This window comes from Tuber melanosporum (assembly GCF_000151645.1).
Source record: "Tuber melanosporum whole genome shotgun sequence assembly, scaffold_27, strain Mel28".
Taxonomy (NCBI): Eukaryota; Fungi; Ascomycota; class Pezizomycetes; order Pezizales; family Tuberaceae; genus Tuber; species Tuber melanosporum.
The window spans coordinates 859474-928115 of NW_003298941.1; the positions used below are offsets into that span (position 1 = coordinate 859474).

At 48.1% G+C, this 68642-nt stretch overlaps 13 protein-coding genes; 8 read left to right on the forward strand and 5 right to left on the reverse strand.

Moving 5' to 3' along the window:
- The window catches only part of GSTUM_00006546001 (uncharacterized protein), a gene marked incomplete at its 5' end in the record, with an annotated part of 1221 nt that extends 184 nt beyond the window's left edge, over positions 1-1037 (forward strand). The window contains one exon of the mRNA XM_002838717.2: positions 1-1037. This exon is cut by the window's left edge and continues 184 nt beyond it. Within this exon, the coding sequence (XP_002838763.1) occupies positions 1-23 (23 nt within the window). The 3' untranslated portion in view covers positions 24-1037.
- A 9947-nt stretch (positions 1038-10984) lies between these two features.
- On the forward strand, positions 10985-11549 carry GSTUM_00006548001 (uncharacterized protein; the record flags this gene model as incomplete). XM_002838718.2 has 2 exons in its annotated part: positions 10985-11255; positions 11323-11549. The coding sequence occupies 2 exons, from the start codon at positions 10985-10987 to the stop codon at positions 11454-11456; spliced, it is 405 nt and encodes a 134-aa protein (XP_002838764.1). The 3' UTR covers positions 11457-11549.
- Positions 11550-11553: 4 nt separating this feature from the next.
- GSTUM_00006549001 (uncharacterized protein) lies at positions 11554-12961 on the reverse strand (the record flags this gene model as incomplete). XM_002838719.2 has 1 exon in its annotated part: positions 11554-12961. The coding sequence occupies one exon, from the start codon at positions 12959-12961 to the stop codon at positions 12746-12748; it is 216 nt and encodes a 71-aa protein (XP_002838765.1). The 3' UTR covers positions 11554-12745.
- Positions 12962-15500: 2539 nt separating this feature from the next.
- GSTUM_00006550001 (uncharacterized protein) lies at positions 15501-17127 on the forward strand (the record flags this gene model as incomplete). Its single annotated transcript, XM_002838720.1, has 3 exons — positions 15501-16312; positions 16865-16933; positions 16971-17127. 3 exons carry the CDS (start codon positions 15501-15503, stop codon positions 17125-17127), a joined length of 1038 nt encoding a protein of 345 aa, XP_002838766.1.
- A 38-nt stretch (positions 17128-17165) lies between these two features.
- GSTUM_00006551001 (uncharacterized protein) lies at positions 17166-19372 on the forward strand (the record flags this gene model as incomplete). XM_002838721.2 has 4 exons in its annotated part: positions 17166-17295; positions 17365-17594; positions 17659-17758; positions 17890-19372. The coding sequence occupies 4 exons, from the start codon at positions 17166-17168 to the stop codon at positions 18294-18296; spliced, it is 867 nt and encodes a 288-aa protein (XP_002838767.1). The 3' UTR covers positions 18297-19372.
- Positions 19373-19387: 15 nt separating this feature from the next.
- On the reverse strand, positions 19388-20454 carry GSTUM_00006552001 (uncharacterized protein). XM_002838722.2 has 1 exon: positions 19388-20454. Exon 1 carries the CDS (start codon positions 20353-20355, stop codon positions 19582-19584), a length of 774 nt encoding a protein of 257 aa, XP_002838768.1. The 5' UTR covers positions 20356-20454; the 3' UTR covers positions 19388-19581.
- A 218-nt stretch (positions 20455-20672) lies between these two features.
- GSTUM_00006553001 (uncharacterized protein) lies at positions 20673-23254 on the forward strand. XM_002838723.2 has 4 exons: positions 20673-21328; positions 21481-21844; positions 21915-22573; positions 22635-23254. Exons 1-4 carry the CDS (start codon positions 21180-21182, stop codon positions 22873-22875), a joined length of 1413 nt encoding a protein of 470 aa, XP_002838769.1. The 5' UTR covers positions 20673-21179; the 3' UTR covers positions 22876-23254.
- Positions 23255-29781: 6527 nt separating this feature from the next.
- Positions 29782-32042, reverse strand: GSTUM_00006554001 (uncharacterized protein). XM_002838724.2 has 3 exons: positions 31095-32042; positions 30865-31018; positions 29782-30817 (listed from the first exon to the last, which is right to left on the reverse strand). The coding sequence occupies exons 1-3, from the start codon at positions 31866-31868 to the stop codon at positions 29916-29918; spliced, it is 1830 nt and encodes a 609-aa protein (XP_002838770.1). The 5' UTR covers positions 31869-32042; the 3' UTR covers positions 29782-29915.
- A 462-nt stretch (positions 32043-32504) lies between these two features.
- GSTUM_00006555001 (uncharacterized protein) lies at positions 32505-33276 on the reverse strand (the record flags this gene model as incomplete). XM_002838725.2 has 3 exons in its annotated part: positions 32505-32926; positions 33040-33110; positions 33172-33276. 3 exons carry the CDS (start codon positions 33274-33276, stop codon positions 32860-32862), a joined length of 243 nt encoding a protein of 80 aa, XP_002838771.1. The 3' UTR covers positions 32505-32859.
- A 928-nt stretch (positions 33277-34204) lies between these two features.
- On the forward strand, positions 34205-35944 carry GSTUM_00006557001 (uncharacterized protein; the record flags this gene model as incomplete). XM_002838726.2 has 5 exons in its annotated part: positions 34205-34494; positions 34563-34672; positions 34805-35113; positions 35165-35265; positions 35317-35944. 5 exons carry the CDS (start codon positions 34205-34207, stop codon positions 35713-35715), a joined length of 1209 nt encoding a protein of 402 aa, XP_002838772.1. The 3' UTR covers positions 35716-35944.
- Positions 35945-36728: 784 nt separating this feature from the next.
- On the forward strand, positions 36729-38051 carry GSTUM_00006558001 (uncharacterized protein; the record flags this gene model as incomplete). XM_002838727.2 has 3 exons in its annotated part: positions 36729-36803; positions 36834-37227; positions 37284-38051. The coding sequence occupies 2 exons, from the start codon at positions 36729-36731 to the stop codon at positions 37023-37025; spliced, it is 267 nt and encodes an 88-aa protein (XP_002838773.1). The 3' UTR covers positions 37026-37227; positions 37284-38051.
- Positions 38052-40007: 1956 nt separating this feature from the next.
- On the reverse strand, positions 40008-40824 carry GSTUM_00006559001 (uncharacterized protein). XM_002838728.2 has 1 exon: positions 40008-40824. Exon 1 carries the CDS (start codon positions 40671-40673, stop codon positions 40335-40337), a length of 339 nt encoding a protein of 112 aa, XP_002838774.1. The 5' UTR covers positions 40674-40824; the 3' UTR covers positions 40008-40334.
- A 10396-nt stretch (positions 40825-51220) lies between these two features.
- Positions 51221-57167, forward strand: GSTUM_00006561001 (uncharacterized protein). XM_002838729.2 has 9 exons: positions 51221-51272; positions 51335-51357; positions 51434-52934; positions 52991-54472; positions 54522-55187; positions 55243-55710; positions 55761-55877; positions 55928-56584; positions 56648-57167. The coding sequence occupies exons 3-9, from the start codon at positions 51957-51959 to the stop codon at positions 56705-56707; spliced, it is 4428 nt and encodes a 1475-aa protein (XP_002838775.1). The 5' UTR covers positions 51221-51272; positions 51335-51357; positions 51434-51956; the 3' UTR covers positions 56708-57167.
- The last annotated feature ends 11475 nt before the right edge of the window (positions 57168-68642 follow it).

The following is a 68642-nucleotide window of genomic DNA, read 5'->3' on the forward strand; positions in this document are numbered from 1 at the left end:
CACTTTACCACGATAGAATATGATTGGCTGTCATACAAACGAGACTCCAAAGTGTTGGAATACACGGATATCATACTGTATTGATACTAGTATTGTGGAGGTTCACGATACTTGGCGGTTGAGCTAGCAAACTAGCATCAAGAGGTCTGTGTGATTCTGGATACGGACAGCCACAATAGGGGTACTCGGGTATAAAGCTACACCCCCAAGCACCATAGTTAATCAAGCAATTCTTCTGCCGCAATTCCTCTTCTACTTGTCGATATCTATCTTTGGTTTACAACACAAAGGATCCCACCTGATAACGAGTGATTCCCCATGCCTAGACCAACGATAATCCCCGACCGCCCAAGTCCACTCGCCAAAACCGGGAGTCCGTCCACGGGGGCATAAGCCGCTAGCCGAGGCACGGCAATCGCTCTCCTCCCCCGGCATCCCTGAGGACGGGAGGATCACGTCGATAAGCCGTCCGGGGACATCAGATATCCCCAGAAACTGGTGTGTCCTCAGTTGTGCCGAGAAGGAAGTGTGCAATCCTTGCCGCACAGCACGAGCAAGGTGCGTGCTGAAGGGTATAAGCTTTCGATCCTGGCGAGTAGTATAATGTTCCAAGGGCTCGCTCGGTCGAGTACCGCTCTGCCGGTTGCAAGGGCTCGTCCCCGCCTGTGGCGGGTAGGGATGTAGTCTATAGCTTGGAGCAGGATTGCATGTATCGTATCGTACCGTCTCGCAGCGGGCCCGTTCTGCGCTATAGCACTTGAGGGAAGGTTAGGGTTAAGCTCTCCTGAGTGGTTCCTGAAGAGCATGATTCCCCCCGATCCTCCTCCTGCCGTGCTTCACGGGTTGTTCGGTAGCCATGATGACTCATTGTGAGGGGGTAGGTAGGTAGGTGGGTAGGTAGGTGGGTACTTACCTCGGTAGTAGGTGGATTTGGGTTTTCTTTTTTTTGTATAGGGAGTTGTGTTATTGAACGTTGGGGATGGTAGAGTAGAGAAATTATTATAAATGCTCATCAATGAAGTCTAACGTCGAAACTCCTTTGGCGGAATATACGGAGGTACACAAGTAGAATACTGTATCAATGATAATAATGATAATTATAAATAAACCCCAGTTTTAAAATAGTAAACCGCTCTGTCGATAGTCCCGGTCATGGCCCATGGAGCTATCGTAGCTAGCCGGAACGCCCTAGAATGTTAAACCAACGCCGAGCTGCGAGTTTAACCAAGGGATAAATATGGCCCGCTTGTGACTGAGATCTCCTCGGCACTTCTCGGCATTTAGGAGAGAGGCTTGAGAGGGGCACAATCCTGGTTGTCAGACATGACCCACTTTTCAATAGACTATCCTCCATCCCGGAAGAGATACTTTATCGTTGCAATAGCTAAGTTATCCCAAGGCTATCTTCTTGGGGCTACTAATATAGCGCAGCGATGGAGAAATGGAACCGGGTGGGACTCGACCATTATGGTGTAGCTCTTGTTCAACGCTTTCTATACTAATAGTCCTATAATTTAATAAAACATAACGAAATCATCCCGATCCCCCCCAGAGAGCACAGTATATACCACTTTTTCCACCCATGTAGGTCCCCACTCCCTCGCGTACTCCCGGGATAACCAATGAGAGGCGTATATCTAGAGACATCTCCGTAAGTCGCAGTAACTCCAGAATAAAAGAAAACCATCTACAACTCCACGATCAGCTACGACTCACTACTCTCTTCCTCAACCAACTCTAACACCACTCAGCAGTTGACAAGACTAAATATCGGCCGCGGGCTTCAACCCGAATATCTTGATGTCCGCCTCCGGTTCCCTCCCTCCCCCGACGTCCGCATCGGTTTTCTTTGTGAGCTCCTGGGTGCTCTTCCCCCTGTGGCGGATAACCGGAGTGGTGCAGACGCCTTGAATGGTGAAAGCGCACAAGGCATTCGCGTAGGCGGAAGTGAGCACTATCGCGAGGGAAATTTCGTTAGCAAGGGTTCGCGGCCAGCGGATGCAGAGTGAGAGCTAGCGTACCACGGAGACTCATGATGAGTGATGCTTGATCGTTACAGAAAAGTAGATTCCACCCTAGCACTCGGAACCGGCGAGACAAATAAACTTATGATAGCTGGTTTTTCGCTTCCCGTGGGTTTCACGAGTCAGTCGTCAATACTCCGGCCAGAGGGGAAGGAAGATGGTGCGATATTGGACAGACTTACTTGCTCTGCTGTGCGTACAAGTACTTGGCCGTTTTTGCGTGCGATGGATCGCTGCTTCACACAGTGGTCCGGTTCACGGTAATTTAAGGGAGCCTTCATTTCGAACCCTGATTATAGATTTTTTTTTGCTGTAAAAACTCTATTCTGCTTTGGGGTGGAGCCGAGACGACAATGATCAAATTGCAATGATGAGGTCAATACTATCAGAACTTACTCGAGTAACCTTTCCTCGCCTTCTGTCCTGAAACTGCGAGAAACCCGCAACCATGTATCATGAATAGTGGTGAATAAATTCCACGGCTCGAATCTCCCGGGACCTCCCATAAGCCTAATTATCGACAATGCCAGCTTCGGCTCATTGTAGCAAACCCACGGCAGTCTCCAATCTACCAAGAAGCTGCGCTGAATACGGTCCATTCAGTAGGATTTTAGCTGTGAGGGGGGAGTGTATTTCGAACGAGTTATGGCATCCGCACGCCAACCGCTAACATCAGGCCAACTGTGACTTTCGCTTTTGGCCCGAACCGTCAATTGTGTGATTTCTTGCGGCGACTCACATTTTGCCGTTAATATTTGAAAAAGAAAAAAACTCCTCAACTGAGCCCTGCGCAAACAAAATGTGACTGCGGCCTGGTCTCACGCTAACCGCTTGTCGTCGGTCACGAAAGCGGTTTTCGATGTCATTGACGTGGTTATTCTCTGTTCCATGATGTTACTTAAATTTATTCGTGCGAGGTGCGTTTGCACCGGAAAAGGTTTGGAGTGCCATCGCATATCATTGACAACCGGAGATTGGCTTCACGATTCTTGAAAACAAGCGAATCATTACTACGAGATATGGCGTCGTAGGGGAAATATGTAAGAGAAAATATATGATTCATTATACCTTATTCGTCGTGTTTGAGAAAACCCTAGACATGCTTCCCCAACCCCCGCAAACAAGCAAACCCGCAGCACTCTGCACATAAAAGCATACCCCTAGCCGAAGGGAGGGATTTTCTTCGAGCTCGCTTGGCTCATGCCTGATGTGGGAGGAAATTAGGACTGCAATGCTGACGGTGCAGAGGTGGAGGCACGATAGGAAGCCTTGTTAGGGAGGTTAGTTGGCAGCGTGGAAGTAGCGGGAGAGGAGGAGGAAGAAGTAATCCCCTCGTTTTCACAGTGACTTCGTGCATCGCTGGGGTCGTTCTCCTTGACTAGCGGAAAAATCAATAGGCCCAAGAGGAGTTGGGGGTGGTTTGGCTGGAACCTGGAGGGGGATTATTAGTTTTACCAAAGTAGATATTATGTCGCCCCCCAAGTTGCCAGTCGGTGAGGGGGAAAGGTAAAGTATAGTATAGTACTCGCCCACATGGACATGCTTCGGGCAATACTTATGTTCACGCAAGCTGGAGCCTGGCGAATGCTAGCCATCATCCACCCAGCTCCCCGAGCCACTTCTCCATTCCCCGGAACACCTTTTCCCTCCTCGCAGACCTCCAAACATCTATCCCAGCTTTGACTGCCAGCTCCACCCATATGCCAAAGTTCCACGTGGTCCTGCTTGACCTCCCCCCCCCAATGGCGCAACAAGCCCACGCCCTAGAAGAGAACTTACACCACCCTAAACAAATTCAACATCCGCCAGCTCCATTGTATTTACCGTTCTCCCGGACCCTAACCAATGAACCCGGATCCCGTGACTCTGTGCTCGAAACCCTGTTCCCGCAGTGGACCGAGTTCATTTGCAACTGGTCTGGGTCAAGATCACTCCCTTCAGAGAGCCGATTTTTGACCAGGAAAGTCGGGTGAGGTGGCTGTACGAGGTGCTGGTGTCTGGGAAGAGGTGGGAAAGCATAGGGGAGGGGGGAGTGTGCTGGATTGCTGTTGAAAACGAAGAGCCGCGAATGCACGATGAACCGCTACATCATAATCACCAAAGATCACTCGTATGAATACTTGTCATAAGATTTGCTGCCACCGGACCAACACTCATATCATAATATTATATTATCATAGAAAGGGTAAGATGCGGAAAGGAAACTTGATCCTATTAGACACCAAATACAATTTTTCATGAACAATTGCGAAAAGCTCTACCAAGGAGTCGGAGACCATCAAGTGGAGAGATCCGATGATGATAGTGAAGACAGCGGTGGCTACAGAAGCAAGGATTATGTAGACGAAAGGGGATCGAGAGAATGATAAAATGCCAACAGGCGAGGACGATGACATCGATAGTGGTTATGCTCTTGGAAGTGACGAGAATAAATTTTCCGGGTTCAAATTTCTCAGCAGTTCTACTGCGAGGGGGGGTAAATGCTACGCATAAAATAAAGGTTATCGATGATTCAAGCTCCAACGAGGTCTGGTAAGGTTACCGCGCCATGCTATGAGCAACCCAACCTATCGGCAGGCAATAAGCAATGGTAGATTCAAAGGATTAATAGGATACTATTCTGTTATAGTAGGTCTACCACGGTCACATGAACCTGACAACAAGTGTAACACAGCAATCTCCAATTAGCTTAATTTGATTCATTCTAAAAACAATAAAAAAAAAAGGAACCCCGCCCCCACCCTATCCCCCCTCTTGTGGGCCCACGCAGTCTGCAGCACATTAGTATAGCCAATCAGGACAGATGACAATCTCAATGTATCTACTTACTTCAGGACCCTCCACAATATTTTCCACCGCTCCTTCCACACAACGCAAAACTTTCCAACCCGTCTGCAAGGGCATTCCATTGTTCGTCGTTATGGGCAGTCATCACCAATGCTCCTCTTCACAGAGTTTGCATTAGGATAATTTCGCGGAGCAGGTTCGCGTGGACGGTGCGAAGTTTTTGATCGATGGTCTCGATTTTCTGGTTGGCTTTGGCTATCCGCTCGTTGGTATGGCGAGCATCGGACCCAGTCAAAAGATCCATGGTAAACAGGAAATAGTGATGGACACAATCATGATCGATCACAAAATCTGGGTGTGCTCAAGCACAGTTTATGCTCGAGCATGATCGTGTCCATCACTAACAGGACACCGCCCGAGATGATTGTAGCGACGGGTCCTTCCAATTCTCGGCGAGTTCTTGCGGAGAGGGTTTGTCAATGAGTTGCCATATAGGGATTGAACGGCGGGCTGTACTTACGACGAAAGCTGGAAGACATCTTCAGCGCTGCAGTGTCGCTTGTATGGCTGGAGAATATTTTTATGGAAAGTAAAGATGTTGGAGGAAATACTCGTAGAGGAAAACTCATTCCACTCCAGTATCACACCTGAAATGGGTCCCAAGTTACCCGCCATATAGTCGTGCCAAGGTTGTGACTGGGCGTCACAACCCCCGAATGCTCGCCAGCTCAACATAACTTTGCCGCCCAACATAGCTTTGTGGCTCATGATCACTTTCTATGGTAGTCCTGTGTAGGAGGAATCTTTGTGGCTCGACATGAAATTTGGAAACTATCTTATGATACTGTACATAATGTTTTATCATTTCGGGCAGCTACAGTGTTCGCGGCATAGTTTGCATTAGGGCCGTCTTTCCATAAACTCTCCTGTCAAAAAACCGAGTCGTCCAAATCCGGATTAGAGTCCGGTCCTTTTTCCTGTTTCTATCTTGTTTGTTCAAAGGGTACAGGTCAGAGGTTATGTAAACTAAAAGGTGACAGCACCGGTGCATGCAATATTCTCCGTTTTTAATAATTAAAAACACGATACAAGATGAACTTGTAGCTGTAGATAAACATGCAAAGAGCACAGTAAAGGGAAGGCCCGAGACAAATGGAAATGCGCCCTTTGTCCCGTTCTCCTCCGCTTGGCTCTCCCACACTCTGGAGAGAATGGTATGATATGAGAATCACCAGAGTGGGTAATTTCCCAAGAACCCTTTTGCTTTCCCTTTCACTTTTGCTTACCCCCCCGCCCCCGGCGTTATTCAACCGCTCAGCGCTAATCACCACAGTGCTATAGAACCGCTAACGACTAGACATGCTAACCAATTGACTCTTTTCACGACTTGGCAACTCAAATTGGACGCAGGATGTCGCAGCGGTGGAGACACCAGCAACGCTATTATATGGTATAACATAATAATAATAATATCAAGCGAGCTAATCTCTTCCCCACAAAATACAAATCCTCTTCTCCCAATCCACCCATCACCCAGCCCCAGCCTTCACGCTACTGCTCTCCCAGAGAATCCAAATGCTCCTCAATCATCCCATCCACAGCCCTCAATCTACTGACAATCTCTCTGAGCACCATACACAGCAGCTCCCAAGGCGCCGGGTGGCTCAGGGAAACCACCGCGAAGGCCGCAATCTCGCTCTCGATGGTCAGGAGCGCGTCCATGAGCATGTCCGAGTTCGGGATCTCGTGGCGGGAGAGCGTGAGGGCTAGTTGGAGGCAGTGGGAACACTCTTTCGCTTCTTTCATAAGGGCGTGGAAGCGGTCTCTGGCGGTTGTCGGGGTGGTTTGTTGGTGGGTGTCCATTTTAAGTGTCCTTTTTTTTCTTGGCTTTTTTTCTTTTGTGTGTTTGTTTGATGGTGCTGTTGTACTGTATGTATGTTTTGTGTGAGTGGGTTTTGTGGGAGATTGGTGTAGAGGCGTGGGAGGTAGGAGTATATAAATACTGCATCGTAGCAATCCTGTAAAGTTTCAAGAATCCCGCGCCGGAAGACATCTTGATATCTTCCCGGAGGTGATATCGAGAACTATAATACAGATCTATTCATGATCAAATAGCGCTTTGGAGGGATCATCCACAACCAGAAGCGAAAAACCGCCTAGATGACAATGAGTCGCTCTATTGTCCGTGTCGAAATCTTCGATCCCTATCACCCCAACAAATGCCGTTAATCAGCCGAGTGATATGTCATGATCGTTCCTTTTTTTTTTTTTTCAAGCCCAAACCAGCGCATATCAATGCTGTCAGCAGGCGTTTAGCGCGCGGCGATTCCCATTGAATAAATAAATAATCACATGTCAAACCCTAAAGCTGCAATAATTCTCAAATCACTATTTTGAAATGGCAAGAGTGCCAAACAATCAATAAAAGTTTTTCACGATAATCATGATAGTCACGTTGACGAACCTTCCCTTCCAAAGACCATCGTCATCAAAACCCAGGCTCGACAGGCTCGACATTAATCCGTATTATATACCATTTCCGCACCGGCACAAAACTCGTTTACTCGGTTCAGAGTTCACTTTTTTTTTTCTTTTCTTCCCCTCCCAGGTTTGATCAGACCTCCAAGGCACTAAACAAAACAAACTCCCTCTCTCTTCCAAATCACAGCGTGATTTGGAAACATGATTTGGAGTCGGCGCGTCAAACGCTCCTTATTTGAAAAGGCGAATTTTTCAAGCACATTTATATGCCTGATACATTTTCGTTATGCTTTTTAAGGACTGGAATGTGGAGGGGGGGTTATTACATCGGGCGGCGCCGTAGCCTTCTTTTCTCCCTTCCCATACGTACTTCCTCCCAACTAACCCACACTCCATGTGAACGTGAGATCTCGGTGCTTGCCGGCCTGGCGCCTTCGTTCAACTATCATATCCCAATACACTGGACTCTCGGTAGGGGAGGGGGATCAAGATGGGATTGAGGGACCGAGTGGGTTGGAAGATTACAACGCCTCGGCTCGTCTCGTCTGTCTTGAGTATTAATACATGGTTTAAGCACTTTTGTCGATCAGAGGATGGGCAAATTGGAGGAGCAGAGTAGTAGTGGAGCCTTAGCTCATCTGACTGATGGGTCGACTCAAGCAGGGCGACCGAGGGAACGGGTTCGATGAAGCTCCGGAAGTGGACGAACCGACAGGGGCAAAGACCTGACAGGTGAAAAAGGCTACTTCCAAATTCCCATTGATCTTGGTAAGGTTAGTGAAGTTCAACGGGTATCACATCCTTCGAGATTGATGTTTTATACCGGGGTCCCCCTATGCCAGCCTATGAAAAATCACTCGGGAATGCCCTGCGTTTACCGCACGATACCCGGGTAAGAAAAGATGTCTGGTCAGTCCTAACCCGCCCCGTTGGAATGCGCCCCCCTCTGGTGAGGAAAGAAAAACCCATTCTCATCCAATTATACTCCCAGCCAACTAAATTATATAGAAGCTCTCAAACCAATTACATACCACGAATCTCCGACTCACACACACACTCCACACCTGGGGTCCTTTTAAAGGCCGTTTCCCGAAACCCACAGTTCGTCCGAAAAACGTTGAGATGGTGGACTCCCGGCTCAGACACGGCACCCACTGTGGTTGTATTCATGACGTGCTACCCTCAGAATGAACTCGATTTGAGAATGAATGAAAGAAAGAAAAGAAACAAATGCCCACAACTGAGGGAGGATATATAGTAAGCGTGAACTCCAACCTCCATTGCTCTAATGGAACTTGTTAAGTATCCAATTCAAAAGTTTTCGTCCGGCACCGGGTTTTAGGCCAAACTTAACATTGTGAAAAGAAGGCATTCTAAAACCAACGATTCTCAATGTTACCCTCTTGAAAATGCTTTGAATTTCTCCATCAAATTTCTCCATCAGATGGATAATTGGTATTTATTTAAACTTCCAGAAGTAGAACTGCAGAGGATCAAAGCTGTGCTCATGAAGTTATATATTATCTGACATGCCAAAATAAAAAGCAGAACAACTGCCCAAGTATAGGTCCACACAACTAAAAACACATGAAAATAATAAAGCTCAAAAATATGCACAATCTCAGCAGATATAAAGCAGTGGTAATCAGGAGTATAAATCCTCAGAAAGAGGAGTTTCCACGAGAACTTGATTTCTTTCTGCTGCATATTTGGATGTGGAATCAAGTCCTAGGTGTGCTTCCGAGCTGGAGGAAAAGATATACCGCTACCAGAGAGTCTATCGTATCGAGGAATTGATTATTTTAACTGCAATCATATGGATTAGTAGGAAGGGAAAGGGAGAAAAAAACCCACCGATCGCGGACAACCCCCCTCAGGACATGAGCCCAGAGTCGGATTCCACCTCCTCTCTCCCAGTTCCAATAGCGCAGGAATTCCAAAGTATCATATCGTGCCCTACGTGATGGAGAATCCAACGACTCCGTCTCGAACCTGAACTGAACTCCTGGGCACTGCACAGGAGGTTAATTGGTTTTTGGCATATTAACCACTAGGCATTTCACAGAATATTAGCATAGGAACAAATACTTATCTCACCAGCGCAGTGTACTCTACTACTTGCGGCGAGCATTGTGGGTATGATATGACAGCAAGTTCTTAACCCCGTTTCCCTTTCCCTAAGGTCTCCCCGTTCCGTCGAGCCTCCAATGTATTATATCATAGAAGAGCTCTCGTTGTTTATAATAGCGTTGGCCTGTGTGGAATTGACCTAGATTTTTGTACGGGGCTCCATACAAAAAAAGTACATACATGACCTTAAGCTCACACCTAAATGACGTTTTCTCCACTGCTTTGTAATATTTAAAAACTCTGTAATATCCCCCATATTCTCTACAGGTTTGCCAATGCACTACCAAATTTTGACACATCCTCCTTAACACCGTGCTGTGAGAGAGGGTGGTGAAGTTGGATACTTTTGGTGTAAAAAAGGGGCATCGGACGAAACCTTTTGAGCTAGTAGTGTAGTATCGTGTTGCCCGGGGCGGTTTGCCAGATATGACGCAAGGCCAACTACTGCGCCATACGGATTCGAACAATCGGGTCACGTGCTAGGGCGTTGGAGTTGCTTCTCCTAATAAGGTCTGATGTTTTTTTATCTATCCTTCTTAGAAAGTGGGGGGGGGTTGAACCAGTAGTTCAGGCATCGGGAGCTACTCGAATACCGGTATATGAATGCAGCTTGAACCTGTCATACTGCGTTGTGCTCTACATACTGTAAGTCATTCTCGCACCAAAGATTGGTTCGTTGGTTTTGTGTGTAATCATTCACCCTCACTTGCTCCCCGCCGAGTCCCCAGTGTGTTCAAGCGGTATGTTACCGGGCACAACTACCGGACTATCGTGAGAAGAGCCTGGGCCTTAACTCGCTTTTGCTCGGGTATGATAATATGATATATCACAGCATTCACACATATTTGCCAAGAATGCCTGTCGTACCTGTAAACCAAGAGACAAAACCACAAGCCACCTGGACAGCCCCCTGACTCGGATGACCAAACTCGAACAGGAGGGTTTCCCGTGGTAAATCCACCACTCGAGTACGGTATCGAGTACCGTATCTCAACAGAAATCGCTGCTCAAACTACAATAGGCTTAGCAGAGGCTATTATTGACGAAACACGGTAACGAATACTAGCTATTAGAACAGCTCAGCTCCCCAAGGTATACTCAGTCCGGATACCGATACTATTCCTTCCCCGGGCCCTTTGTCTCTGATGAGGAGAGTCAGTCTGAGATTTAACAACTTGAAGTGGCGTTGTAAGTCAGAGATCAGTGTGTGGTTCCTCATAGAAAATCAACCAATTAGCGTGTGTAGCTTGTGGCTTCATCTTGAATGGAAAACGGGATTACCCGGCATCAAAATTTAAGGTGGGAAACGCCAGTTTCGGATATTTTTTTTGCCTGTTTAGTGTAATTTACCGTAATTTACCCCATGGTAACTTATCAATCGTATACTCATAAGGTACGGTATCATACTCCCAGCAAACCCATCCCCACTAACGGTCAGCAAGCCACATCTAGTTCCACAACCAGCCACACTATCTACCAACTTGTTTACCGAAAACCAGGCCCAATTTTTCCTCACCTCTACCGGTATTCAGTATCACCATCACAATCAACTCCTAATCACAATGCCATCCCGAAACAACCCCAACCTCCCCTCCCGTCACAAAACCCGCATCCGCTCGCGCCCCTCCTCCAACAAACTCCGCATCGCCGCAATACGCACAAACCCATTAGACCCAGTGCTAAAGTCCTCCGGCCTCGGAGTGTCCCGTGGGAAAACATTCGCGAGTAAAGCCCAGCGCAAGAAAGATAGGAACAAGGGCTACGCAAAAGGGAGGGTCGAAATGGAGAAGGAGTTGGAGAGGGCGAGTAAGGCTGGTGAGGTCGTTATGAGAGGTACATTTTGGAATTGACTGTGGAGAGTGGGGTGTGGTGAGGCTAATGAGTAGGATGAGCACAGTAGATGCTTCTGAATTACCCGTTTCGAGAAGGCAGGCGAAGCTTGCTGCGAGGGCGGCGGCAGTTCGGGAGGCGAATTCTAAGGGCCAGGAGGAGATGACGAGGGATGCTGCGAAACCGGAGATGGACGTTGATTAGATTCCCGCAGAAGAATTACTGCTGCGATTGGTGTGACAGGAAGTGAATCGGAATGACAGCACAAGCACCATATGAACAAAAGTTCTTTCTTTCTTTTTTTCCCCTTTTTCCTTTAATTCCAGCACTCAATGTTATCATAGACCTATATACTGGTAATACTGTAGCACAATGAGTTGGCGTCCTTCTGGTAAATCGGTGTCGCACGATACGATATCCTTGTACAGTACTTGATCCGCCATTACTGTATCGTAGCACAGTATCAGAACGGTATCAAGTCCACCTTCTCCTCCCAGGACAAGTTCGGGCGATATATCTCCCAGACCTTGACGGCGATAAGGCATACCTCCCAGCCAGCGTATGCAAAAAGCGTTGACACTGTAAAAGCCCGACACTATGTAAGGGCCCAAAGCACGAACCTAATATTACAACAAACCCGGGACCCCACAGCGGTATTGTACACGTACAATACCTAGTAAGCAAGCCTTATCCTATATAATAAGCGTTAGCATAGAACAGTAATCTCCCCCGCATCTGCAGAAATAAGCATCGCTAGATTAACCTCCCGTTGCTTTCCCGCCCCACGCCCTCCCTGGCAGAGAGGATGCCTTGGGGTAAAGTGCCATACGCACTCCCACAGCTCTCAAAACGCCTCTTACCACACCGATTCGCAGAACGGAATTACCGGTAACTCAAGACAGCTTTTGGGTTCGATCTAACCACAGCAGCACGCTGCGTTGAGGCGAACGCTGCTCAAGCCAAAAAGTAAGCAAGCCTCCTGCATGTTTCAGAAGGATGGCATCCACGGTATTTCGTTTCATTCATCGTTCTATCTATAACTCACCGCAGCCCCGCAGCTGGACGGTGGATGGATGGATGGATGGGAGATTTGAGTTACGGTAGGCGCTGGAAGTGGTTCGATTTTTTATTTGGGAATTTTTCGTAATGTGTTTGTGGTGCGGGTGAGGTTGTTTGGTTGTAGGGCACAAGTGGTTTAGGTCTTTTGAAGGGGGATCCCGAGCTAAAAATACAAGCATCGGGGGGAGGAGGAGAGGGTACGTACTGTAATGGACTGTTTGAGGATTGGGCACCGGCGGGTGAGCGGTTGGCGAGTCTTGGTTTGATTCGGTTGAATCTGGCGGGGTGGGGATTTGATATCTTGATACTGCGGTGCGGATGGAATACCGTGTTTTTTCGAAGAAATACCGCTATGGTACGGGTGGTTTATTGAGGTGCTTGGAGTTGATTCAAAGTTGCACTGGTGGGGCGGGAGAATAATACAACTAAGATTGCTATAAGTACTGTACTTGTACAGTACAGTAAGATGCACTACTAGTAGAGTGCTTGCGCCCGCAAAGTTCTCGTAACACTCCGGGTATATGAGGTGGTGCCTCGGCAGCCATGATGTACCATACAAGTACCGCTCCCGTTTGTTGTTTAGATTTGCGATAAGTTAACGATTTTCTACAATGACAAAGTGCAGGTGCGGTACTAGTATGGTACATCATCACTGCCAAGATACCACTGCATATACCCGCAGTGTCACGAGAACTTTGCGGACACCAGTGCACCTCGACACAGGGCCCTGGGCGAGCCCAGTACTTGCACCGTAAAATCTCTTGAATCCACCATCTCCGGCGGCCCTGTAATCTCCGGATCCTGAGTCAAAAGCTCCCGAGAAGGATTACCGTTTTCCTAACATAGTATAAGATCGGCCCTCAACAGGTGTTGGATCGCACTAACCGGTGTTCGCAATTCTGTTAACTTGACGGAGATAAGTAGTCACGAGATTTTATTTGTTCTCAAACGGCGCAGCATCAAAAAGATAAACCTTTTGAGGCTCTTGTCGAGCAATTGGGAGGCTTGGCATTTCTAGAACAACCAAAGACAATCTGCTGTACCGGCGCAAATTTTTGATTCCTATGTTCAGGTACTGGTAAATTACAGGTAGACCATTGCTTGCCTGGGACCCGTAATTTTGACCGAAATCAACAACACCCTGCTCCGTGCCGGTTCTTTATGCCCGACCCTTGTAAGAGCACAGTACCGGTACCGGTACCGTACTGTGTTCGCACCGTTGGAAGCAAAAATGGTCGGGACCCCTTGGCGTTTTGTTCTTATTTTTCTCACCTCTGTGCAAGGGAAATTTCGGAAGGGTAAACCTGAGACAGTTCCCCGCCTTTGTCCTGGGCACGGTTCATTCGGACAGCGTGTCGTATGATACCCTGGGCAGTCTCCCCTCGTGAAGGTGCGGAGGGGAGAAGCTGGGTTGTGATTTCTTACTCTCTTTTGGCCCGTTGAAGGCTTTGGGAGGGCGCATGTACCGTACTTTATATTTAACTGCTTAGCCGTGTGCTCTCTCCATGGGATGGCGAGGAAACCACTACGGTATTTCCTGGCCCTTTATGTAGGGGATAAAGAGGCGTAAAGGGGGCACCGTAGGAAGCGATCGGAGACTATGGCGCGAGGAGGAGTTAAGGATGCCTGTAAAATAATGGGAAGGGTGCAGTTAGAGTGGCTCTTGTTAGGTGAGGAAAAGGTATGAAAGGATACAGCATGCCGAGGGTAATTAGGACCGCTGAGTGTTTGACGGTTAGTGACAGAACGAGTGAGTGAATCGTGGAGCAGTGCATACCATTCGCAGGAAAGTATTCGGCAGGGCTTACCCGTCGTACTTGTACTGTACAGTAAATTGCTTGGATATGCTACTGGTATTGGAGACGGTCACATAGCTTCGAGGATAGGAGAATTAACGCCATTGGCGATGCGTTAACTCGCCGCTAGAGATGAGAGGGTGAAATAAGGTAGAGTACCCTACCGTGCTCGCTCGATTGCATAACATTGGACATGGAGTTGAAAAGGCCTCTCATCGATCGAGCGTTACATGCAGTATGATATTAGGTACCTTATTATACTCATCGAATCGTAATAGAACCTCATGCTCTTTGTATCAGTTCGGACACCATTTATCAGATACAGGACGAGTGGAGTAGACTTTAATTACAGTATCATCATCATCATCCATTGGAGCAAGTATACAAGGACCTGGGTGTGTTGCTGTTGGCTTTTGTGATGCTGCTGGAGGGGTTTTGGGGGATGCATGCCGGCTCGCAGCCATTGTTGCTTCTGCCTTTCTCTCTTGCTTCTGGCTTCTGCCCCCTTCTTCTCACCTCCTTCCACCCCCGCCTACTCTGTCTGCTGCATCCTTCCTGCAGCGACCGACTCCACAACTCAACCACAGCAGCACCTCCACCAACCTTAGCAGCCCAAGAGAAGGGAGACTACAGTAAAATAACAGCCAACGTCCCGCAACGAAATATACAGGTACACAATATCCCATAGCTTCGAGCTCTTCTCGGAGTCTGCCCTACTTATCCCTTAGTCTGCTGTTCCAACCTCTCATTCTAATAGTCAAGAACTATTTAGAAAATTACCTATTTCTGCTCAAGATTAAGACGTCCATTGACTCCTTTCCTTGCCCATTCATTCGTTCATGTAAGCTGCCGGCTCGGTCGAGTTCGCAGTCAGCTTCGGTAACCCTCCTCCTCACTCTTTCCTCCTCCTCACTCTTTCCTCCTCCTCACTCTTTTCTCCTCCTCCTCCTCCATCCCCATACCCCCAGCCCTCCATCTCCCGCCAACCAGCTCCCACTGCCGGCCAGCACTCGCTACTTCAAGTCTTCTGTGAAATATTGACAGCTAGACAGCTCTCCACCTCAAGTCCTTTTCTTTCTTCCCCCCAACGGCTAGGAAAAAGGAAGTGAGAAGAAAAAAAGTAGAGCCAAAAGATCCTCTTCGTTACCTACTACTTTGCTAGTTTTTGCTACTTAGCTCGGGTCGTTTAAGGGGCTTCTCGGTAATCTCGTCACTGTGGGGACTGGGGGCTTTCACACCACTATTGGGCACGGGGGATTATCGCTTCCCCGGCTCTTCCTTTTTTTTTTTTGGAGGGGAGAATTTCCGTGTCTAGTCTTTTGATTTTTTTTTTCTTCTGATCAACTGATTACGGGATCGTACGTTTTCATCTCATCAATCACTTCCCAGGAATATGTCGTCCGCCTACAGCGATAATTCTTTTCTTAATCCAGGGCCAGCCCCAAGACCTCCAGGAACTCGTTCGCCGCTAAGCGTAAACTCTAACTCTAACCAGAGCAACCATCATCCACAACCCTCCACCTCATCCACTCTCACCTCCTCAACAATTGTTTCCCCTTCACCTTTTGGTTCAACAATTAGTTTAGTGTCAACCTCGACCGGCATAATGAACAGCGGAGGAGGAGGCGGTAGCGGTTCGTCATTTTCTCAAGATAGGAGAATCCGCGAAGGTTGGGCAACCATCAAGGAGGATGGACTCAAGTCTTTGTATTGGGCGAAAAAGTACATCATTTTGCGCGAAGTTTCTTTGGACTTTCTCAAGACCGAATCATCATCTTCCCCCACATTGTCTGTTTCCCTTAAGGATATTGTGTCAGTTAATCGCACCGACATGAAACCGTACTGCTTTGAGGTTGTCAGAATGGCCTCTTCTCAGAACGGTGCTAGCTCGATGGCTTCAGACGCTCCTAGGAGAACAGTATTTGTTTCTGTCAAATCTGAACAGGAGTTATATGACTGGGTTGAAGACGTTTATTCTAGGTGTCCTTCTATGGGCGGGGTTAGTAACCCCACGAACTTTACTCATAAAGTCCATGTCGGGTTCGATCCCGTCAGCGGTGGATTTACGGGACTTCCCGAAGAGTGGAGCAAGCTTTTGAACTCCAGCGCCATCACTAAGGAAGATTACCAGAAGAACCCCCAGGCTGTTATTGAAGTGTTGGAGTTTTATACCGAGGGTCAGCGTGGTTTGAATAGCCAGAATGCGTATGGTATGGGGCCTGCTCCAGCTGCAGCGGTTGCCGCACAGCAGAGACAGTTGGCGCAGATGAGTCTCGGAAGCCCTCAGCCAGGCCCCACTCGCCAGGATACCCGGGATCGGGAGCAATGGGAAAGGGAGCGCGAGAGAGACGCTTACCGTGAACAGGAATACGAAAAGGACAGAAGGGAACAGCAGGCCCAGCGTGAGAGACAGGAGAGAGACAGAAGGCATCGCGAGCTGGAGAAAGAGCAAGAGAGACGTGAGAGGGATAGGGAAGAGCGCCTTCGTGAGGAGGAGCTGTACAATTCCCAACGCCAACAAGAACGGCGTGATGAGCTCGACGAAAATGACTATCCTCAGAAGAGTAGTACCGCACAGACGCCAATCATGATGGGTGGAGGTGGAGGTGGGCTCTCTTCTCAAGGAAGGTATAATCCTATGGCACCTAAGACATCGACCAAAACCCCTCAGAAGGCTGCACCTGGCCTTCGCGATATGGATCCCCGTCGTCCTGCACCTTCCGCACCTTCTTCTACTCTCCCCAAACCATCACCAAGCCAACGGAGCCAGCAACCGCCCCAACAGCCACAAAATTTGCGCGCGCCCTCTCAGTCGAGCCAACAGAGGTTGAGGGAGCCGTCTCCTACTTCCGGAGGCCGACAGCAGCAGCAGCAACAGCAGGCGAGACCACCCGCCGGTGCTGCTAAGCAACAGCCACAGACCCAAGCTCAGGCTTCCCGTATTCCAGCACCTACAACCCCTACTATTAAGCCACTTAATGTTCCCACTAAAGCAGCCCCATCCAAAGAGGCTGTCATGAAGCAGGAACGTAAGGAAAACCAGAGACGTATCTCCAACATGACCGAGGCCCAAGTAATGGATAAGTTGCGCTCCGTGGTCTCCCCTATAGATCCGAATCAGCTGTATACCAAGATCAAGAAGGTCGGACAAGGAGCTTCGGGATCCGTTTATGTTGCCAAGGTCAACGGTACAGCGTCCTCCTCGATGTCTATGTCTATGCTGGCAAGCTCTGGCAAAGGTGTGACGAATAGGGTAGCAATCAAGCAGATGGATTTGGCACACCAACCAAGGAAAGAGCTTATTGTCAACGAGATTCTCGTGATGAAGGAGAGTCAGCATCCTAATATTGTCAACTTTTTGGATGCTTTCTTGAAGGGCCCGAGCGAACTATGGGTTGTTATGGAGTACATGGAGGGCGGTGCCTTGACCGATGTTATTGACAACAATACCTTGGAGGAGGATCAAATTGCCACAATTTGCTTTGAGGTGAGCTCTTGGAGATGGATGTATTATTTTGATAATTTCACGTACTTAGGCTGATGAAAAATAGACCTGCAAAGGCCTAGAGCACCTCCACACACAGAACATTATCCACAGAGATATTAAGAGTGACAATGTCCTTCTTGACGGCACCGGACACGTTAAAATTAGTAAGTCTTCTGTCCCCCCCCCTCTAGCCGGTTCTGGCGGTAGAAATTATCGGGGGCAGATCTTCCATCTTCCATCGGTCTTTACGCCATTCTAGCATATGTTCTTGGCTGCAGGTCTGACTTAATTGCAGCTGATTTCGGGTTCTGCGCTAAATTAACCGAGCAGAAGTCGAAGCGTGCGACAATGGTTGGAACTCCGTACTGGATGGCACCTGAGGTTGTTAAGCAGAAGGAGTACGATGCTAAAGTTGACATCTGGTCCCTCGGAATTATGGCGATTGAAATGATCGAATCTGAGCCTCCTTACCTTAATGAGGAACCCTTGAAGGCTCTTTATCTCATTGCTACCCATGGAACACCTACCCTCAAGAAGCCTGAGAAGTTGAGCAAGGAACTCAAAAATTTCTTAGCGGTATGTCTCTGTGTCGATGTTAAGCACAGGGCTACAGCAGAAGAACTACTCAAGCACGAATTCTTGAGAAAAGGATGCCCGTTGGCCAGTCTTGCAGCCCTCCTGGCTTTCAAGAACGGTAAATAAGCGGTTTGGAGTTCAAATAGCTCTGGGGGTCAATGTGATCGTCTACAGTTTCCAAGCGGAGCAAATGGATGAAACGTGGGGGATAGAAGTAAAGTTTCGTTTGAGCCGGCTTTGGAAATGACGAATGTCTTATGCACAAGTTAGTCATGGTCATCTACGATACGTTGGATGCCTTGTGCTCTGCTTTGTGTTTTTCTGTTTTTCTCCTTATTCTCACGTTATGACTCGATACCTTTCTCACTTTCCAATTTTACCTTCCATTTTTTTTCTTTGTAGCGAACACTATACAGATTAAAGAGCAGTGTTCTATTTTCTCGAGCATTAGCTAGGCGTGGAGCGTGACATTGGTGTTGCGCGGTGCATTATACGAATGGTGGGCTAGGGGAGCAGAGCGATGGTAATTCATTCGCGAGCATTGCCAGAACGAGGGAAGAGAACTGTCGGGACGGTGTGTCATATTTCTTTTCTGTTCCTACTTGTCTACTTTGGCTATTCTTCCTTTCCCACTTCTTATACTTTCACTTCTATTTTTACTTTTCTTCTGCCTCCACTTCAGCTTCTGTTGAGACCAGAATCACATAGTGTCATATCGTACTATATCGCGAACGCAGTGTCAGGATTTTTTTGAAAAGATAATGAGGTTTTCTGTCTTGTTTTGCTTTGTTTTATTAATTTGCTATGGGAATGTTTTGGTAGGGTTCTTTCTCTCCCCAAGATTTCTTGAGGTTTCTTGGTGAAAACGGCTTTTCTTTTTCCACTTCTCTGATACAATTATTTGCGATATGGTTCCTGGAGAAAGGTAAAAGGTGAGTAAGAGGGGGAGCCATAATACCGGAGTGAGGGAGCAGGCGTTTCTTTCGTTTCGATTCATTTCTTTGGAAGTGGTCTTAGCTGTTTGCTATGTACCTTCCAGTTGATTGATTGCTTAGTTTTTCTGCTTGACGTATTTGCAGCAGGAGGCAATTGCTTGTCTAGCTTCTCCTTTTTTTTTTCTCAAAAGAAAGCTATGAGTAGTATATTTACTTTTTTTTCTTTCTGCTTTGGTTATGTGGATTCTTGATAATATGGATATCTTTATCATGCCTAGTGAGTCCCTGTGCGAAACCGTGCCTATAAAATAGCGAACGAAGCTAAAAGACCGGAAGACGAAACAAAATAGGTTGAAACAAAGCCCTAACGCCGTGAGATAACATTAGGCACACGTGTCGTATCATACTGTGCAGCAACATGCCCTATCAAGCAACTGGGAAGAAAGAAAGAAAAGATAAAAGTAGGAATACATATACTAATGCCCCGATGTAGTTCTGCCAGTGCACCTACCGCTGGCGTTCCCAAATAACCTCATTAACGATTCACTGCCAGTGGCTTCCTGCGATTGAGGAGGAGGAGGAGGTGGTGGTGATAGTTGGTGATGGAAATATCCTTCTTGCTGGTGCTGCGCGGGGGTATATGTTTGTGTCGGGTACTGGTGGTGATGCTGCTGCTGTGGTTGTGGTATGGTAGCAGTGGCGAGTGAGCTACTTTGGAATAACTCTGTCAAGGAAATGCTCCTGCCGCCTGCTAGATCCACACCTCCCCCAACTGCTTGCTGCTGCTCCTGCCCCTTCCCAGCCCTAGCCACCCCCTCAGCATACCTCATGGCACACTCCTTCACCCACTCTGCAACCTTAGTCCTATCCCCCTCGGAGGACGTGCCGGGCTCAGCATACACCCATATCCCATAAACAATCTTCTCCTCCTCGCCCTGGAGCATAACGTAGTCCCCACCCTCGGTGTATTCAATGTTCCCCGGTTCAGTGAGGGTGTAGATGAAGTTTTGCAAGCCCCGACGGTTCAGCAGGACTATTGTGTATTCTTCTTGTTGCTGCTGCTGGATAGGTGTAAGGGAGCAGATGAAGAGCGAGCCCTCCGTGTTCGACTTTTGCCATATTCCGGATTCGTGGTTGTAGGTGTAGAGCACCGCGTACGAGGCTAAGGAGAGAATCTTTTGTAGGCGGGGGAGGTAGCGGGATAGGACCGTGTGATTTACGTCAGGGATCGTGCGAGATTGGGGGGGCATAGCTGGTTGTATTGCAGGATTGGTGCTATGTGTGTTCTGAAACGGTGGTTCAACAGTGCAATCGTGTATGGCGTGGAGTTGGCTAAGGGTAGGTTGTTGGTTAGGCGTGGATGTGGTGGGGGTGCAGAATGTTTGATGATGAAATGTTTGAGGTTCGATTTGGCTTAGTCAAGATTTTTCGCTTAAGCTTAAAGGTATCAGATGCGTTGGGATTTCAGGGTGGGTCGGTCACGCTTTTTGCGGATGTTGTCTGCTATAAAGTTAGAGTGTGGACAGGATGAGAGTTACAGTCAGTTGAGTACGGTAGAGAGGCTGCACAAGACACATTCCTTCGCCCACCTGCGTCTCTCCAGTCAGACTTATCGCACCCTATCCACGTCTCATCAGCTGCATCGTCTACCTCTTCAGAACACTCTAACGAAAACCTCGGATTCTATTCGCAACCCTCATCGCCCCCCCTCCACTCCACTCCCATTCTGGATGACCTAGACGAGATCATGTACCCCAACTCCTCTTCGTAGCCTTTTTCTTCCCCTTTGAACCCTTTCATTTTGACTTCTACTTTTCCTACAGATCTTGTTTCCCACCCACCCTCCCTCCTTCCTTCCATCTTCCGTCCTTCTCTCATCTCACTTACTGGCCATTTTTTCCCCTTGGAATTATCACCTCTCCCGCTGGGCAATAACCCCCATCACAACACCCGTCCGTGCACATACCGTCCGCTACGAATACGAGGAGGGGAGAAGAAAATTACGGAAACGACAAATCCATAAAATAAAACGAAAATTGAGAAGAAAAAAATTTAAAAAAGTTGAAAAATCACAATGCCTCCTACGCGGTCGAATCTTTACACTTCTACGCTCCATGGTCCGCCTCAACAGTTCGCGCCGCAACAACAAGGCGGGCATCCGATGGGTGCCGGTGGGGGTGGGGGTGGTCATGTAGGTCATAATCCGCTGTTGGGTGGGGATAGGTTGGTCCTGCTTTCCTTCGCTCCCCCACTCGCCCCTTCCCGGGGAAGGAATTCGTCGCTGCTATTTATCCAGTCTTAACTAGCTTTTTTTTTTTGCCCTGAAGCGATGAGAGCGGGATCTTTCCAGTGTCTGACAGCTTTATTTTTGCTAGGTTCGGTCAACCTCCACATCTTTTGTTCAATAACGCCCAGCCACAATCTGCCGCTGCCGTCGTAAGAGCTCAACAACAGCATCAACAGCAGCAGGCTCAGGCTGCGCAATTACAACAACAGCAACAGGCCATCATTGGGCTTATTGGGCGCAGCGGCGGAGGGGTTAGTGCTGCAGGATTGGGTGGGGTGGTAGGGAGAGCGGGGGTTGGTGTTGGACCTAGCGGTGGAATGGCCATTGATGTGAGGGGCCCGGTGACCACGCCACCGGAACGCTCCATGATCAGGGACGTTTGGGCTCAGGATCTGGATAAGGAGATGGCTGTGTTGCGGGATTTGGTCGAAACATACCAGTATGTTGCTATGGTTGGTTATAGCCTTGCCTTGCCGGAGAATATTAGACGGTGCTGGAGGTGCTTGCTAATGGAGAGGTTAGGATACCGAATTCCCTGGAATTGTTGCACGCCCGATCGGCAACTTTAAATCAAAGGCTGATTACCATTACCAGACCCTCCGTTGCAATGTAGACATGCTAAAGATTATCCAATTGGGCATCACCCTGGCCGATGAGAATGGGAACCTTGCTAAGATCGATGGATCAGTTTGCACCTGGCAATTCAATTTCAAGTTCTCTCTCAATGACGACATGTATGCACAGGAATCTATCGACCTTCTAACCAAGTCTGGTATCGACTTTGCCAAACACGCGGAGCATGGAATTGACGTGTATCAATTCGGCAATCTCCTCATTAGCTCCGGCTTAGTTATGTACGACGACGTCAAGTGGATTTCTTTCCATTCCGGTTACGATTTTGGCTACCTTGTTAAGATTATGAGTTGCCTCCCCCTCCCTAAGGAGGAGAGTGAGTTCCGTAACCTTCTAAGCAAGTACTTCCCAGCGCTTTACGATATTAAATTTCTTATGAAGAGTTGTCGCACTCTCAAAGGGGGACTGCAAGACATTGCGGAAGAGATGGGCGTTTCGCGGGTCGGACCGCAGCACCAGGCTGGCAGTGACAGCCTTTTGACTGGGAATATCTTTTTCGAGATGCGGGAAAAGTTTTTTGATGGGAAGATTGATGATGCCAAGTATCTGTATGTTATATGATCCGTATGCTTGCGTGGGTTCGTACCGTGTATTGACATCCATCTGCAGCGGACAAGTGTGGGGCCTTAATGGGGCGGGAATTTCTCCACCAAATATCAACGGAGTCGGAACCGTAGTTTACAATAATGGCGTCCCCGTGCCGTCAACTCCCACAACCGACCGAAACAGCCAGAACCCGCCCACCCCAGGCAGCACGACCCCCAGCCAGCAGCAGCAGCAACAGCAGAATGGCCAACCAGGGACCCCCAACCAGTACAATTTGCAGTACGGGAAAATAGGAGGAATGTAATTTTTGCCGTTGACTGAAGGAATAAACTGGGAAATCGAAAATCGAAAACACTGAAGCTAAAGGGCTGGTGAAGGCCGTGAATTACCATTTTTTCTTTTCTTTTACTCCTTTTCCTTTTTCTGAAAAATTACTGTTTCGGGGCTTGGTTTCCTTGGTTTGCTTGGTTTGCTTGGCTGGTTGCAAGTTTTTCTCGTCTCCCTGTAAATCGGTGTTTTGTTTTCCTGCAGGTCTCTCGAATTCACATACAATGTTGTTTCATCTCCATGTCACTGTTGGATCTTGGTTTTTTTTCCTAATTGCTAGCGATAGTGTGCCGGGTGCGGTGGTGTACTGTAATTATAGGGGTTCTGAAAGATGGTATTTACTCAGGATCGTGATATCTTGTGCCATTGTATGATTGTAACGAGTGAGGGGCTGTGACGAGGTTGACCCCAGCTAGTTCTGGAATGGGGCGGCGCAAGTGGATTTGGAAGCGAGGGTAATGTTTGCGTGCTCTGGTTTCCCATGTTATAGAGGGTTATCGACGACGCAAATGTGCTATGTTCTCGCATTCATCACCTTTCTCTTCCCACCATTACCTTTCTCTTCCCACCATTACCTCTTCCCACCTTCCTCACCTTACATCTGCTTTCTCCCCCAGACCTGTTCAAGCAAATAAAAGGAAATGCATCACCTAAACCGCACCCCATCCGTGTCCCACTCTACCAATGCTACGACCCCAGCACGTTCCCACCGCCGTACCTTGTCCACGTCAGTCCGCACTCCTGGCTCGACTATCCGCCCTCCACGTGCCTCCCTCCCCCACCAACTCCCATCGAATCCGACTCAATCCCGGGCTCACCCCACCGCACCACAGTCACGGTCCCCAACCTCAACTCTTGCTCCCACCTCGCGCCGTCAACCACCTAGAAGCTCACTCCCTCACTCCTTCTCCCTCCCATTCATCCGGCCGCACGTACCCGCCGAACCACAACTCCGCAAACCCAGCCGCTGGGATGCAGCCCCAATCCAACCTCCTCAGCGCCTCCTCCCACTATTGCAGGAACTCCCGAGTGAGGAAGAGGAGCTTGAAGAATTGGCGTTCAAGTATGTCAGGAAGCGCATGCCCATGGGGTACTGGGCCGGGAGGTTCGGGTCGCTGGTTGACAGGATGTGCGCTGAGCGCCCGGGTGACTGGGAAAAAGAGAGGGCCAGACGGGCGTTTATTGTTCTCGAGAGCTTCGCAATTGGTGGGGGGAGGGAGAGTTTGTTGGTTCGTTTCCACTCCTTGTGCCCGTTTTTCTTCCCTCTGGTTGGTTTTCGGAGAGTGTGGCTTACGGCTGGGTAGGAGTTCAAGTCCCAGTATGAAGCCACAGCGAAAACGACAGAGAAAATGGAAGCAGAGCAGTAGGTGAGTGATGCTGTGTGACGTTAGAATGGGTTTCGGTTTTGTTTTCGGGGAGGTTGATGCTACCTCATTTCCGGGATTGTAATGATGCTGGGTGGATGCAGGGGACTGGTTGCCATGACACATGATTCGTGTGATGGAAACAGCAAATCACATCTTTGTCGTTTGATTTTGCACTCATAACAAGCCTGTCGTTGGTATTTCGACGAATTCTTTTTGTACGGTAATCCCAATATTGCCACTAACGGTCAACATCTGGATGGGAATTACGAAAATTATTGCTCAAACTAAAAACCTTTGAGCTTCATTTTTCCCCATAATATTTGTCTGATCCACGCTAGGTGAATGGAAGGGTACGAATGGGATATCACCCGCCCCAAAGGGGCCCGCGGTCGGCGGTTAGAAATCTTGGATTCTTCGAGGTTTCAATACTCAAAATATCTCCTCCCAGTCTCCGATATCGGGAGATAGAGGTGTTTTTGCGAGTTGGACATCACCGGTTGCGGTAATAGCTAATCACACGTTTTACATAGCTCCCATAAAAGTTCTCTCGAGGGGGAGAACTAGTCAGAGATACGAGTACTTGCCGGTTTTGCCCTTGCTACTCTTTTTCCCCATTTGGTCTGTTTCTGGATGGTTCGTTGGCGCTTGCTTGGCGGGGGCGGTCGTCGGGATTTATAGTACCGGTATAGGAATTGTGGAGGCCAGAAGGGATACCCGGAACACGGAACGTGTGAATTTCTTCCCTCGCAATCGCATCTCCGGATTTCCGAATCTTTTGTAATCGCGATCATAGCGTGGTACGCTGTGTCCACCATTGGATTAAGAGTGGAGTGGACTTGCACCTTTTTTCTCAACGGAGGTGGTAAATTAGTTTCACTAAAGATTCTTTAGTACAGTTGTGTCCCGGTCGGATTAGTGAGAGGGTCTAACCTAATGCTGGGGAACCACAGGCAATGGTACGAGTACAGTATCCAGGAAATTCGGCGGTTGTGGGGACAGCCATGTCTCTGCACATTTTCCCAAAATGCACCCACCCATTCACTCGGGTTGTCAACAGTCAAATAGATGCCACTCCTGGTAACTTACGGCGTTCTTTTCAAAATTTGTTTATGGAGATTTTCAAGTGGGCGGGGGGCGGGGGGGGGGGTAGTGCATTGTGTACAGAACGCCCTCATCACAATATCGCAAGTAAGGCCCCTATAGGGTTCGAACACTGAATGGGAAGTTACTCTTCCCGATGTACGAGTGGTCAATAGCCCATCCGAGCACCCGGAACGCCACGGCCAGCCCTATGGTGGCTCTGGCAACGTGAGCAGCTCAGCTTTGTCGGACTCGTCGAGGTGTAGACCAGCACGATACGACTTGCTCTAAATTAATCATTCCCTTCTTACATAAATCTCGCGGGGTTTAGGAGTTTTGCAGTGATGTGGTGGCTCACCCCGCGCGCGCTGTGGACGGCAACCCAGCCTCGAGTTCTTCCATCTGAGAGGAATAGATATTGCCCCGATACGGTAATAAGAAAACTCCCGGGCTTTCCATTTTGCCTATCGGGGGATATATGGGTGGAGCATAGATATATCGGGCTGTGAATGCGATGTTGGTTTCGGGGCCTGCACATGTCGGGGATATTCGAAATACCTTATGCAGCCAGTGAAATATAAACGCTTTTGAAAAATTCGTTGGCGAATTGTAGGCAGGAGCACCTATATGTATCCATGCTTGCTATCGTAGAGTGTCGGCAGTATTAGTACCGAGTGAATTTGGGGGGAGGGGGGGGGAGGGGCCCAGAATTAAGAGAGCGGATGAGGATCTAGAAGACATGGTTGGCCTCGGACCAAAAGAAAATCACACGTTATCACTCGGCAAAATGAGGTTGGCTTCTGTTGGAATATGGCTTCCCAATGCGGGAGAAGAATCTTTTGTCACGGGAAGGACAAAGGCTCAACAAGAGAGGACTTGACTTGAGAGTTGTGAGGAACAAAGGAAAACTGTGGAAGTGTATGATAAATGGGAAGACCATGGAAAACGCAAGCTGAGAGAGTATATAGTATAAGGATGTAAGAACAGTAGGAGGGAGACGGAAATAAAGCATTCTCTCTCCCATGAAATATCTCTATATTACAACAGCTTCTGGCCTATGGTTACGCCGGCTCAGGATCCATTGAAGCAAGAAAGGAAGAACGTTCAGAGCAAGTGGTGGGGGGGGTGATGAGAGATTGGCTCTCGTGATGTCTGATAACATAAGTTTCGTAGCAAGTCTTGTCATCAGATCATAGATATAAACCGATATATCATACCAAAAAAAACCTAATCATTTCCCTATTTACGCCGACAGGAGAAATCAAGAAAATCTCCTCCATCTGTCTATCATATCTCTCTCTCGGTCGCTAAGCCATATCGGACCTTCCGGACCAATTGTCCCTTGTCCCTAGGGTAATAAGCTAAATAAGTTTGTCGTCTTTCCAGCGAATACACCCTGGCAGCTCGGTCGTACGTACTGTAAGGCTCAAAATCTGGTTTGTGGATTTTTGAAGTCCTGCTAGTTGGTTTACTTTGATTTAGAGAGGGATGTATTTTCTTTAGGGTTTTGATTGGCTGGGAGCTAAAACGATAGGGTATGTTGGGAGGAGGAAGGGAAAACCTTTTCTTTCTGTATGTAGGGAGGTTTTCTCCACCTGTCTTTCTGCATGAAGTAGATAAACAACCGAATTGAACGAACATCGGACGAAACGAAATGTGAATCGATCCGAACAAGTCTTTGTGTGCGAGTGAAGTACAGTAGACCGAGGGATAAGACTTTCCTCGAGAGTGCAAGGACTGATTGATACAAATTTTGCGAACTGATTTTGCTTCCTTCTTCGGTTCTTTTTCTTTCCAACCTACCAATTTCGACCTTCTCGAATTCCCTTTCCTGAACCGAATCATCTTTTTCTCAGTACTGTATCATAAGCGGATAATGAGAAGCCTACCCCAAGACACAAAAACTACACCCGGGCCATGCCGACGTGAACAGTAAAACACTCCGTAGCAACAAAGTACATTAAACTGTGGTTCCCTTTCGCTCTATGCATTGCAACTAAACCCCCCCCCCAAGAAGTCCCCGTAGGACACCCAACCAAAACAACCACATATCTCCCTTCCCCAACCCATCCCGCCCACCCCCCGAGCCCATCCCCGAGTGCAGGAAAAATTGCACACCATGATTGCTCTCGGAAGCTTCAAAAAAATATTAGTAGAATACCTTGAAACTTTGAACAATTCGGCAAACCTATTAATAGGGGATAATGGTGGAGGACCAATTGCACAGCGGTGGAGGGAAGACTGAGTGGATAAGTGTGGAGAATGGCAGCAGTACGTGGACAAGAGTAAGAGGTAAGGTGAAAAGCAACCATCGTTCGTCACCCCTTCTTTCTATCCAAAACGGTAAACACAGCAGTATAAGTAATAAAACATAAACAATGAATCCTGATCCCGCCATGGATCACCACACCCATCACTAGCTCTCCGTGCATACTGTCCTTTCCTCCATACACTCCCGTTATAGAAAAGAAAAGACAAGTATAGAGAATACACTCTTCCAATCTCTGAACCCCCACACTGATCTATTGAACCTCTGAGCTGTCCGCCAGACTCCCACAACTTCCACCATCTACCCCGACCAATTCACATCAAACCCGAACCTTCAACAAAACCAACCTATGCATATCTCCGGACACATTTGATTGATGTGAGCTACAATCTCACGCACACGATCCTCTCCTTCCGGATCAAGGAGGTTGATGTTCCAACGCTCCAACGCTCCAAAGGCACAGTATCGCAGTGGATCTTCGATAATTCCCAGGGGATCGGTCTCTCCACTTCCACGCTTTGTCGTGTGCACACAAAGTCTTGTTCCTAGAGCGCTGGTTCTGTATAATCTATCTATTTTCGCACTATCGAGAAAACTTTTAATTTGTTCGCGCATTTGCCGGTCAGCGTCTCCTCTGGTGGAGATTTTCTGGATATGGCTTGATGCCTTTATTTCCGTAAAAAAACATGGGGTGCTCATCGTGACTAACGACGAAAATTGCGGCAAATCAACAGAGCGAGATTGCCGCGGACGCTTATACTGCGGAGCCACAATACAATCTTGTTCAAAGGGAAACAAGTAATTGAGAAGAGCGTTATATGGTCCATAGAATCGTGATTCGTCTTTCGTACCAAGGGACTCGGCGATCTTGAACGACTTAGGGGGGCGTTTGGCACAGTGACGGTAAACCCACTCAAACTGCAGTTCCAGTGGGTTCTTCCAGTCAAACTGCAGTTTGGGAACAACCTTTTTGTAGGGTAACATTCAGTACATGAGCCTTACTTAATTAATGTTGCTGAATTGGGATTTAACCTCTTCTCCTGATTATTGATTTCTCCATCTTTGACCTTAATTTTCACAATTTTCCTTTGACATTTGGCAATGCACACCACACAGCCGTCGCCGTGCCAAACGCCCCCTCAGTGATCTCAGGTGGCCACGGAATAATGAGCGGTAATTGTCGCTCAGGTCGGATAAATATTCTTTCGTCGGTTGTCGGTAGTCTCTCTTCCTGGATGCGGTGCAAAGGGGTATGTTCAAGACTACAAGTACGATACAAAGCAATCCGGGCGGCTTTATTTACCTTGTATTATCACATGTGCCCGTGGTAGGGCGCAAAAACACTTTTACGTTTCCCACGCCCTCTCCCTTCCCTCCTCCCCCAATCCGCCGGAAGGAACCAACAGAGTAGGATCCAGCTACAGCGATGCCCGGCCGAACTATAACCCTCATAGCCTCGCAGAAACCCTGGAACTTCCAGGGAGGCGGAATAAAGCCGCCGTCACAAATTCGCGTCGGGATGGCGGGCCCGGGGGGGTGGATTGGCGGAAGCTTCCAGGAGACCGGCCGGAGGAGCGTCCCCAATAACCCTAGGGGAAAGTGGAGGTGTGTGTAGGTCGGGCCGGGTCGAGTGTAACGGGTTGTATATACGATATTAAATTGTGGTATAATTGGCGGGAGTCATGTTTTATCACTCTTACACTAGTTGTGAAGTCGTGATACGCTGCTGCTGTATGGTGGTGTGTGGCCAGTGTTTTTTGAAGTCGGTCAAGGATAAGTATCATACATTATAAAAACAACTTTGAACGATAGCCCCCGCTTGTCTATCCATCCTTTGGGGAAGTATGATAGCTTTAGAAGAGCGGAATAGACCGCTCAGGTTGTATAATATATAATATTGAGCATAGCAGGATAGTGCCATAGCTAGTTGCATTCTCAGCACGTTCATGGCTCATCATTGGCCGAACGAATGCTCTAGACAATTTCCAAGTTAATGTCTGCTAACAAACGCGCATCTCAGCAACCCCCCCCCCTCTCTTTCCTTCTCTCTCCTCCATTTGAAATATCAAACGCAACTCTACCTGCGCTACCGCACAAACAAAATACCCCCCCCCCCCAACCACGCAATGCATGATTTAGTTCTACTATACAGGGATATCACAAAAGACCAAACGCTCGAGAGTGGGATTAAAAATGATAAAAAGTAAAAACAATTAAAGGAAAATGAGCAATAAAAGTTAATTACGAATGATTACTCCCCGCCCGCCCAACCAGAACAAAACGACTCAGAAGCCCGTAGCACTACCCTTCCATTCCTCCACCTCCACGACTGCCACCAGCACTTCTCCGGCCCCTACGGCCTTTTAACAGATCCAGCACAAAGCTCAGACTCTTGCTCCGCTCCCTGCCAACGCTCTCGTCCCGGCGCTTCTTAACACTCCCGACGACTACAGCTTTTAATTGCGAGCCGGCAACGATTGGTCCCGGGAGCAGGGAAGAAATCGAGCGGCGGTGGGAAGGTGTGAGGCTGTTCTTCCGGCTGGATTGGGGCTCGCCGGCGTGGGTGAGGTCGGAATGCATAGCGTCTGATAATGCCATGGAGCGTTCGGTCATTGCTAGGGAGGAGCTGGAGGCGCCCCGTGTAACTTGCGGGGGGGCCGCAGGCCGTTCTTCGAGAAGTGGTGAGAGGGTATGGCGGGTGGAAGAGGTTTCATCCTCTCCCTCGTCCTCGCTGCTGGAACTGGTGATGTCAGGCCCGTCGGGGAACAAGGATCTGCTCTTCCTGCGAGCCGTTACTACCCCTCGCTCTAGCCCCACTACAGGATCAAAATCGCTCTCATAGTCGGATTCGTCATCCGGGTTCTTGGCCTTGCCACGGCCAGAGGAAATTATCCATACGCCGTAAAAGGTCAACGAACATCCAGAAACAAACTTTAGCATTCTCTCCGCGTCGACGGTTTCGAAATCTCTATATAATATCGCTGATCCCAGGATTACTGAGATGGTGAAGAGAACGAATTGTGTTGGGATCACTTGTGTCGAGTCGAAGCGTTGGAGAGCACGGTTCACATATTTCACCTGCAAGATTGCAGTTGTGACTAGGACTATCGCGAGGGGGTATGCTATCGGGTAGGTAAAGATTCGGTAGAAAGATGAAGAGAGAAGGGATGATATTCCTTTTGTTGAGAGGACAGTGTAGCCGCCTGCCCTCCATTAGTAACCTCATTGCGAAGGAGGATGGGGGGGATACCGAATAATCCTACAAGTCCAAGATCAATGAATATGTACTTTCTCCCATACTTTGGAGAAAGATACATAAACAGCGCAATAAGGCTACACGTAATCACAAAGTAAACCTCAAAAGCGATCTGCGATATGGCCTCAAGGATCTGACCGGGCCCGAGCTATATTTCGCAACACAACAGCCAGTCAGGATACAGACGGGCCAGTAAAAGAAATACTCGGATTATGATCACCAACCTTGACTTCCTCCTTTTCAGCACTCCAGACCACAATCACCGCGCCGCAAATACTGACCACAACACCGATGAGATCTCGGCCGCGGAATGGCTCTTTGAGCATAACCGGCGCGATGACGCAGTTTGAGATCAGCGCCACGACACCAAGCGGGGATACAATACTTGCAGGCGCGAATCCGTAGGCGAGAAAGTTGCCGCACTCCCCGATCGACATGAGGACTAGACCAAGCCACCAGTACGGTGACGAGAGGTACCGGTGGTCCGGGGGGTGTACCTCTTCCTCATCGTCCTCTTTGGAAGCGGTGGAGTGCGAACTGCGGGGGAGGAGTAATGACGTTTCATCTGGTGGGGACTCATCGTTGTCTCCAGATTCTGTGGAAAAGTTCGAATGCACAGGGGCCCTCATGAACCCCTCCTCCCCGTCCACACCCCCGCGTGGGAAAAGGGGTGGTGATAAGGGTTCCCCGTTCCCATTCCCGTTCCAGTTTCGGCGGGAATTGAACAGGCGCCGTCGAACTCTCCTTAGAAATTTCCTCCGGCGCTCCTTCGCCCGCTGTAACCTGACGTGCGCATATTTTTGGGTATTCAGGGCGAGCGAAATCAGAAGGTTCCCAACGATGGCCACGATGATGCCGATGAAGCTGGACCAGCGTTTTAATTTCTCCTCGTTATCTTCCACCCATCCCCACTCCCCAAGGTGAGAAGGGTATCGTGTTTGCGAGGGCGGGGGCAAGGGGGGTAGATATGTGGAGGGAGATGGTGATGCAGATGTCATGGCGGGCTTCACATATGCTAGGGGACGTTCCGACGTAGTATGTATGGTGGGGGGGGATCTGCGCGGGCCGGACAAGTCAGTGATGCAGAGAGTGAAGGGGTGATGGGTGTCTATTCTATCCTATCATACCACAGCCGGCAAGTCGCGATCACGATGGAAAGTGGGCAGACCGACAACAGCGGTCGCTGGAGAGAGGAAGAGTGATTCCCGCTCTCCCTCATCCTTGAAGTTTATCACACATTTTCCGGATCCGAAGCCGTGATGCCAAGACTTTTGGTTCGGATGATTACCTGAGTCACTTGGCGTGACGGTGGAGAGATTGGATTTCCGAGATAAGATGACAATGACAGTTTGGGAAATCGAGTGACTTTTTGTGGATAAAGCAGAAAAGTAAGGGGTCTGTAGAGATGGATAGTGGTGGGTGAAGTTTTTCAAGGCTACGATGAAAGCGATGAATACTGCAGTCTACCGTTCGTTGTCTTACTCAAGCACTGTGCGAATACTCGTACTGTATGGAGCAAACCGATCAAGCAGCATGGGATAGGCCTGACCAGGACAGCGAGTCGGAGCACCTTCTCTACTCGTAGACTAACTGGCTGCTCTCTGTCTCGGCTCCATCGCTGCTGTGTGATGGTCAAAACACCAAAATGGGAAATTGTTTCAAAGGGGGGGAGCTCTGTTCCCACTCTCGCCCAGCCAGCTGCTGACTGATCAAACCTATTGACATGACGAAACACACACCCATCCCATCACCATGCCCACACCGAAGAGGTGGCAAGCGGAAAAATGTGAAGGGAAATTTGCATTCCCCAACGCGGTAGGATTGGCTCTAGCCTGCGAGGGGAAAAAAAACAAAGGAAAAGAGGGAAAAAATGGATAAATAATAGTGTCACAATTTCCTCATCTTGATGAGCGGGCAGAGTGACTGGCAGTTAAAGCCAAAGGAAAACCGAACAATTATAACAATAGAAAAGAACTCCATGAAACCCTCCTAGCAAAGACATTCCAAACAATCGCAGCAGGCGTCGCAAGCGCAGCAACAGCATAGTGCGGCCAATCTGGGCTTGTTCGTTAGTATCATCAGGCTGGCCCCGTACTCGTACATTACAGTACGGTACTCCGGTAGACTACAGTACCGGTGTGTGTGTGGGGGGGGGGGTATCCAACTTACATGCCAGCGCAGAAGCCACCGCTGCCACTCTTCTTCTCCTGCACAGGAGGGGGAGCCTGCTGGTAGACCATCTATCGAGCCATTATCAGCCCGCAGGAATTTCACCATTCAGCGTCCAGCGCGAGAACATACCGCCTGTGGTGGAGGACCTTGAGGAGGATAAGCCTGCGGTGGGTATCCAGGAGCGGCCTGAGGAGGGTACTGAGGTTGGCCACCGTAATATTCGTTTGAAGCCATCGCTGTGTGGGAGGGATTCTGTGGAGATTTGAATATTTTTTTTTCCTTCTCCGATGTAGCAGTAACTCGTTGAGCGAACAGGGAGAGAGATACTAGTAGAGAGGGGAAGGATAAGTATCCCCGGGGGGATGGGGGAACAATTTATGGCCTCACAGGACCCCCTCACCAGGCTCTCTCACACCAGCTCCAGCAAACTATCATAATGCGAGTATTAATATACAACCGCTAACCCAACCAAACCCAAGGCATACTCGAGTAGTCTACAGTATGGCTGGCCATCCTTCGACACAACAACACCCGGACAATGATGGCACACACCCACACCCACTCGCACAGTGGGAGGAGGAGCAACTGCGTACGCGTCCACCCAAGAGCTTCCAAGAGGGCGGGATATGGTTGCGAGTTAGACAATTTACTCCTACCTACTCGAGTACCGGTACTCAAGCAGGCTCTTGTCTATCATAGCCCACCCACCACGAGTACTTTGATCAACACGAGTGCTGACCGGATCAACACAGGATTGGCTGGCTGCCCGCCAAGTCGGAAACCATCGCCAAGCCAAGCGCCAAAAGCTTAGCACTCATTGAATTACGCTGCCCCCCATGTCTCGGTTGTCCGAGGAATGGGAAAAAGAAGGTCAAATGGTCTACTGTACGAGTACCGGCACCGTGCGTGGAGAGAGTATCATAGAGCACGGCAGCCGGCACTTTGAACCCTTCCTCCTCTCGTCCTTGGATTACGCCCCGATGACTAATACACCTTGCCGACCGTACCGCTATCCCATTAAATTTAGTCTACCGCAGAAGGCATGAGCCAGTGAACGGATGGATGGGTGAAACCCCCGTCGATCTGAGGGGGAAAAGAGGAAAAGGAAAAAGGAAAGAAAAAAAACACTCTTTCATCTTCAATCCAATTCGCGGGAGATATCATGTCCTGCCGATTACCCATGGTTTCAGCTGTCCGCACGGTCGGCCTTCTTCGCCGGGGGGAGGAGTCTCTACTTCTACCCTCTCAGAGGCGACGCTGGTTATCGGCCAGCGCCATTCGCGAGGACGTTCTCTCCATAACAAATCTGGAGGATCGAACACGCCCGGCTTTCGCGAGGACTGCGAGTTCGAAATTGTCCACGTTGACTTGGAGTGCTCCGCCACGCAATGTTCTCATCGTGAAGAAGAGGCACGTACCCATCGTTCGGAGTGCTCTGGTGTCGCTGGCAAGGTGAGTCCTTTCTTCCCTTCCCCCTTTCCCCTTTACTCTCGAAGGGGATTATCTTGACTGATAAAAAGGCATCTGAAAGCGAATTACCCATCCACAAACCTTATTCTGGAGCCATCCACAGCCCACTCTTTGCATCACGAATTTCATTTCCCCGTCTACACGCTCCCCCCTTCAGAAAGTACCACACCCTTTCCCTATACCCAGTCCACGTATCCACGCACTCCGCAGTTGAGCCCACGACAAACCCATATCCCACCACCCCAACCCAGCATCTCTGAGAAGGAGAATGAAACCAGCAGTGGGGGAGGAGAATTGGGCCCGCGTGGGGAACGACTCTACCATGACAAGACCGACCTCCTGATAACCCTCGGCGGTGACGGTACAATCCTCCACGCCGCATCCTTGTTCTCGGCCTGTCGTATGGTCCCGCCGGTATTGAGTTTTGCTATGGGCACGCTAGGATTCCTGGGGGAATGGAAGTGGGAGGAGCACGCCGAGGCAGTTGGTGAGGCGTTTGCCGGCGGCGCGAGGGTGCTCCGGCGGGAAAGGCTGAAGGTTGGCGTTTACGACTGCGATGGCAAGAGGGTTACCGGGGAGTGGGAGTTTGAGAGCATTGGTGGTGAGTTTAGTCTGCGATTAGTGCGGCGGGGAGAGTGACTGATTATGGTAGATGCCCATGCAATGAATGAGGTCAACATCCATCGAGGAAAGTCTCCGCATTTGGCGGTTGTGGAGGTGTTTGTTAGTGGGCGCTTTCTCACTGAGGCTGTGGTTTGTCCTCTTCCCCCATCTCTCTACTATAGGGGCATACTAACCCCCCAGGCCGACGGCATGATCATCGCCACACCAACTGGTTCAACGGCGTACTCTCTCTCCTCCGGCGGTTCCATCATTCATCCCTCCGTATCCTCCTTACTTCTCACACCCATCTGCCCCCGCTCTCTATCCTTCCGTCCACTAGTCCTGCCCGCAGATTGTGTCCTCACACTCAAGCTCTCGGCCAAGAACCGTGCGGGAAATGTAGAAGTCAGCGTTGACGGTCGCCGGTGGGGCGGGATCGGGCGTGGTGAAGAGGTTAGAGTCTGGGCGGAGAAGATTGATGGTGAAAAGGGTGGTATCCCATGCTTGAAGGGGAGGCTTGGGGGGAGGGAGGATGACGGCTGGGTCGGCGGTTTGAACGGGCTGTTGAAGTTTAATTATCCGTTCGGTGAGGAGGAGTAGTGGGGTCGTGTATTCCAGAGAATCGGGCGCTACTGATTCACCATCACCCTCGGCATGATGGGGTATTATTGCGGCATGTCGTGTGCGAATGAAGATTCTTCACCCGCATAAGGTATGAGCGCACGAGTGAGGGATTGTGAGCATTGGGGGGTACCCGGGCACGGTACTAGTATTTGGACTCGGGTAGATTTGATATAGGTGTGTCTAAAATGATGTTGTTAACGCCTCGCTTACTATGGGGTGTGTTTTCGGCGCTGGAATTGTGGATGGATCTTACCAGCGGCCAGTGTGATTCGTGAATACGACTGGACTCTTTTTGTTTCTCTGGAGCCACTCCATTACCGAATGTCCACATTGAATTTATCTGGTGTAGATCGAGTATGATACGATACCGGCATTTACGCGGGAACCCCGCCGAGCGGGCAAACCACGGTACCCACCCCCTGCCAAGCCTTTCCACCCACGTGCTCCCTATACCCGTTATTGTACCCCCTCCTCCTACAAGTTCCCACTTAAAGTACCGACCAACCCCCTTCCCTACCGGTATGATACCCTATCCCACAAGCACAGTATCATAGACCATCACTCGCGGGAGTTTTACCTCCTCCTCTATGCTCTCCGCCTACTGCGCCCTCTCCAAACATCCTTCTAATCCGCAGCAAGTCTCACGATACTTACAACCGCGACAACCTTACTGTACCGGTACACTACAATAGACATTCCCTTATATAGATCTTATCACACCCACCACACCCACCACACCGCTTAAAGACAGATCAGCTGAGCACACACAACCACACATACCGGTATATCTCCTCCGCGGGCGCCTGAGGCGATTTTTTCATTCTTCTAAACAAAAAACCGCCAACCTTTTTCTTTTTTTTTCTTTTACCTTTTCTATTATCATACCAAGTCTGCGCCACCGGCAGCGCACCTAAGCAAGACCATATTTAACATCCTCCTCCTCCTCCTCCTCCCCCCTCTCCAAACCCTCTCAAGAAACTTGCAATACTATGTCGAAACAAAAACCTTCATCGGCGAAAGCGCTATACAGGGCCGCCGCCAGCGCACGCTTCCTGGCAGAGGACGTGCGTGCCGCGCTACTGATTTGTCCACAGTTGCCACACGTGGATGAGATTATCCGGGGTGTGGACGATGTTGGGAAGGTGCTGGATGGGGTGCTGGGAAGACTTTTGGATGGGGGTGGGAAGGAGGGTGCGGAGAGGGAGGTTGTGGAGAGGTGTGGGAGGACTTTGGATGCGGTGGTTGGGGTTGTAGACCTTTTTCTTGGGGAGGAGGGGGGGTATTAGGGGGGTTGGGGTTGTGGTGGAAGAGGGTGTGGGAGAGGAGTTTGGGGGATGTGGTTTGGTTGGTTTTCGTTACGCTATGTTGGGGGTGTTTGGAGTCCGAGATTTGATGTGATGGAATTCGGGGAGGGGAGGCAATGGGTAATGACTGAACGAGGCGGGGAAGGGGGGGTTCAATGTGCTCTGCTGGATTGTGCTGTATTATGTAAGTGCTTTTCCGTCGCCTAGTGGTCCTCACATACTGACGTTTTCGGGTCGAAGATTTATGATAACGATCACTTCTCAGATTTATATGATACGAGTTATGCAGCTTCTTCTTGCGGTAGATCACATGAATTTTGTCTATGGGTGGGGGATTCATCCCGTGCCCCACTATATCTAATCAATCCTCTTGAACCTGATTCTTAATGACTCCATCAAGGGTGTAATCATCATCTAGACCATCCCTTCCACAGCCACAGCCCTTAGAGTACTTCCGGCGGGGTACACCTACAGGCTACAGCAACTAAAACCTAACTTCAACCACAATTTACCCCAGCAGCTCCTTCACTCACCCAACCAACCATCCATCCTCACGTCATTTACCCCCTCCTCACATACATACAACCCTCAGACCCTATCCACACCCCAAAATAGAGACATCATGAACCACCATTACCCTCCGCACCACCCCCCATCCCCGCAACCTCCTCCTCAACCCTCCTCAAAATCCCAACACACCTCTCCAACGCCTTCTCAATCCTCTCCGGTTCCGGCCGCATCTTCAGTAACTTTGCCGAGAGCGCGCTCAGTACCCCTAGCATGCTCCGCACGGCTTCAATCTTCTCCAGGGCCTCGGGTACCTGCGGGCGTTCTGAGAGGGTGCGCAGGAGGGAGTTGGCGAGGGACCTGCCGGTGGCTATGGACTGGCGGAGGGTGGTGGTGGTGGTTGGTTGGTTTTGCATTATGGGTGATTATCGTTCGCTCTGCTTTAGCTGTTAACAGTGGATGTTTGGTTGTGGGGGTTTCGGTTGGGGTTGGGGAGGGGAGGGTTGGGTTTGTAGGTGACATGGGGAGGTTTATGTCAAGTAGGAGATTTTGATAGGTTGCTTGTAAACGGGAGTGTTAATTTCAAACTGCGGCCTTCGTATCACTGGCAAAGGGTGCTTGTAAAAAGTGTCGTTGTAAAGGTTCAAGTATGATGAACGTGTCGGGCTCTCTTTATTTCCGAGCAATGTTATCCATTCCGACCCATAAAAAGCTGTCAAGATCTGAAATGCTATACAACTTTTGCTAACAAATACTGATAATTTCTCATCTACCACCCATTTTTCAAAAATAATCCCCTCAAATACCACCATACCCTCAGATACCGCTGCGAATTTATCATGCAAGTTTCCTCTGTAATTAAAAGAATTCGACACTGGTATGCTCCGAATCTACAACATTGATATATTGTAACAAGTTCTGCCAGAAGTGCTCAAGTCGCGATTGTGTTGGACATAGCTCTGGAGACGTGCCGGCAATCTCGTAACCAGCTTTCAATTTCGATTGCTACGTTTTCACACTTCGTGGGCTTTTTGTGCGATATCTGGATTCTGTGATTGGATCTTTTCTGGCAAATTCCTTTCCTCCCGCACAACCTTGAAAAGTTTTCAAATTCTTTTGTTGGAATTGGTCACAAATAAACCCACATAATGAATTTGCAGTGGCATGCATGAGTACAGTACAGCTGTATCTGAGAGGATTTTTGTCCTTTTTGAAAAAATGAGCGGTACATGAGACCTTTGCCGTAATAGTATTATGATAATATTATGATATTATAAAACCGACTCTTCATTACCTACCACCTTCCAACAACCCACAAACCACAAACCAACTCCCTCCTAACCCCTCCCCAAATCCCTCGCGTTCTCGACATCCAAAAACCCCTCAACAGCCTCCTGAATCTCAAGTATAACATCAAAGCACCTCTCCACCACAACATCGGCCGCCTCCAAATCGGCAGCAGGACTCTCTACGTGATCAACCAATTGGCCGAGCACACCGATCACCCGCTCGACTTCGGATTCCAGCGCTTGGGCGCTGGGCATCCTGTAGCATATTATCAGCGCTAGGCCGATTTCTTTCGCTAGGGTTAGGGCTCTGGCGATTTTCTCGGTGAGGGTGGTGGTGGTGGTGGTGGTGGTGTTGATCGGTGAAGACATATTGATGTGATGATGTTCTGCTAAGTGGTTGAGATTGCTATTATTTCTCTGTCTGTGTGTGGGGTAGCGAGGGGGTATTTATCTGTAAGTATTTTTCTCTCTTTCTTTTCAAGTTTTCAAGTTTTCATGGGGACCCTGTGTTCCCTCTGATTTTGGCGTTGGTTTCAAGATAGTCGAGGACTGGAGAGAGTGTTTGAGTGCTGAGATGGTAAATGGTAGTGTTTTTTTTTTTTTTTCAAGTATGATATTATGATAGTCAACACCCTGACCTTAGGGGATTGCCTTTGTCCTCGATGAGGGGAGGTGGTGCTCTGATCGTACATAGATATTGCATCCGGTGTATAATCCCCCCCGTATATCGCAAAGCAAACCTCATAAGTAATATAAAAAAAAACCCACCGCAGCAAGCAGAAGAACTGCCATGCTCGATCAATGTCCATGACAGGAGTTTCTCAACGCAGTCAATCCCCTTTACCCGCTACGACTAGTGACTCGACGGCGGAGGTATATCGTAGCCCAGATCACAACATTAGTGAACTCTTCCAGTGTTGCGTTGCCCATATCTTCAGGTGAGGAGATCAGAGAGTATCACGGGTTGTGTCACTTGATTAATGCCAAATAATTCTCTTCATGATTTATTGAGCCAGGAAAGTGATATAGATATAGAACGTCGATCTGATAAATACCATATTTACTAGAACGGCTGAACATCACGCTAAGATGTCCAAAATTCCCATTCTTGGATACCGGTGAGAAAAATACCCCCCTCGGGTTCATATCAGGATCAGAGGAGGCAGGCAACCTGAATGACAGAGCAGGCAGCCATATCACTCGAGATTTTTTTTTACTGTAAATAATAGGCTCACCTAGTACTGTACTAGTACATCCTTTGTGATATAGCTGACCGTTCCTCTCTTTACGCCTAAGCCCAACGACATCCTCCACTCTTCTAGACCCCCCCTGGCAGACTTTCCCGGGGTAGACTTAGCGGAAAGGGCAGAGATATTCCCTTCTCAATATGAGATACATAGAGCTTTGACATTGAGACAAAATACCAAGACAGCGTGAAGGGAGGTGTGAGAAGAGATGGGAAACCGTAGAATAGATGTCGAGTGATGTTGCAAGATCACATAAGGCGGTAGATTGCATCGGACCCATTCCACCCACGACTAGAATCTAGGTAAACACACAAGAGGAAAAAAAACACGATCTTGCACGAAAAGGTCATTCCCCATACCTTTTCCCTACCAACTTCTTGGCCTTTTGCCGGTCTTTCTTGACATCGGGGAGTTTTTAGCGCACCGGGACGAGGATGGAACACACGAGGTAGAAGAACGCTCAAAGCTCCCAGCGCTTCATTATCAGAATCCCGATTATATTGATTGGTGTATGGAGCGATTCTCTCGTTCAGGTATACACCAGCTGTGATTGGTACTGCCTGTATTAAGTTAGCTCTTTTCCCCATCCAACGCCCGACGTGTGCGCTCTCGAACAAAAACGCCTTCGAGTTCAAGTGTCCCAGGATTATTATTTTTTTGCCCCGCGAATCTTTCGCGCAAGCACAGAGCGGGTGAGTGAGAGGTTATGACAGCGGTCCCCAATCACCGAAAAATGCGTGCCAAGCAGAGACGAGACTCGCGAAGATGATCCCATGCGTCGAAGTGGTTTTAGCATAACATATCTTGATCCCGTTCGGAGGAATTAAGGACGGAAGAGAGTTTCTTCATCTCTTTGGTTCATCCTCAGCGCAGGCAACAGCTTATAAATCCCATACCGGTAGTCCAGTCATCGTTCAGCCTTATTCATTACGAAATCTTCCTAAAACTTGGTGTCGGGCGTGGGTAGTACTGACTGGAAGTGGGGTATTGCTCACTCGCAAGAGTTGGATTTTCTCCTCTGTGCGATGATAGAGTCTACCTTGAGATGTTACCGGTTGGTCTCTCGAGACTCGGTATTAAAGATATCATGTCCACTCGGATATAAAGACTCTTGTACTGGGGGTATGGGGGGATGTATTGGGCAATGCTCCCAGTCGTCCAGTCCGTCCAAAGACGAGACATTCTCGTCCTCCGTCATCCCGGCCCCGCCTAGGACGGAGTGGACGACTGGAAGCACTGGTATTGGGACAAGCAAGGGTAAAGAGGCCAGTGCAAAAATTCCTTCATTCGTCCAAGTCCAGACTCCTTGATACCCAAAAAGGAAAATAACACCAACTTTGTGATAGCCAAACAAATAAATTGGCACTTTTTGTTCTTCGCACAGGCGTTTCCCCCCTGCCCATGCCCCGGGCACAGTGCACCCCCAGTTTCACGTATGGTAACTCTAGCCCACCAAAGCTGGCATTCCCGCGGGAAGCCAGACTGGAAACCAACCTTTTGTGGCTGGCCGCAACTACAGAGTCGGCTCCCACTCAAAGCAAACGCAGAGCGAAAGTGGTGAAAGCAGAACCCAGGAATACTGGGATTCAGTGACATCTACCGGTATCCAACGATGCACTGCTCACTCTCCTTTTAGCACCTGGTTGGTAGCGGTGCCGGTAGTCCTCACTGCGTAGAAACCTCAAAGCACTCGTCCATCCCTCCATCCCCGGTTTGTGACTTGAAGGCTTCCATAGAGCAGTATACAGGTATCAGTGGGCCCAACTACCTTTTGAGCGCCCCCAACAACTGAGGGCATGCATGCAGCAACCCGTGGGGCATCTACGATATAACGCAGCAGAGTCCCAGGCAGCTTACTCTCAAAAGGCTAGAGATTTGCGATAGTCCTCTAACAACTAGAAGGGGGAAAAGTATCGCAGACAGAGCGCTTCCATCATGTACTAGTACTACAAGTAGTACAGTACGTCGCGCCACAAGAAAACCAGAAACAATCAGAGGAGAGTGCCATAGCTTAACCAACCTCATTCACTGGTGGAGAAACCAAATTATCAGACCAGATCTCCCCAGGATCTCCCACCACCCGCACATCGCATTTCCCTTATCAAATCCTGTTAGCAAATACCGGTAATCCCACAGGAAGTAACAGAGCAGCTATTTGTTAACCAGTCAGATATACCCCTGTCCATTCCGGCTAACGAGCCCCTTCGCGGGCATCCTCGCACAAGTACCGGTATTCGTTCTTGTACTAGTACTAGTACACACCTGTCATCCTTGCCAAGGGTTCTCTCCGTTTACGGTACTGCACACGGGAATCCCGAAATACCATTTACCTCGCCGACGATTTCTCAAACTTCAAGAGCCACTCTCAAACTCCCTTAATCAGAGGAGTTTGGCCCCCACGGTTTGATCCACTTTGTCGAAAACTTTTTAAGACAAAAGTTATGAGCACCAGTCCTCCTCACTTAAAAGAAGCCGCTTGAAGAGGGATTAAAGGTTGACTTCTTCGGCTAATGTTTTCATTGGCTTCTGGTTAGATAATATGCCCTCACTAAGGACGTGTCTCAAAGCCACGGACCTTCTGGGAAATCGAAAACTTTCAATAAAAAACCTCTATTGCCAGCGTTTATACAACCCGATAAGTTACTCGAGTATGCTGGGCCGGCGTTACTGGTAGAGTACTTGTGCTCGAGCAATGCTCCTCACGCAGATTCGCCACATGGTTGTGGATGTCCCACGGGCAAGGGTACCGGTACGGTATCTCCCACGTTGATGCCCGACTGCCGCCTTGTGTCACGGCGCTTTCTCGGACGGCACTCCAAGCCAGCGCAATCGAATAAGGTTATCATTGGCGAGCGACATGCGGAGCCGCTGAAAGAATACAATAAAAGGAGAAATTCTAAAGCCATCAGTTCGTAAATCCAACACCAGTTCTAATCAAGGAAACCTCCAACTTAGTCATTCATCAGAGCGCCTTACCTCACCCATTGAGAAACGCCAACTCGGACAGCAACCGCCGCGTCCAAATACGGTACCAACAAACAACAAGTATCGTAACATTAGGGAAACCGCTCTGCCTGCACCATCGCATGCATAGTGCCCTCGGGTCCACAGAGTTCTCGTAGCGCCCAATGCATCGCAAAGTCTCGGCAGTCTTCAACCGGAAGATTGCAGAAGCCATTTATGGGGGGAAAATATCCTCTATGGAACTTGCCGTTACCAGATTAAAAAAAGAAAAATTCCCGGAAGAGTTATCCCAGCCTTGCCCTCCGAGGCCAGAGTTGATGGGGTACCTGAGGAGCTACAAGATCTTTGCACTCGAGTACTGGTACTCGAACAGGTACTCGTAGGATCGGCGCCGCCACCACTGCCCTTACTCAACAGTCCACAGACTTACTACCGCGAAGGAAGTGTACCTTTTATTGCCGAATGAGAAATTAGCCAGAGTTGCGCTACGGCATGGTGGAATTCAGCTCAAGAGGGTGTTTCTCATTGGCCGGTTTGTGCCAACAAACACTAATCAATCACACAATCCATTCATTATGCCAAATTCTAGAGCTATTCAGTACCGTGTCTTAGCGGACCCGGGATTAAGGCATCCTGGTCTGGACCTAATGAATATCTGCAGTTTTTGCGGCAATGGAGTTGTTGGGCCGAGTGAAGCGGGGGTGTTAGGTGATGATACCTCTCTTTCCACGAAGGCTCTGCGAACGGGGAGTCTGCGTGTCGTTTAAGTGACAAGCGTCATAGAAAAACGTTGCTAATAAGGTTACGGCGAAATCGCATAATGGTCGGCGAACTGGTTTACTAGAGAAAGAAAACTGTAAAACGGGGCTCTGCCATCAACCCCCCAAACAATTATCAAGCTACCTGATATCATACTTGAAGTCTACTCATAAGAGGGAGGGGAGGTGTTACACGACTACAATAGGAGGAGACGGAAAGTGTGGGGCCATGTTGGGCCCAGAGCAAGCATTTGCTAGGTATGGCTTCGCTGACCCCGTCCTGAGGTAAGCTAACTTTATAGGTAAATGCTTTGACGACTTCGAACAGTGGGGACAGCAAAATGGCAAGAGACTTTGGGAAGGTGGGGGAGTTCACTCTCATTCAACGTTCTCTCTCTTGCTCTATCGAACAACTCAACTAACTAACGAGAACAGTAGGGACAGGAGTATATATAAATTACAGCCAGGTCATCCTCCTATTCTTCTATCGATCGCCACGTATATCTATTCACTTGCGAGTCTCTCTTCCCTCTCCCTGCGCACCCCCAAGCTAACAAAAGAAAGAAAACAGGTTTCACAATGATTCCCACTGTTAGTCACCTCCGGACAGTCATCACTCCGTCCCTGTGGTGCTTCCGTACTACTTCCACCGGGAACATGATTTGCTTCTAGTGTATACATGCTTTTCTTCCATAGATGCACCACTTCGGAACCATGAGAGTAGTGGAGTGGCAGGGTAGGATCCTGCTTTAGCAATCATTGGGGGGAAGGGGCACGGTAAGTTGAAAATGATTCTTGATCATCTGCGTTGGCTTACTTACAAGGCCTTTAGATGCTCTTCTGGCTCACACAGAAAAAGCAGTCAAGAAATAGAGCACATTGGCTGGGAGAAGGAGATAGGGGATGCCGGAGAGAGCAAAACTATGGTCTCAGTAAAATGATACCAGTGTAACCTTTTTTTCCCCTCTATCATCCTCTCTCCCCTTTGGTCTTTTTTCTCTTCTTTATTTCTTTTTATTCCTCCGCCCCTTCTTGTTTACGAGAGTGTTTTAGTGGGGCCTTATAACCCATGTATCATACCAGGGGTTGTGGGAAAGCCCGGCAAATAAAGTTTTATAAAACCTGAAATGAAAAATGAAAAGATGAAAGTCTGGCAAGTCCATTCTGATTGGTGTATGTCTTGAGCAAATTAACAGGCAGAGAAATGCTACTCGGTGGTCTGCATTATTTGTGCCCCCATGAGTGATACTGGTATGAGAGCTAAATTGCCCTGATTGCCACTTCCCCTCTTCATAGTTCTCACATGTCCCCGGCGTACTTTCCACAACGAGCGCGTCCCGAAGTATGAACAATGGCGACCTCTGATACCGTGGCTCGACAAAAGCGTCGCTTACTGAAGACGATGACATGACCGGCAAGAAATTCTCAAAGTTTCAGCAGTCCAGGGATATTAGCACAAGTATGGGTACCGTACTTGTGCCGGCACAGCAAGTGAGGGGATACCGGTAGACAGGAGCCCAAGATGCCAGATCACTCCTACCAAATCAAAGAATTTCTTTTTTCACCTCTGGCGGCATTGAGCGGCCGGGAATCAAAACCCCTTCCTATCTCATCACTAACCTCCATACTCGGGTACTGGTAGACTACGAGCACAGTGCAGTACTGTACTCGTAGAGCGTTCAACGGGTGCACAACCAAAACCAACAGGTGAGGAATAGACTGATCAGCAGCAATTGGTACTGTAGAGTACAGTATGTTACCCTGCTTTGACGAACTCACTTTTTTGCCTCGCCAAACACGCCTTGTTCGTCACCCCCCCTCTCCCCCATCGAAGATTGGAACTTCTTGCCTCTTGCCTATACGGTACAGAGAACTATTTTCGCGCCGCAGCACAACGTCGAAAATTTCGCGCAGTGGCGAAAACAAATGCTTACCCCTCTCGAGCCCCGCGTGCCCAGATTAAAAGTTTCTTTCCTTTTGCTGTCCCTTCCAATCGGTACTGTACCGGTATCTCCTGGCCTGGCGAACGAGTGGAAAATGTTTGTGCCGCTCGTGTCACCGTGCGAGGACACAGGTTAACAAGTAAATTTTGTTATTGCAGTGCAAACTTCAGGCTATTGCTAATATTAGCTACCGGTATATGATCCTGCCTATGCCCATCATCACTGAAGAATACTGAGGAGCGGCGCAAACATTTTCCACACGTTCACTGGTCCAGGCTGCAGGAGATACCATGCCGGGCGTCTAAAATCGACCTCCCAACGACCGAATCCAACAACTAACGGGCCCCAACAAGAACAGTACTCGAGTACAGCTATCATTCACTCCCTTTCTATGCATTAACGTACTGAGAAAAGGGTGAACGAGAGGGTAGGCAGTGTAGCCATAGTGACCGGAGAAGCTAGGTGTTGTGCTAGATGGCTGTTGTGTGTAGGAGTATCATACTTGTGGTTTATTCCGCGTGCTTTGTGCCCTGGGTGGGGCCGTGAGGCTCGCACGATCGGAATGCGGGTTTGTTGTGGGAGATATCATATCATATTATGATACCACCGCTAAAGATGTGCTCGGGAATCTTAGGCTGAAGGGTGGGAATCTAGGTTTCGATATCGCGATCTGCCGTATAGTACCAGTTAACGATTTGGCATCGGGTGGTTGAAAAAAAAAAAAATCTTGCGGCACAGCTGAGAGGCGGTGATGATTTGCCAGGGTCGATATACCCCCACCGAGATTCTTGGTGAAAGTGAGCAATCGATCCCAGTGTTGAGTACGAGTAGCATCGGCAAGCACAAATCCTTGCGGAAGCAAAGAGCGTCACTTGTCATTACTGTGGAGAGTGACATGAAGGAACAAGAAGTGGTGGGGTAAATCCAAGTCCGCAAACAAAAGAGTAATGGTGAACCCCGGGCGAGGTCGATTGTTCTCACAACCAGAAAATTGACCTGCATGATGGTGGAATCCAACGAATAACCCCACTCTCCCACCACCACCACCACCAGCTTGATTACTCGACATCACATACAGACATGCAGGTAAATCATCTCCTCCCCCACGCTTTAATTTTGCTGGGTTGAGAGATCTTTGCTTATTCTTGCTTACTCTCTTCCAGGAATCCCGGCTAAGAGAATGGTTGGACAGAATGTAGGTTGGATTCCGGGGATTCGGTGGATTCCCGGCACACAGTACCTTCACATAAACCCGAATTGCTTTGCCGTTGCCCTGCAGATCTTTCTGGTCATGATACGGTATTTACAATGCATGTGTTCCTGCGGAATCCTTGGCTTGATGGTGATGAGGTGGTGGTTCGCGCGCGAATTGTAGAGCTTGCAAATTCATTGTTTCCTGAGAGGGAATACAGTAGCGCAGAATCCATCATTTATGTCTGTCGTTGAGGCGCTATCCTGGATAAATTACAATATGTGGATGTGTTCCAAATTGTGAGTTCCGCTTGTGCTAAGCGGTTAGTCCCGTGGCAGTCCCCCGCTCGTCCTGATGCCGATGGAATCTCTGCACGGCCAAAAGACTCCCCGGGCTCAATCGTGATACCGGTATCTCTGAAATTTCTGCTCGCCTTAATCCCCCAAGAGCGCCCTTACTATTTGCGGAGGTTCTTGCAGCAAGCCAGCAAATACCTCACGAGCGAAAGGAGTCAAGAAGTGAAATCGGTTGTGAAGAAACAGGCTACCACCAAGTAAGTAACGCTTTCAAACTCGTAGACCCAAAGCTTGACTCCCGAGCGAGGTGCTATGATACGGGGCTTATTGCTACGCATTTGGCTGGGACACCTTTCATCGAGATCATTTGATTTGCCGTTAGCCTGTTGTGGTATCCCAGGATTCGTCTTGGTGCTTGCTATTGGTATCCCAACACATACAAGTACGGTAGTACAGTACGTGTGTGGTGATGCGGAAAATAATAGTTGCGACTACCGCTAACAATTTTCGAACCTCCCCCCTAGACAGACAAACTCTGCGGGGATCGCCGGGATGAAATATGGCGGCTGCAGGCTGTTTGGTTTCAAACGCAACAATTTCATTGGTCAGCGGAACAAGTTTCCTCACTCCAACCATGAAAAAAAATGCATACTTGACGCCAGTAGCGAGATACGAGTAGAACTTCCCAAGTGGTTGATAATCCAGAAGCGTGGACCAGTCTACCGGTACTGGTTATCGCCTGTCGCGCGTGGGAGACAAGTAGGATTCATTGCCGGGCAGCCCGAGCCGGATCTAAATTACACGAGTACTCGAGTAGGGCGAATTCTGCTCTTACGATTCGTTGAAATTCGAGAGGAGCGTCTAGGTGATGGGTCGGTTGGGCGACTGGAAAGGGCTGTTTTTGTTATGATGTTCCGACAATCAGCTGTTATTTTGATAAGCAGATTTCGGTTTGGCCGGCTGGCGGCGAATTTTTGCTTATCCAACCAACAAGCACCCGAGGGATAAAATAACGCTTGCTTACAAGAGTCGGAGCGCATAACCGTTACTGTACACGTACTGTACTCGAGTAGCTAGGTCATGAGGAATGCCGGTATGTTGGTCACTGGCTTCGTGCATGAGAGAGAGCAGATAATGGACGAAACGGGTTCTTCCTCTCCTCCTTTGTGTTTCTTGAGTTGGCTTTGAGAATACCGTACCGGTAACTCGAGCACTGCGTTGAGCAGCGCTGCACAGGGAAGATTCTCATACACCAAGTAAGGGGTGCTCCGTTGAAAACATCACTGCATTGGAACTCAAAGGTCAAATACGGGTATTGAAGAACCCAAGATGGATGGGAAATGGCAGGGAAGGGGCAAGGGGGGGGTTCAAGCCTCAGTTCCAGTTACTGGAATTGTTGAAGTGGAAGGTTTTTTATGCGCGTATCATACTGTAAGGTTGATTGAGGATGGCAATTCAGCCGCGCCAACACCATCAGACTTGCCTGGTTGCCCCCCCCCCCTGGCTTGATGGATACGCACGAGTTGCACCAGATTATGCTTTCACCCTCCATACCACCAATGTTTGGTGTGTAGGCGTATGAAATATTTTTTTTACTGGGTATCATACTTTGCAACACACAGGCTGAATACGAAATTAAAAAAGGTGGTTGCGCTTTTGATGGCTTTTCTATTATCATTGTTCAAATTCGCAGTCCAAGTACCGGTATGGTATCGGGCGGGACCGCTGCTCGTGCGCCAAATCTAATTGAGGGAGCCGGTACGGTACTCCAGTACCTGTCTGTATGTTACCGTAGCCAATTCTGGTGGAACATGCTTCTCTCAAATACCGGTACTGTACGAGTGCAGGTACTCGAGTACAGTAGCCGATCCTTGATGTTGCGGCAGCCAGTTCTTGGGGGCACAATACTTCGCTCATTGTCAAAGCTCTCGAACTAACCTCGTTGCTAACCTGTGCAAAGAATGAACGACTTGGAGCTCCTCTACGGTAATACACGAGTACCGCTGTCGGGACGGATCCTCTCTAAAGAGTTGCTGGTTAGGTCACGGTCAAGATTTACGGGATTTTTGCACTAAAATCCCCGTCTCTAGTACTCGAGCACTAAAAGCGTGTGGAACCCGGGACCAGGCGGGATAACGGAAGAAAGTAGCACCTGGCGGGGACTTTTGTTCGAAGAATAGTGCTTTAGTTATTGCTGTTCTAGTAAAATATTTCCGTTCCTGAGGAAAGAGCTGAGCGCAGCGTCTCTCAGTAGAAAAACGAGATTTTGTGCGCTATTCTCCTCGAATTGGTCATCTGTGCATTCTCGGGATGAATGGCGGGTAGCACAATCAGTTCTCGCGGCCAGAATGATGTATTTGTGGGTTGATGGGGACAAAAAGGCGGAGTTCTGATTTTATGAGTGACTTTGGTGGATGCCGGTATGGTGGATAGGGTGCTCGTACTTGTACACGATACTGGAACAACACTGCTGCCGGATTGGTGTTGTGTCGGTGGGACAGACCCCACAAGGATTCTAGGCCCCGGCGAGGCCGAGACCAGGACGCAGACGCTGACCCTAGTTGCATGCAGTACCGGTAGTCTGATATGAATTCCATTACTGGAATGGTGAAGCTGTGCAGCCATAAACGACCTTACTAACTTAGAAGTTTGTCGATTTAGAGGAGAGTGGGTCATCGTATGATACGAGAAATTCCAGTTTCAAATTGCCACACCTTTGAGACAAAGTAAAGGGACGACAACAGCATCAGTTCAGGCATGCCGTGTTTAGCTCCGATTTTTGCCGTGAAGAAGGAGAAGGCTTCACCCAAGGTTTATTCTTAAGACCACACGGGCCGTCAATCACGGACCTATGATCCAACCCCCCCCTCCTTGCGAAACATGGGGACAAACGTGGGTACTCGAGTACTGCTCCCCTACCGTAGTCTAAGTGCTAACGGGTGGTTGGAGGAACAAGAGTAAACGAGACATGTCCAAGCTTTCATGTGGCCAAGGTACAGTACTATCCTACGGCATCATAATCGAACTCCCACAAAACAGGCATACCAGTATCTAAGGAGGAACGAAAAAGTAAATTTTCTTAGTGAACTATTGAAAAGAAGAAAAAAAAAGGGTACTTGAGTACTCGAGTAGAGACAGGGAAAGTAAGGAGAGGGAAGATTTTCTATCGAGTAGATGAGTTGAAGTTCTGTACCACCCATCGTTGAAAAGCCCCCTGTATTTATGGGTTCAGCCTCCACTCGAATACCGGGAGAATATAGTGGGACACACACCTCTCTTGTGTCATCCTACAAGCAATGCATCCACAGAGGCATCCGCCGCCACGGCTGCCAGTGTTGGCATGTTTGGGTCCTGGAATCAAGTACTGTATGATACCGGTAACATGATATGGGAATAAAACAATGAGCGCTTTTGTGTTTTTTTTTCTTTTTCCCTTTCTGTACTCTGCTCCTTGGGGAAGAGGTTGGGCCAGGGTTGAATGCAAGATAGGATCCTTTTTCGGAGAGTCCGCGGTGCGGGCAGCGAATATATTCTCGGATTTCCTTCAATCTAGGAAAATTCACACCACCCAATCCTCAAAGATTTTTCATCCTTAAGACCTCACGGATATTTCCAGTGATATGGATTTACTCGTGCAGTCGCTCTGAGTCTCCGACGGGCCACCAAACGGGGACCCCTATCAAGCATACTATCCACCCGCTGAATAGGCAATAGAATCGGATCAACTTCCAGATCAGCACAACCCCCGATCCAGGATCAGGGTTGGCACTTTCTGCACCGGGGTTAACGAGAGGCCGTCGACGACGTCCCGTTCAAGTCACTACTGTGACTTAACTGCAAGTGATTCAAAGGTAAACGCTGTTCTTGGAGATAGGAACTCACGAGTTCCTCGTAGCATCCCAAAATACTGGAAGCTTCTGCATCCATTCTCTATATTATCAAAGTCTCTTTTTCACGCTCAATTTTTAACCCTATTGATCGATCCTCAAGCCGCTCTCTGCCGGTACACTTCCATAGACTTTGCGCTATAACGGTTCTCAACCCCCCCGTTGCTGAAGTTGCTTGGGTGTGTATTAATATAATTGTTGCGGGTAGGAAGACAAAGGTGTACCTGTATAGTACCGTACTCTACTGTTACTACATTTGGATGCTGCAGTCACCTGTCTAACTCGAATGTTCGTCTCATCCCCACAGCCGCACGCACGATAGGTTAAGTTAGGATAGCACCGGTACTTGTATTTCTGACAATTGATACCTGCGTTGAGGCGGAACAGCCGAATCACAAGTCCCAGCAATCAATCTCGACCGAAATTCGATTCCGTCCATCGATATTATCCTCCCCCGTTAACCTCCCCCCACCATTATCTTTACATTTCCTACTCACCATATCACTCCTACATCTCTATCACTCACAATTTCCGTCAGCCGTCACCAAGCGCAAGTGCCCTTATCTCCCGCCCCTGCACTGCTCTTCTCCGGCCTTTCTCGGGATCCTGTAAGAGACTACCTTCAACAATTGTCGTGCTCTGTCAGCTTCGCTTCCACGCGTTGACTGTATTGAGTGACGTTTTTTGTTCTCACGCTCTTCCCTCTTATTTCTTCCCCACCGAAAAAAAAAAAACACCAAACCACACATCTTCGCTTATCTTTCCTAGCTTTTTAAGCCTTGCTAAAATTAACCGGAAGTGTGTGACGGGTGAAGCCTTTCTCTCTTGCGATGTGTGATGCTGGCGCAAGGTCTTACGAAACGCACTTCTATTGTGCGTTGTGCGGTGGCCCTTTTGCAAAAGTGTTTCGCACTGCCGTCCCCCCTGCACCCCCGAATAATGTCGATTATGATCACGAATTCTACGGAGGCCATTCAACGGATGGAGTGGATATAGACTTGGAGAATGAATTCAATTTGGACCCGGAGGACAATCGGGTCCTTCCCGAGGAGTTTGTGCTCAACAACATGAGCCATGCAGCTAAACGAAGTAGAGCGTTGCGGCTCCGTGCGGAAAAGGACGGTCTTAGAAGGGGAATGACGGGTGAACAGAGGACCACTTGGCACGCTTATGATGGGAAGCTTATTTCGACCCAGCAGATGAAATGGACCAAGAGCCTTCGCGCCCTCATATACAAGAGGGCGAAAAGACAACCACTCAACCATCAACGCTACCTGGATAACGGCCAGAATGCTTACCTTACGGGCAGGGGCTTAATTCGGCAGTCCCAGAATTGGGCTGATGCCTTCGCTTCAGTCGAGGAGGATGAAGGGCACGACGAGAGTGACGGTTCCGAAGTGCCCACTGAGTTCCCAGTGTTTTCCGATGAGGAGATTCAACTAGGTACCTATGGATTTAATGTCTACCAGGAGCTTGGCAGACCAGACGCCCATTATGTCATCTCGTCCATACCGTTTCACGACGAATGTTGGACCATGTTGGACCTCGCGATTGAAGAGGCCGGTAAGGAAAGGGGAATAATCGAGATGAATGAGCGGGTAGAGATAGATGATTTGTGGGGTTATCTGAGAGGACTTGTAGGGATGACCGGTGTGATGGATAGTTCCATTGTGCCTCAATCCATATGGGCGGCATTGTTGGAAGAGCGGCGAGGTGATGGGATTGTTACTAGATTGGGAGAAGTAGATTACCGGGAAGGTCAGGGTGCGGGAGAGGGTTGGCAATGGAAACACGAAGAAGGGCTTCATGTTAGTCACTTGACCATTTTGAATGCGTGGGATAGTAACTGACAGCTTTTATTTAGTGGGTTGTTGCTGACCCATCCAGAATATCCGTACTTAATTCGCCTCTTCTGCCGCTGGTTTCAGACAAACGATTGCCATGTGCACCAAGAGCTGCGCTTATAGACCCCTTCCAGTTACTTCCTCCGGAAATAATCCTTGAGATATGCACCATGCTCACCTCTACTGACATATTCAGTCTTAAGACTGCAACACCCGCGGCACACAATTTGGGTCTTCCCGACTCTTTCTATCGGAGGTTTTTGCGGGACGAGTTCAAATATCTTCCGACTCTCGTCAAAGAGGTTAGGGACTACGAGACCTTACGTGAGCGCAAGGAACTTGACACAATTGACTGGCGAGGCAGCTTCGAACGCCTTCGGAGGTTGATGATGGTCCCGAAGGATGGAGAAGGGTGGGGGTCCGTGGATATTGGCTTGAAGAATCGAAACAGAATATGGAAGATCGTGAAACCTATGGCAGATCATTTTGTTGAGAGCTCCCCTGCATTATTGCTGCATAGATACAATGCACCTGGGCCTTTTGCAGAAAGGACAGGAGTAGTCAGGGGGTATGTGGGCGTGCGTACAGGGAGACAAGGGCTAATTGAGAGCGTTTATTTCGGCCCTCGTACGCGAGTCATCGATCCAGATATAAAGGACGAAGCCGGGAACCCGCTGCGAGAGGATTTGGCCCTTACTTTGGAGGTGGTTCGGGTTTGGCTTGATTGTGAGGGTGGGCCTCTATGTGGTCTGGGGTTTTTCGTGACTAGCGAAGATCAGGAGGTGCAAAAGTGGGAGAGATTTGGGAGGCGTGGTAGTGTCTATGTGGATGTTGACATACGTTCGAGAACTCTGACAGGGTTTGTCTTTTGTTTGCATAGTTACATTGTTTGCGGAGTGCAGTTGGTTTTCAATGACGACACTTTGTTTTCGCAGAAGATCGGACGCTGGAATGGGGTTGCGCGAAAGATCACTGCGCCTTCCCGGTATCGGAATCTTGTTGGCGTGATTGGCTTTGTTAACTCTGGTGGATTTATTGAGACACTTGGTATTTTAGAAGAGACCCCCGAGTTGCAGCGTGAGGATGCCATTGGGCCTCTCACTGCTCCACCTCAAACGGTTGATCTCTCTCACGCGGAGGCGTCGGTCTGGAAGAGGCTCCCGCCGCCGGATGTTAAATTACTCGAACGTGAAGGGCCCCACATCATGGATTGGCGAATGTGCAAGGGAGAGTGGGAAATCTGGGCAAATGGATTTCATGGCGAGGGGGCAGAGGAACCATGTGGGAATGATAGAACACTGCTGGAAATTGTGGGTTACTATGATGATACCGCACTCAGAGGGTTGGAATTCGTTTATAGAGAGCATGGCAGCGATAAGCGGGTCGCGTCTCTCTTAGGGTCAAAGCGAGCCAAAGAATGGGATAGTATTGGTTTTAAAGAGGGAGAATCAGTGGCTGCCGTTGTCATTTGCTATAGTGACGCGTGTGTTCATGGGATTCTGGTGGGTCAACGTTCGAATTCATCCAGTATTACGCGCTGACACTCCCTAGTTTGTCACAGGAGGAGGGCGCACAAGTGAGGTTTTTGGGCCGCGCTATCTCGGAACCCACAAGGTTTTTGCCCCAACAGCTAATATTGATGGCCCATCCCAAACAATTTTTCGCAAAGAAACGACTGGGGACATCATAGGGTTGCACTGTTTATATGACGAGGAGGATCAAAAGTTTCTGCAGTTGGGACTCATGCTGCTTATTGACGATGATCGAATCTACGAAACTGAGCTTCCACGCCCCATTCCTTTTAGTGACCTCGATTCTAAACTGCAGGTGTGGGACGACGGCCCGCCTCCCAAGGATTGGTCGATAGCTTCTCGTCCAGGAGAGATGGGCATTTTCACCCGTGATTTCGCTCCTGCGCAATTTGGTGGCTGGATAGCGCTTGGTTCACTGCGCAGGGTCACAATATATGGCAGAATGAAAGGAGTGCGGTTTTCTTTTGCAGAAGGAAAGGATCGGTTCTTCGGGTATGTTCAAGATGCGAGCAATGGTGTCTATGTTCAAGAAATCGACTATGAGAATGGCGAACGAGTGATGGGGATTGTGGTTGTTAGGGAAGACCCTCCCTGTTCTAGCCCCGGAGAAAAGCCAGGTTCTCGAGATTCCATAGAGAGCACATCCACGAATGGGGATGAGCAGCAGTTTTTGGATCGGATCTACGTATGTTCTTCATAAACGCGTCCGATGGGGGTTCTTAAAAGACTAATATTTGTAGCTTCTGACAAACCGAAATGAGGGAGAGCTTCCTCTTCCAGTCAAGTATCGTGTTTCCTCGCCTTATCTTGTGGCAATCAAGTTCGATTTTAGTTACCATCAGCTTATCTCCTGGGCCCCCATCTATGCCCCAGATCCAGCTGTACCCGGTTCCCAGAAGCTCATCACCGAAATGCTTCAGCTTCCATGGAAGTGCCGCTTGGACGATATCACCGCTGACCGAAATATCAAGCCTACCTCTCGTGTTGCCTGTATATTCTTTGATGAGGAGGAGGGGAAGCAAATTGATGCAGTTAAAGGGTATGTTGGCAAAAGTGGCGATTTTTGTGGCCTCTTGTTCCGGAGGGAAGGCAACTGGGAGAGTAATGTCTTTGGTCACCGCTCAGCCTACGAGTTGTCCTTTGAGCTAATGGCAAGGGAACGTTTTACATCAATATTTTTTCCAGAAAAAGGCCTTAAGGCATTGGCAGTAAGACATATTGTACTCTGTATAGGTGGTTCACTGCTGATATAGCCTAGCTCTGCACTAGCCAAGGCAGGACAACACCATGGTTTGGTCGGGGATCTGAACGTGTAATACACCGTGAACCGCCAGATGGATTGGAATCCGTGGGAATTTATGGGACTTTGGATAGGGTGGGTTCTAGAAAGCCGGATCCCATACCCAATTACTAATCCGTGTTCAGGAGGTCAGATGTTATGAAGAAACCATAGACTGGGGGACCATAGGGTTACTATGCCGACCAAATCGGAGAAGCTCTATTGTCCGCTCGGAGACCCGTGACCCGAAACCTCCGTCTATCACGCGGTTCCCTCAATCCGACCCTCAACTTCCGTGGTTTAGCAATCTCCAGGCCCTTCCGGCGGAAGTTTGGCTTTCTCCCCTTGTGGCCCAAAGAGAGGAGCAATACATTGGGAAACCCGGAATAGGCCGAGCCTACTCTCTCTTTGATCCTGCTCAGCTGGACCAAATCGTTGCGCATGTCAACTTGTGCCACCGCGCCGGCATAAAGAGTCTTCGGTTCTGTGGAACATCTAGAATGGGTTTGGTAACGTTGGGTGAGTGGCCTGAAAGGGAGGATGTCAAAATTAAAGGGCCTGCGAAGATGAGGATCTCGGGTCCGACTGGGGAGCGGATCGAGAAGGTTAAGGTGGCATTTCAGAGGCTTGACCAGCAAGACCGGGTGGTGGGATTGTCCATGGAAACCAACTTTGGCCGGCTCAAGAGAGTCTTCAGCTCGGAATTGTGCCCTGAACGGCCGATACATCTATCTCCTCATAATGTGAAATGCTTAGAGTGTGTCGAAACAGAGGAAATTGTTGGGTTTCATGGGATCGTCAGTGTAGGTTTACAGTCGCTTTTCGATTTATTTTATTTCCCATGATTTCAGCTAATGTTTTACCAGGACTATAATATCCATGACCTGGGCCTTGTCCTGAGGCGAAGTCCTACGTTTGCTTCTTGAGCTCAATCGGTGCGGTTGCAGGAGGCTTTAGTTCTGCCTCCGATTAACTTCGTTCCTTTTCTTTATGTTTATACCTATTTATATGATTGATTTTAATCCATATCGTAATGGGCGACATTTTTTGCCTTGGATGTATTTTATAGAGGCGTTGTCGTACCTTACCTTTCTCATATCTAGGGTGGGAATCTGCTTTCACTCTATTTTCTTCTATAATGTTTTAGGCATCGCGTGGGGTCATGCTCGGGGCGTGCGATCGGTCGCTGGTGGCAGGGATTTGATTTATTGTACGAGTACAAGGTTTTTAGCTCGGCTCAATTGCTCGCAATACAAAGGGTGCGGTAAGGTATTAGGCAGGCACATGCGCAGGATGCACGGGGACGGTGCTTGGAGTTTGCGAATGTCTAGTGGCGAGTAGCTGGGATTTCCTGCCTCGACTGGCAATAAAGAGGCTAAGCGTGTACTGCTATATATACTTTCGTATCCGTGGGTGTCCTGGTTCTCATGCGTAAACTTGACATAACGCGGTCCTTCCTTTCACACTCTGTCAATCCCAAGCACAGAAACTCACTCGAGCCAAGCCCGCCGACTCCAGGTAAAACAAGGCCATTGATAGCGGTAGCCACACCCATTCCCTACAATGATTGGAATCGGGGAGCATTGGTTGGATTATGTGTTTGCCCCCTCTTGTGGCGAGGGATATCACATCATACCTGAGCTAGCGACGCCCAGCTGACATGCGTAATTGAGGGTCCTGGAAAGCATGGTTGGGGGGTTGGGGGGCTGACAGCGTGGCAAGGCTAGTCTGGCGATCCAGAATGGGAATCATACTGTAGCACAAAATGAGCGGGTTGCTGGCTAATGGTTCTCCAATTCTGGGGGGGCGGTAGGGGTTGGGACCTGTGTCTGGCAATAAGTGATATAGTATCTGAAAACACTGCTCTTGTTATAATATGCAGCCAGTTGACAGGCGAAAAAGAAAGATACACTCTAAGGTTCGGTGAAATTATTTAATACCTTTTTATTTTATTTTGTGTTTGTACGAGTACAACTTAAACACGGTGAAAAAGATATCTCTTGCTTCCACAATGTTTGGCAAAAACCTCCCCACCATACACCGCTCTCCAACACGCCCGCTCCATGCTACTTCCATATCCTTCCTCAGACCCAATCCAAGAAGGCAAAGGAGGGAGATTATGCACTGCCTCGCCACGGCTTCTCGGGCTATACCGACAGTTACTGGAGACGCACTGAATTTATTCATCGGGACACTATCACGAGCAATGATCTCCTTCCTTGCGAGGATACGAAGATTTTCGAGGTCTAGGAAAACGCACCCTTTAGGGTCCATTCCAGGGGGACAACCTCCAGCAAAGGATTCCTCGAACGTGATTGATAGGGTTTCAACTAGATTCGTGGGAGGGGGAAGGACTGCCTACGGATCAAGTTGGCTCATTAGTAACAGAATCAGTAGTATTAAAATATAGAAGAGACTTGCATAAGTTTCAACAGGGGTTTTAAAAGAGGCGTTTTGAGTTGGCGTAGCCCGGTTAACCCACGGGTGGGCCCCAATACGGTCTTCCCGTTTATAGAACTTCACCTGGATGACGACACGCACTTGTCCACAGGACCCGGCCTGCAAGAGAGACGTGTCGAGATGAGGTTGATCTGCCGGCTCGAACCCTCCACACTCTGGAAGTGAACCCAGGAGTCCAGTCCGTCCGTCCTTGGGTGTGGGCCAGACAAACGGCAGCGTGTGGGTGGATACCCGGGATAGAAAGGCATCTTAGCGTCCGTTCAGACCACTGCCCAGGCGGACGGGTACGCACTGCAGGTTTCTCAGGGGCGGGATGTGCAAGGTTTCTGCTGGTGATGGCGGATGACGGCTGGGCCCTGTAGGTGATGGCCTGACCCTGCAGGTAATGACCGTGGCCTGCAGATAACCGCTGGAAGATGCTATTTGTTCTATGACTGCGGGGCTCGGGCTTCAACCCTTTGGAAGGCCGTCTTTATGATAATAATTATTATGAAAGACGGATGCCATGCCCTGCCGTCCTCGCCACCCTGGCCGGGACGCCCAGGACTGCACCCCGCCAGGGCCCTGTAGGGCGCCTTGGACGGTTGGGAACACTGCACTCTAGTGTTACCGAAGGGTATTTTATCTTCATGGTCCAATCAGGGCCAAGAAGTGGGACAATAGTCAAGTCGACTTCCTTTTTGCATTCGTAGTATGGCAGAATAAATTTTTTGTACTCTGGTGAACCTGATTAGCTAGATTTTGGCATTTTAACTGGACCCAATTGGCAACAAACCAGGAGAAGTACTTATGCCAATCTTTCGAACTCAAACTTGAGGAATTATTCCTTTTGCCAATGCGTCCGAGATCTCATCAATAACCAACTACCTTGCACACTCATGCAGTGTAGAGGGAATTACGACTGACGTATTTCATCCCTGCAAACCAATGAATGCTATAGCCGTGATTTAGTTATATGGAGAAAGAAAGAAAAAACCAGGTGATGGAAGGTTACCGAAAGGAATCCTACTCAAAGTAATTCGTAGGATGTCGTAAGCCTTGGAAGACATGATCAAAGTTGGCCTGATCCACATCATGAAGGTTAAAACTTCGGGACTACGTCTCTTGATCACACCTTTAATTTCATTAAAGATTTTGGCCGACATGCTCCAAGTTGTACAACCAGAGATCAGATTTCCTGGACGAACTAGAGAGAGAGTGCGGTGGATCAAAGTTGTAGGAGATGGACTAGAGGAGCGAGAGCGAGAGAGCGGTTGATAAGAGTTTTGGGGAATGTGGCAACATCATGGGTAGGTTGCGGGGTCAGTTGATCCCGCAGACTCTGAGCAACCACTTGATATAGCTGGGTGAAAATATGAGCTCTGCCATGTCCTAACAGTCAGGTTACGCTCCACGAAATTTGATTGTCTATTGACTACGTCCCTTGAATGTTGATATTGGTGAGCTGCTGTCAAAGGTTTATTACAGTGGTCAAGGAAGCATCAGCTGGGTCATTGATCTACTTTTCCAACCCCGAGGATATCTCCTCTCCTCTCGTCTCCATCCATTCGGTACACCTCACTCGGCAATTGCAGAAATCTGCTTGACATATTTGAATTCCCAACAGGTTAGGGAACTTTTGGCTCTCCCTTCTCCATATACACAAAGCGCATGCTTTCTACAATATTTCTCCCTACACCGGGGAGTTAATTCGAAACGGAAGCTCTCTGACTGCGCGAGATCCCTGGTGTGCAATCTATTGACTGAGGATCAAGACGAGAAACTGGAATAATTTTAAAGCCAACCAATCATCCCGTTGGTGGGTAATGTTTTTTCTCTCTGTTTAGTGGACCTCCCAGTGTATCGTCTTTCGGAAATTGCGAAGGTGGTATCATAGCTTGTTTAAAAGGATAAAACTCAGCCGCCGCTTGCCTGTGCTATGATCTTACTATGCAGATGGAGCAGCCGGCGACCACAATGCTTCGCTTTCCTGCTACCACTGGTGGTTGGTCCATCCGGGCGGGTCCCAGAGGAAATATCTCATGCCTTCCGTGAACAGAAAAATGCTGTGGGTGGATGCAAGCCACAGCTTGGTGAGAATATGAAGATACAGCAACTATTTACATTTTCACGACGCAGATTTCATCGCCCCTGATGCGGCCAACGAATGAACAACTATGGCTGTGCAGGGATTTAGGCTTTTTGTTCTCTGTAGGTGTAGGTGTGTGTGTTGGTGGATGGAATGACTTGATGTATTTCCTAGCTACGACCCAGCTACTTAAGGTGAAATACATACATGCCAAGCTTGCCTGCACCACACTCAAACCCTTATACACAACCCCCAACACCTATGAAGATAGCTACCTGTATCCACTGCTAACAGTAAGGAAGATACGACAAGTCCTATGCAGCTAAAATCTTTCTGATAAGAAGGCCCCATATCCTTGCACAGATTGCAATATGCCCCGCAGGGCCTTTAACGCCTGTATCTCTAGGGTATACTGCTGAGTCCTGACTATATTATCGATTTGCTGTTCGATTTAGCGGGGACAAAACACCGGAGAACATCGATTTGAGTTTAAAGGCAGCTATTCTAGAGAAGATTGTTAGACGGGGATGGAAAACGTGGCTACTAGTCACAGCGCTGAGAATCTCACCTCGCAGTATCAGGAAATCTATACGTATAGGTATCAACACACTTCCTTGTATATCAAAGTAATTTTTCCGGAAACGACGATGTACCATGGGAAGGAAACAATCAGGAAAACAGCTAATGGATTGGGTGGGGATGAATATAGTACGATAATAGCAGGGGTAGCGGGACAGGATGGGCATAGATTGAGACTCGGATTGTGAGGGTGATTGATGTGGAATGTCCACTGACTAAGAACTAATCAAATATTTATATCTGTAATAATTATTATGATATGGTATGGCCCTGTTCGGCATGTACCAATAAAAATATATCGCAATAAAAGTTGAAAATTGGCATATATGCTAATAAAAAAAATTCAGTGTTGAAAAAAATAGATAGGTGTTCGGCAACAATTTACAACTATGGGGATCCCTGAAAAAGTTGTCATAAAATAAACATTAGGGCAAATGCAAAAAATAATAATAATAAAAATTGAAAGTTTACTTCCTAGATCTTTCAGTCAATAATACCACACATTAAACCACACATCCAACTACACATCAAACCACATCTCTCATTCCACTTCAATTTATTCACCTCTTTATTCTGCTGCTAGCTGCTCTCTATTGTGCTAATTCAGCCCTTTTCCAGTGGTAAGCCATTTATTCCCATACCATTACTCTGCAATACTTGACTTTATATCAGCTAACAGATGATCTTCAGAGAAATAGACTGTACAAAAATGGGAAACAGTATCTGGGTTGAAGATAGTGAAAGGTTCTTGGTTGAAGCACTTCTGAGACATGTTGACAATGGTACACGTGGAGAAAATGCATTCAAGAGGTCTGTTTGGCTCAGTGTTGTTGCAGAACTCATTGCAACCTATAAAAATCTTAGTACTAAACCTTTCACAGTTTCTCAAGCTAAAAGAAAGGAAGTTATAGTAAGTAAATATCACTTCTACTCAGTGTGTTGAATTTTATTATAGAAAATATATAAGCTGATAACAATATTGGTTAAGAAGGAGTTTGATATTGTTCATGTAATCTACCAAAATTCTGGTTTTGGATGGGATGATGCCAGAGGTTTGCCAATTGTATCAGCTGAAGTGTAGAGAGTTTATCTTGATGTAAGTTCTTCCCTTTATATTTGCATGCTAGTCTTATAAACTAATTGTACATAATTATTTAACAGCATCACAAAGAGGCTACAAAGTACAGACATAAAGGCTTCCCTTTATATGACCAGCTAGTTAGCTTGTTCTTTTGTAATGAGACTCCACGGAGTACTATTACAGTTGACCAAACTTATACCCATACTGGTATTAAGAGACTACTGTGGTAGGAATGGTGGTAGACTAGACTCTACCGGCTAGAGGTACTGTTGGTTAGGTACCTTGGTTGGGCATACTATATCATAGTAAGTAGTATATGTGTAACGTGTTCGCAAGGTGCTAATCACGTTATCGGTAATAGATACGATAGTTGGCAGGTGGCCTGCTCTTCCAGAGAGGAGGCGAGAGCTGAGAACTAAAGGAGGCTTCGAGGGTGTACTGGGGAACAAAGAAGTAACCGTTCAACCAAGTATATTGAAATACTGTCTGTCGAAGTCTGCCTTTTCTATCGTAGAAACAGGCGGTCTTTAAATACACAAATCTGTTCATGTCTAGCATGAACGAAACTAATCAAAGGTATCAATCGATACACTTTGGTAAAACTCCTTAAGTATCAAAGCGATACTTAAAACAAAACATAAAACAAAACCAAGTATCAAACGATACTTAAAACAAACCAAGTATCAAAGCGATACTTAAAACAAAACATAAAACAAAACCAAGTATCAAACGATACTTAAAACAAACCAAGTATCAAAGCGATACTTAAAACAAAACATAAAACAAAACCAAGTATCAAACGATACTTAAAACAAACCAAGTATCAAAGCGATACTTAAAACAAAACATAAAACAAAACCAATAACCGAGTACCCGTACCGGTTACATTCCCCAAAACAAAACAACTGTTTAAACAAACAAAACCTAATAATCATCAAAAGCGGATTCCGAGAAACTCATGGCTTCAGTTTCCGCAAGAAATTCCTCATCATAAGTATCACACCAGGGACAAGAGGAAACTCTAAGGAAACACTTAGACTCGAAGAAATCTAAATCACAGTAGTCACGAATACCAGATTCGTGCTGTACATCAACCCAAGCATGATTGCAATCAGGACAGTAGTCAATCCAGAGGATTTCGAAGTAGTCTTCAAGTTGGATAACATCGCGGTTCAACAACAGTCCAACAACCTGTTGTCGCTGCCTCACATTGAGCTCCACATAGTTTGACATCGTTATGGTATTCGGATGGTGATTGGTGACTAGATAAAGTTGTCGAGGGCCTGCTCCATAGCTTGATTTTCCTCATCGCTGCTTTCAAACTCCGACTCAAAGTATGGTACCCAAAATCCATCTCTAGCTTCGAGTTCTGCGTGCCATCGCTCAGTTTTTGGCATTGTAGGTGTCCAGCACATGGTGATATAATTGATTGTTGGGGGGAGGGATTCGTTTGGCATGTTGTCTTTCCACCATTCATTCACCATATCCATAGCGTGCTCTAGTCCCTCTAGTGGTTTCCAACTGTTTTCGCTCGTGGGATATCCTTTCCACTTGACTAGGAACTGATCATTTCCATGCCAAAGGCGGTGGTCTCAGATTTCTTCAACTTCCCATTCATCTTTCTTTTCAATGATGATAGGTGCGGGTCGAGAGTGGGTTCTTCCAGGGAACTTGGAGTCGTCATTTGGGTGGAACCGTTTGACAGCAGAGGCGTGAAAGACTGCAGTATTGCGGCGGTACATGCGTCCATCCATCTGGACAGTGTAGTTCTCTGTATGCTCGTCAAAGGATATGACTTCGAAGGGTCCACGCCATCGGGGTTGCAGTTTCTTGCTGCGTCTGTAACGTGTTCGCAAGGTGCTAATCACGTTATCGACAATGGATACGATAGTTGGCAGGTGGCCTGCTCTTCCAGAGAGGAGGTGAGAGCTCAGAACTAAAGGAGGCTTCGAGGGTGTACTGAGGAACAAAGAAGTAACCGTTCAACCAAGTATATTGAAATACTGTCTGTCGAAGTCTGCCTTTTCCATCGTAGAAACAGGCGGTCTTTAAATACACAAATCTGTTCATGTCTAGCATGAATGAAACTAATCAAAGGTATCAATCGATACACTTTGGTAAAACTCTTTAAGTATCAAAGCGATACTTAAAACAAAATATAAAACAAAACCAAGTATCAAACGATACTTAAAACAAATCATAAAACAAAACCAAGTATCAAACGATACTTAAAACAAATCATAAAACAAAACCAAGTATCAAACGATACTTAAAACAAATCATAAAACAAAACCAAGTATCAAACGATACTTAAAACAAATCATAAAACAAAACCAAGTATCAAACGATACTTAAAACAAATCATAAAACAAAACCAATAACCGAGTACCCGTACCGGTTACAGCGTCCAACATTGGTAATGAACATGTTACAGTGTACCATGAGCATGTCTCCTGGTGAGATGGGGACATGTTTGCGTCGTCGTTTCTGGGCAGTAGTGGTGCTTCAGAATCGGGCAGCCTTAACAGCTTGGAAAGCATCGTTCCGAATTGCTTGGTGGCGGTTTAGATGGTCATCAGAGGCAGGGACTGAGGAGTTCTTAAATAGTGTTGTAGGTAGGAGGGGGTATAGACGACCAAAGACTGCCTTGTATGGTGACATCCCCAAGGTATCTGAAAATCCGGCATTGATATATGCAGCGAGCTCAACAAGGGCTGGTTCCCAGTTGGTTTGTCGTTCATTGATCATATTCCTAATTCCGGTTTTAACTTCGCGGATTTTTCATTCTGCTTGGCCATTAGTCTCATGGTGTCCTGGGGCAGCCATAATGTGGTTTATTCCGAGGGAGGTCAAGGTTTGCTTCCAGAATCTGGCGGTAAAGCGGGGATCAGCATCACTGACAATAGATAAGGGGTACCCGTGGGGGGTAAACAAGTATCGTTGTAGGTTATTCCAGGTGTCTTTGGAGGAGTCGGTAACCTTCATTGGTATTAACCAGGTGTATCCAGAGAATCGGTCCACAGCTACCAAGATGGTGTCATATCCAGCGGATTTATTGAATGGTCCTGCAAAATCGATGGCATAGGATTCAAATATTTCACATGGTAGTTGGAGGGTCTGTGCCTTTCCCTCTGGTAGTTGTGTTCGCTCCTTGTTCGCCTGGCAGAGTTCGCACTGTTTGACGAAATCGCGGAAATCCTTGTGCATCTCAGGCCAGTAAACATATTCCGAACCATATTGAAGGTTGCGATCCGCACTATGGTGTCCTTTGTTGTGGATTTCGGTAATAACATATTCTCTAATAGTCATTCCATTGAACATATGGCCTTTTGGTATGTATAGGCAGTGTTCACCATAACGGGTACTGGTATAGACCATTCCATTTGATATGTTGTAGGGGGTGAGGTCTCCATGCCTGGAGCTATCCATGGCTTTGAAGTAAATCGGGTCATGGCGGTATCCTGCTATCATTTGGCTTCGGAAAGAGGAGGTCAATTCTTCTGTGGTCGATCTAACATCTCGTTCATCCTCGATTAGGGATCCTCTTGTTGGTTCGATAGGGGCTTCCTCTTCCTCAAAGGTTTCGTAGAGTTGACGCCGATGCTCGGGAATAGTAGGGGGTATGACAGAAACAATGGTTTCATTGTTGTATACTTGTAAGGGTCCATCATACAGTGGTCGTGAATCGATTATTGGAGGAGAGGATGGCGGGGCTGACTGTGGGGGGTGTAAATAGGATATTGCATCCATGTAGGCTGCTGCTTGTTCGAGTTCTTCAAGACCTTGGTATCGTGTTGGAACAGGATTAAGGGTATGAGGAGGTTGGGTCGATTCATCTTCATAGATCACCTCTTCTGCTCCTTCAACGGTGTCGAAGCTGGTGTCTTTGGAATCATCAGCAGGTATATAGTACGGTCGTTGGTATCTGTTGCCGAACTTGATCTCAGGCTGGTGAAAAGGGCAGGTGTCGTGATAACAGTGGGACCAGTGGAGTCTGCTTTGTTCAAGTTCGTGAGGAGGTGTGCTGCGGAGTGTGCAATTGTCTTTCCATTCTTCATCAATGTCCTTTCCTCGTTCCGTTCCTGCAGCGCTGTACATGGTGTAAGAGAAAGGATTGGAGGGAGCGGCAGAGCTGGTGGTAGCCATCGGTGGTTCTTGTTCATAGGAGGTATCGTCAGGGCTGTCCTCGCTTTGTCTTGTGTGGTCGTGAACAAGTGGGGGGTTTGTGATGTCTTGATTCTCATATAGGCGGGAGAGAGCATCAGCTAAATAGTTCGTTCTTCTAGGGGTATAGATGATTTTTGCATCGTATTTGCTGATCTCGCCTATCCATCTTGTCCTTCTTCTTCCAGGTATTCTTTCTGTTTTAAGATTAGTGAGAGGTTGGTGGTCGGTAACAATAGTGAAGGTATTGCCCATCAGGATGTGATTGAAAGCGGCGAGAGCATCAATTACAGCAAGGGCTTCCTTGTCTGTTGTTCCATAGTTCATCTGTGAGTTAGTGAATTTCCTGCTGTGTAATGCCACCGGCCTTGCCGTTTCATGCGAGGCCCCTTGTCCAACCCATGCTTCAACTCCAATATCCGATGCATCAGTAATCAGCCTTATCGGTTCTGGTTTACTATAGTCGATAGGTTGAATAACGTTGGCATTTCTAATCAATTCTTTGATGTTCGTAAAGGCTTGGTCATGAGTGTGGGTCCAGACAAATTCTGCATTGCCGGTAAGGTCTGTGAGCAGTGCTGTCACAGTGGCATAGTATGGTAGGAACTGGGCAATATAGTTGACTAGTCCTAGGAATCACATGAGTTCCTTTTGATTCCGGGGTATCGACCATTCCGTTAAACAGGCTATTTTTCCTGGGGCTGCATGTATTCCTTTATCATCTATAACATGTCCTAGGATATCGAGTTTATCGGCAAACAGAATTGATTTGTTTCTGCTAGCGTAGTATTTAGCTACCCTAAGTTTGTTACAAACCCAACCTATATGGTAGGCGTGTTCTGCTGCGGTGTTCGAGAAGATGAGAATATCATCAATGTAGACCCAAACAAAATGGTGGAGGTATTTGCTCAGGAGGTTTTCCATAATTCGCATAAAGGTGGCGGGCGCATTCATATCACCTTGTAACATAACTCGGGTAATGATACTTCCGAAGGGTGTTTTGAAACTGTTGTAGCGTTCGCTTTCTGGTCTAACCTTGTTTGGAAGTAGGCATCGCTTAGGTCAATCTTACTTCGGAATCTAGCGCGTCCAACTACATTTAGGATCTGGGTTTGGTTTGGGATAGCGGAGCTGTCCATAACCGTGTTTTCATTCCGTAGTTTGAGATCAACCAAGGGGCGGATTCTTTTACCATCTGTTTTGAGTTGAACAAACATAGGAGCGGCACCAGGGGCTTCTGCCCGGTAGATGACTCCTCTTCTTTGTTGTTGGTTGAACCAATCACAAAGTGGGCTTTTGTATGCGTCATGAATAGAGTAGGTAGGTTGGTTCTTGAGATTGGAGGGGTCTCGGAGGCGGATGTGGTGATTTACCTCTCTCATAGGCGGTAGTTCTTTGGGTATTTGATCAGGGAAAACATCAGAGTACTCATCCAATAGTCGTAGGGCAGTTGTTTCACAGACTGCGGCTCGGTATTCTCCGCTTGTTGGCTTGCAAGAGACTCTGACCTTCTGATCTGGGAAATCGATAGTTGATTCCCTACACCTGATTATTGCTTTGTGGCGATTCAGGAATGGCATGCCTATTAGGGCATCGTATTTGGCTAAATTTCCAACCAGCATTTCCTGGGGGGGTAGGACTGCAGAACCAAGTTGAATGGTCGCACTACAGGTTTTATGGCTTGTGGATCGTGATCCTTTTACTGCCATATTGACTGGTATGGGTTGGTTAAGGTCTCGAGTGGGGAGTCCATGGACAGAGACAAAGGCATTACTGATCATATCTCTTCCGATTGCGCCAGTGTCGAATAGGACTCGAGCCCTTTTGCCATTGATCAGGATAGTACCTTCCAGAGCGGTGTGTGCTTTGAATGTAGCCGGAGGTCAAACACTGTTGCATTCCACATCGATATATCCGATATGGATCTCTTCATATTCACTGGATTGGGCGTTATCGCTTTCAACATTGTTGGCCGACGCCTCTTGCTTAATTGCCTATCCTTTTCCTTTCTTTGTAGGACAGTTCTTTGCCATGTGCCCTGTTTTTCCACATTCAAAACATTCTCCTTTTTGCCGTCTCGATTCTTTGGAGGATTTTGTTTTCTTCTTGAAAACCCGTAGGGTATCGTCTTCAGAGTTGCTGGAGGCTTTGTGTCGTGGCTGGCTGTTCATACTAGAGGATGTCTGTGTTTTGTAGGCCTTGGTCTCATGGAGAATGGCGTCCTTTCGTTCTGCTCTTGCAATTATTATTGCAATATCATCGCCATCTTCCTCGAGTGGTTCTACTTCTCGCCGGAGGGTAGGGTGTATGGTGTCGTAGAATCGTCGCTTCAGGATGTATTTGGAGATACTTCCTCTTTCCATTCGGTCCTTATACCATTATTAGGTCCGTAGCCACATCGGTGATTCGCTTGACATGTGTTCCATTAACTTGCTGGAGCTGGTTGAATTTGTTGTATAGGAGGTCATTGGTTATAGAGGATTGGAATCGTCCTTTCAGGTAATTGAGA

Coding starts and splice junctions, on each gene's coding strand:
- GSTUM_00006561001 (XM_002838729.2), top strand. CDS start 51,957: ATGTGTGATGCTGGCGCAAGGTCTTACGAAACGCACTTCTATTGTGCG. Junction 54,473..54,521: donor CGTGTGTTCATGGGATTCTG/GTGGGTCAACGT, acceptor GACACTCCCTAG/TTTGTCACAGGAGGAGGGCG. Junction 55,711..55,760: donor AAGGCCTTAAGGCATTGGCA/GTAAGACATATT, acceptor GATATAGCCTAG/CTCTGCACTAGCCAAGGCAG.
- GSTUM_00006552001 (XM_002838722.2), bottom strand. CDS start 20,355: ATGCCCCCCCAATCTCGCACGATCCCTGACGTAAATCACACGGTCCTA.
- GSTUM_00006553001 (XM_002838723.2), top strand. CDS start 21,180: ATGCCTCCTACGCGGTCGAATCTTTACACTTCTACGCTCCATGGTCCG. Junction 21,329..21,480: donor CCGCTGTTGGGTGGGGATAG/GTTGGTCCTGCT, acceptor TATTTTTGCTAG/GTTCGGTCAACCTCCACATC. Junction 21,845..21,914: donor CATACCAGTATGTTGCTATG/GTTGGTTATAGC, acceptor TGGAGAGGTTAG/GATACCGAATTCCCTGGAAT.
- GSTUM_00006559001 (XM_002838728.2), bottom strand. CDS start 40,673: ATGGGGAAAAGAGCTAACTTAATACAGGCAGTACCAATCACAGCTGGT.
- GSTUM_00006554001 (XM_002838724.2), bottom strand. CDS start 31,868: ATGACATCTGCATCACCATCTCCCTCCACATATCTACCCCCCTTGCCC. Junction 31,019..31,094: donor CTGAAAAGGAGGAAGTCAAG/GTTGGTGATCAT, acceptor TGCGAAATATAG/CTCGGGCCCGGTCAGATCCT. Junction 30,818..30,864: donor TGGACTTGTAGGATTATTCG/GTATCCCCCCCA, acceptor AATGGAGGGCAG/GCGGCTACACTGTCCTCTCA.